The 65,631-nt window shown below is 46.4% G+C and overlaps 1 protein-coding gene across 1 annotated transcript; it reads right to left on the bottom strand.

Annotated features, from left to right (window-relative positions):
• Positions 1-9,187: 9,187 nt before the first annotated feature.
• On the bottom strand, positions 9,188-59,209 carry LOC142570537 (uncharacterized). The gene is made up of 7 exons (XM_075678911.1): positions 59,145-59,209; positions 45,908-46,120; positions 37,001-37,059; positions 28,960-29,016; positions 22,966-22,989; positions 22,374-22,421; positions 9,188-9,325 (listed from the first exon to the last, which is right to left on the bottom strand). The coding sequence occupies exons 2-7, from the start codon at positions 46,110-46,112 to the stop codon at positions 9,188-9,190; spliced, it is 531 nt and encodes a 176-aa protein (XP_075535026.1). The 5' UTR covers positions 46,113-46,120; positions 59,145-59,209.
• Between the last annotated feature and the right edge of the window lie 6,422 nt (positions 59,210-65,631).

The following is a 65,631-nucleotide window of genomic DNA, read 5'->3' as shown; positions in this document are numbered from 1 at the left end:
TCCTGTTCTATAAGCACCATTTTTTCTTCACTAAAATGCCCTCGAAACACCATATATTAGAACTCTTGAAATATAACGTACATTAGTTAGGTAAAGATGTCAAAGTAGCAGCTTTTCGCCGCGCTGGCTTTGCTACAATATGGTTAACTCAATGATGTCAGAGCATACCCACTACACAGTTCCTAAATAACACGGGCAACTTGTTACTATTTGCTTTGGACGCAATCTGGCGGGCATCTAACATTTCACACGCATAGCAATAACAAAAAAACACCGCGTTTTATTAGCCTTTCCCGACAAGAAGGCTTCGCTTGAGAGATTGTTAATGCGCCGGCTTCCACACATGGAGCTGAGATATCCAGTACAGCGTTTTGTTCTTCGGGTGTCTGTCGTCGATTGGGGTCTCTTCGGGATGCCAATCCCGGCCACTTGCGCTCCCGTTGGTGCCTGTGTGAAGTCAACGCTAGGTGGTGGTTTTCGCCGCATACATGTTTCGCCAGAACCTACAGTGCTATTCTCTGAATAATTTCGACCACTATAGGGATTCGTTAGGGTGACCTTTTTGCATGCAGCCCCCGTCGGAACATGGCCGGCGCGGCAGGTGATGGAGACAGCGTCCTCGTGCTCAGACCCGCAGAATGCAGTAACCACGGAGCTACCTTGGTCGGCGGAATCGGCATTTTGCTTAGCTATTATCATTCGGTGTGTTTCTTGCATTTCGCACATGCGTCTTTCTTTTTTCGTGTTCACCTGTGTTTGTCGAGAGGTTAGTTCATGCGCTAATCGAACTATTTCGTTCAATTTGGTTTTCATTCACATGGCGTCTCAGAAGAAGTTTTCATGCTCACAAAAGTGCAGTAGTGACCTATATATAGTGACGCCCCGAATGCCAGGAGCCACGCCGTGACTTCTCATTGGACGGGGGAATCGGGCGCTACAGTGTACGCGTGCAATGGAGACAAGCGCTGTATCGCCATGCGCGAGGTGTTGCTTGCGCTCTTCTAATGGTGATGTTATGAGTAATGACTAGGGGCTTCGGCGATGAGGCGCTTGGAAGGGTACCTCACGAGAGTGCTCGCACCTGGCATGTGAAGAGCCCTCTGCAGCATTATGAGAAGTGATTTTGCACGTTTATTATTTACTCCAGTAAAGTGATTGTGAGCATATTTCTCTTGATGTTTTGCGTGCCCTGATAAGTCTATCGTTCACGATTGCGTTACAGCGTCTTCTTTTCGTTGTAGAATACTACTACGTGATAAGGATACGCGTTCTCTTTTACCACCTCTCTTCTATATTTACCATTTGGGAAGCCGGCTCTGGGATCAACAAATTAAAAAGAAGTCTACTCAACACACTCAACACTTGGCTCCAAAACATGTGTTCCAAAGCATGTGTTCCAAGACATGCATGGATGGATGCTATGAGCGCCCTTTACAACGGGGTGGTCGGTTGCATCACCATGCTCTTGTTATTGCCTAATGTCCTACCTGTGTTAAAAAAAGAAAAATAAAAAACCCAGGTTATATTTCCATAACCAAACTTTCTGAACGCCTATAGTCAACTTTGCTTTTGTACGCCTTCGTTGTTTGTCGTTTCCCTTACTCCTCTTCCGCCATTGTTCCAATCGCGTCTTACTTATCTTTATTGCGAACATATTTACTTTGTTCACTTCCCCCTGCTGTCACTGAAACCAAGGGCTTCAAGCAAGCCAGAGGGGCCTAAATCGTCTGCTGGGCAGGTATCCACGTTCTAATAAAACATGCTCCATGTTTCCCTAGCTTTGCTGCGGCTAGCACATGCTTCTTCTTCGTTGTTGTATCTCGTTCTATAAGTGCGTGTTCTAAGGCATCCTGATCTTGCTTCGATAAGAGCTTCCCTTTGAGTCGCCATAAATTGTTTCTTTCCTGGTTTCGTTTTTGGACACTCCATGCGCATTTCTGCCGTTGTCGTCGCCGTCGCCGTGAGGTTCCGTATGAGTTAAAGCGTATCAGGGTGAGCCGGCGACCGCGGTTCAATCTCGCGTGCGCGAGCGAGGAACGCGGCCCGGATGCACGCCCTTTCCTGTGGTGCGCGAGACAGGGAGATGAGGCGACGGAGGAGCGTTCTTCTCCGGCGGCTTCTACGGTGCCTTGATTTCCTCCTCGCCCGCCGATCAGTACGGAGTGGAGGCAACCACGGCGTCTACTACTGCGTTGGCCACGCCAATCGCGGACGCCGTAGTAGACGCCTTTGGCTGACCCCGTAGGGGCGAATTGCCGGCACTCGCATTTCTTGAAAGCGGTCTGCGACGCGACTTAAGAGTGGGCGCGCACGGGCTTGGTCTTCAAAGCAATCTGCATTGTTTGCAAAGTGCGTCTAGCGACGCTAGCTTCGTATGCACTGTGCTTTCTAGGTTTCGTACGCCCTAAAGCGACAGAAGCATGAAGGTCAATTGGCTAGCGGGTGCTGCCGCGCTTCTTATCTGCAGCGTTTTCACAGAGAGTTTCTGCTGTCATCGAGCGATGTGTGTTGATCTTTACTTTGCGCGCGTGACACCATGCTGGCTAATTTAGTTAAAAAAAGTTGATAAGCTATTTGCTTTTAATCCGTGATAGAATGTGTAAGTGCGACTGAACAAGTACGTAGAAAGAAGCAGGAGGAGGAGGAGACAAAGGAGAGGAAAGACAGGGAGGTTAGCCAGTGTAAGTACCAGCTGGCTACCCTGTGCTGGGGAAAGGTGTAAATGGAATAAAAGGAGAAAGAACAAGAGGGAAAAAATGGAAAAAATAAGAGAAAATTCACACAGTAACGCGAAACTACGCGCTACAACGTTCAAAGGCGGTCGCACTATTCGCATGCCCTTAAAAACTTCAACAAAGCCCTTAAGGCCATGAGTGCCGAAGCCCGTCTGGACCAATGTCCTAGAGCTTTTTCCTCTGTAAAGGGGCGATTGTCCAGTTTTGCGAGAGCGGTCACGAGCACTTTTCTTCGCACTGCGTAACGGGGACAGTCACATAGGAGGTGTTGAATCGTCTCCTCGCAGCCACAGGTGTCACAAGTATGGCTGTCGGCCATTCCAATGCGGAATGAATAGGAGTTCGTGAATGCCACGCCGAGCCACAGGCGGCACAGAAGTGTTGCTTCCGCTCGTGGCAACCCTGGTGGTAGGCGGAGTTGCAGACGTGGATCCAATTTGTGGAGACGTGCGTGCGTGAAATCACTGGTGTTCCACAGATTCTGCGTAAGCTCGCGGGCGAGGGAGCGAAGACTTGTGGCTGCATCTGTTCTTGACAGCGGTATGGGTATAATCTGGGCACCGTCATGAGCCGACTGGGCAGCGTCATCCGCACTGTCATTTCCTGAAATTCCACAGTGACCCGGTATCCACTGGTAGATGATGTTGTGTCCCTTGTTGATCGCGTGATGGTGGAGCAGTCGGATGTCTGCGACTAGTTGCTCATTTGGTCCATGGTTGAAAGGGGACATCAGACACTGAAGAGCTGCCTTTGAGTCACATAAGATGGACCATGAATGTGATGATTTGTGAACAATAAACTCCAGAGCAGCACGGATAGCTGCGAGTTCTGCAGCCGTCGATGACGTAATGTGAGATGTCTTGAACTTGAGGGTGACGCACTCTGCGGGAATCACCACTGCTCCAGCTGAACTATTAGAGGATACAGAACCGTCTGTGTAAACGTGGATGCGTCCTCTGTGCTGTTCATGTAGCACTGAAAGCACGGTTTGTTTGAGGGCGAAAGTTGACATCTCCGTTTTCTTTATGATACCGGGAATAGCAAGAAGAGCCTGGAGTGGATGGAGGCACCACAGCGGTTGAGATGGTCGTGCTGCAGGCGTGAAGTTTGACGGTAAAGTTCTATGGTTGGCGGCAATAATCTTGCTAAACGCTGAACGAGGTCGAGCGGCAGGAAGGGAGGCGAGATGATGCGATGGAAGTCGGGCGAAGTGCCTGATATGCATCCTTAAAGTGTCGACTTGAAGATACGTGTTGATGGGGGGGGGGGGGTCATGCGCGATGGCTATTGTTGCTGCCGTGGACGCACATCTGGGAAGACCAAGGGAAATTCGCAGAGCTTGCGCTTGTACAGATTGGAGGGCACCGAGGTTGGTCTTGCCGGTCCCACCCAGTACAGGTAAGCTATAGCGCAGAAGACCGAGGAACAGTGCGTTATAGAGTTGGAGCATCGCACTCACAGACGCACCCCAGGACTTTCCCGCAAGAAATCTGAGCACGTGGGTTATCATGACTAATTTCCTTTTTAGGTAGGAGATATGAGGACTCCAGGAACGGTCTCGATCTATTATCACTCCTAGAAAGCGGTGCGTCTTCTCGTAGGCAATTGGCTGTCCATTAATTCTGATAACGTACGGTTTCCTTGCTTTACGCGTGAAAGCGACTATAGAGCACTTCTCGCAGGACAGCTCCAGACTTCGTGCTCGAAGATAACCTGATGTTAGTGTGGCCGCTTTTTGAAGTCTGGCGCGCACCTGAGGACGCGTCGCTCCTGATGACCAAATGCATATATCGTCTGCATAGATCGACACATGGACGGATTCCGGAAGGGTATGGACCAGGTCGATGAGCACCTGGTTAAATAGAGTGGGGCTCAAAACTCCGCCTTGTGGTACGCCTCGGTAGGTGTTGCGTTGTAATGACGCACCGTCCTCTGTTTGCGCAAAGAATGACCTGTCCTTCAAGAAGCTGGATATCCACCGAAAGACAAGGCCACCTAGGCCGACCTCACCCAAGGCGTCCAGGATGGCTTGATGGGTTACCTTGTCATATGCGCCTTTGACATCCAGGAACATCGCCGCTGACAGTCTCCTGAGGCTTTTTTCGTGCTGAACAGACGAGACAAGATCTATGACGTTGTCTATAGAAGAGCTTCCGCGTCGAAAGCCTGCCATAGCGTCAGGATATAACTTGTAGTGTTCTAGATATCACTCTAGACGCGTCAGCACCATCCTTTCCATCAACTTTCCTAGACAACTGGCCAGAGCAATGAGACGATAAGACGCCACTTCTAGGGGTGATTTACCTGGCTTGAGCAAAGGCACAAGGCGGCTGGACTTCCATGCAGCTGGAACTTCTTCTTCACGCCATGAATTATTGTACACGTCTAGAAGTGCATGCCGGGCTGTGTGACCGAGGTTTCCAAGAGCTGCGTATGTCACCCCGTCAGGCCCAGGCGATGAGGAACGTCTGCACGTTGCCAACGCGCCTGCAACTACTCAATCGAAAACAGATTGTCCATACGAGAATCCCGCGAGATTGGAACCTCACGGGGAGCAGGTATAGCGAACGATGGCGGTAAACCAGCAACCTTGAAACAGAAGTCCTCCGCTACGTCGATCTCTCTGCGACCTTGGTAGAGAGCCAGGCATTTGAAGGGGTGGCGTTGTTGCGGTGATGTTCGAAGACCACGCACTGTTCTCCATATATGTGACAGGGGTTTATGCGGATCAAGGGTATCACAAAAGGTTTTCCATCTTAGAGACTGTAGGGAGTTGATCCGACGCTGGATCTTCTTCTGTAGGCGTCTCGCCTCCCTGAGGTGGTAGATGGACTTGGTGCGCCTGTACCTTCTTCCCGCGCGACGGCGGATTGCTCGAAGCCGCTCCAATTCTGCTTAGAATTCAGAAAATTTAGGAATAGGCCAGAAAGATCTTGTGGCTTCTTGAGCAGCGGCTTTAATTAGCTTCTCGATGTTGCCAGGCAGACAGTCCTGGATCTCTTGGCAATTCTTCTCCATGAGCAATGTGTATTTAGGCCAGTCGATGTGATGAAGAACTGTAGTAGAGTGTGACTTGCGTATGCCGTCGATTTTAACATATGTTGGAAAGTGGTCACTACCATGCATTTCGTTGTCCGTGAACCATTTCACACTGGCACTGAGGCACCTGGAAACAAATGTCAAGTCCAGGCAGCTGCTGTATGTCAATCCCCGCAGAAAAGTGGGACTGCCATCATTTAGGCAGCAGAGCTCATGGTCCGACGCGAAGGATAGTACACGTCTCCCTCGACAGTCCATCTTTAAGCTTCCCCATAGCGGATGATGCGCATTGAAGTCGCCGGTAATAACCCATGGTCCAGGTGTAGCTGTTAAAGTTACACCTAGTCGTGCGTTGTCAAATCGACTATTAGGTGAAATGTAGGCACCTATGAGCGTGAGTGCGACGTTCTTGCATTTTATAGTCAAACACACATACTGATTGTCCTCATCAGGTGCCACTGGGTGTAAAACATATGTGAAATCGCATCTGATATAAACGATGACTTTGGTGCGGTCGGTACAGGTGCAGACATAAAAGCTTGATATCCTGATAGGCGGATGGCGCTCTCAACGTTTGGTTCACAAATGACGATTATTGGAAATTTGTTCTTAAAAACAAACGGACGAAAGTCCGAAATACGCGATTTAATGCCTCTGACATTCCATTGGAAGATAGACGCTTCCCTGACCTCTTTAAGGAACGAATGTAGAGGAGCAGCCATGGTGCTTCTCAAGACCGGACAGTACCGGATACAGGGCATCCAGTATTTGAAGTGCGCCTCGAGCCGCCGGAGTGTGTATGGCGGTCAGTAGTGCTCGTAGCGTGTTCATAAGGGCCCTTATCATGGTGACAACTTGTTTGTCGTTGTCTTGGTTGCTGCCAGAAGGTGAAGCATGATTCGGCGAGCGTGCTACATCTTGTCGCTCCGCTGGTGGATCTAGCCGTGGCAATGGCGGCCACTCCTCGCTTGAGGCAATGATATGGGAGACTTTCTGCTGAGGAATCTCATTGCTGCTATTGTTAGTTGTATGCAGAAGTTTCTGGACTGTCAGTGGACGCGGTGCATCCTTAGCAATAGCAGTGGGTTTCCTAGATCTCCGGCGACGTGAACGTCGACGTCGCACCTTAGCGGCAGCCTCCCTGTGCGAGGAACCATTCCTGACCATTTGCCTCAAGACTTTCGCCTCATTTTTCACATGCGGGCAATTCTTCGAAGTTGCATCGTGAGAGCCCTGACAATTTGCGCACTTTTGGTTTTCTGCACGACAGGCGTCGGAGCTGTGCGACCCGGAGCACCGTGAGCATACGGCAGCGTTTGTGCAAACCGCACTAACGTGCCCTATCCTTTGACACTTCCTGCACTGAAGCGGCTTCGGCACAAAAGGCCGTACAATGTGTCGGAAGTGACCGACCTTGACGTGGGACGGTAGGCTGTCTCCTTTGAAAGTTAACTTGACACACTGCGAGTTTCCCAGGCGACGGGCTTGCAATATGGCAATTCCCTCTGTCGCCGGCTTGATGAGTATATGCAGGTCAGCATCGCTTATGGAATTATCTACGTCATACACAACGCTGGCCGTAGAGTCATGATGGTCTTGTTTATAGCAGCGTACGTTGATGCCATCCAGCACCTTAACGTTGCTCAGAATGTCTAGCGCGCTGCGGTTTTTGACATCTATAGCGAGGATGTTCTTACGGCCGTTGATCCTTATATCTTTGATCTGACCCGGAACAAGTGCCTCGAGCGATACAGATGTGGCTTGGCGGTTGATCCGGTTTAGATTGTGGCTAGCAGCCACAGGCACATATAAAATGGTGAGGTCTGATGGCTTTCGCGTCGGGATCACAGTTGCCTTACTTGTGGAAGGAGACGTCCTGACGAGCCTTCTCTTTGCTTTGTGCTTCGCTACAAGCACGAAGTCGCTGTCATCCGAGGTTTCATCACTGGTCCCTGAGTAGAGCACAGTGTCCTCGCTGTAGGTGTCACTCGGGCGACTAGACCGCTTTCTCAGTGCGGTCGCTGTTGACGTAGAGGGACCAGGAACCTCTCCAGGCGACTCCACGTCCATCGCCGTAGTTAAGGGAGTGGCGTCTCCCACAAAGTAGCTTTAAATTCTCAGAGACACAAAGGCAGCGCTGTCTCTGTGTGCCTTTGTCTTTCCACGTCCTCGTTGAGTCACGCTTACATATTCTATCATTGATAATTTCCTAAGTAAGCGTATGTTTAAAAGTGTATAAGGCCGACAAAACTACTATCCTTACTTTGTACAGCTATCTACTAATTTGCTATGGCAATCGGAGCTTCACCTTTCCGGCGGAACTGGTAATTTATGCCTCCTAAGTAGTTCCTCGAAGCAGGTTTCTTTTCCACTGCCCCCACCAATGAGATTATCTCGGCCTCTCTAATGTTCTCTTGCTTGCGGCGTCTTCTTTTTCTTACTTTTTGGTTTTAATGTAATCGTGGTTTCTTTTTGAGCGGTACAAAACTTAGATGTTTTCGTCAAGAATTCATACTTCACGTGCAGCAAACGTGCAGCTTATCCATGTGCCTTCGGAAGTTAGAGGGAATGATCCTCCTTATCCACAAACAATGTACTTCGCATTTCTTCCTCCGCGTCTTCGTGCATCCTCTGAAGCACAGCTCTTGTAGTTTCAGCAGTTCTTAGCAGTTTCACTCTTTGACATTTTCGCAGACGCGCATAAGCCTTAAGCGCTTCGCCTCGTAAAATAGGTCCGTTGAAACACATCGAAAAATTCACGAAGGCATCATTTAGATGTGCGCTGGAGCCGCCGGTAAGAAGCACGCCGTGGCCTAGACTACTCTGTAGCACCCACAACTATATCCGGCTAACTAATGGAAATAGTACTACACTTGACAACGACATTTATTTAATAGGATAGCCAGCTGCGTTTTGTACCAACCGTCGCCTTGTGGGATTTTCTAATTCTCGGACGTAGTAAGTGCGCTCCTCCTGCATGTACTCATACCTACGTTGCTCACTTAGGAGAAACAAAACTATCCAAAATTACTCTGTTAGGTAATATAATGTATTTAAGAGCCCTCAAGAAGCCATTTCTTTCCGATGACCAATACGTACAACTGCAAGTAGAAACCTAATCACATGCAATTCTGGTGCCATATGTTGTAAAGATTCTTTCAGTCATATTCCATTTATTCCTTATGGTGCCGCTCACAACCTTGGGCGTGGCTCCATGTGAGACAGTTACGAAGGACACAAAATTGTAAAATGAAAATAATCATTAATAATACGGACCCCGATTAAAGCAGTGGAGCCGGTGCTTACAAAAGTGTTATTAATGCGATTAGTTTTTATTCTCACACAGCTACGCCATTATCATTGTTTTAAATACTACGACTGTTTGCTTAAACCAGGCTTTAGAGTCTTTCAGTTTATGTAATAAAGTAGAAAACGAGACGCCTATTTTCGCCAGCAGCAGATTTTGTTTTATTTCGCGAGCAGAGTAGCAGGCCATCGCCATTCAACCAGTTAGATCCATCATGGTGGGTTATTGTGGAGAAATGTTCTGCCTGCAAACAGAGATAATAGCGTTAGTTAAAAAATATTTTTTCGGGGCACGTCTTTACGCTGTGAAGAAAGACACAAGCCAATTTCTACCCACTGCTTAAACAAGAGTCTGAAGTTGTGCAGGGCGTAGCTTTCTCACGCGCATGCGCGCTGCAAGCACGTAAAAAAATGCTGCCTCAGAGGTTTTCGTTGTTCTATCTTCAGGATAAATATTCTTGAAACAAATGAGAAGGTAAACTAGACAAAATATTTCAATGAGTACTTTACAACTCCCTTTTTTTTAGTTTCTTTCAAGTTCGCGGAAGAAATTAGCAGCCCAGACTCCTGCGTGTCTAACACTTATACTATTGAAAGTGAGTATAAGGTGTTATTTTGCCTCTTCTATGCCACAAACAATGATTAAGCATTACGTTAACGTCCAAACTTGAAAATGCTTGCTTTGGAGATTGGCAGAACGTGTATCGATTATCATGCGTAGACTGTCTTTTCTTGGCACCGGTGTTGCCAATTTGGTGGTTCTCACGCTAAATTCAGAGGTTTGTGCGTTGTCAAACGGAAAAAAATGTTCTCTTGCGGGCGGTGTTTTCCTTGATTTTTTTGCTTTTCATATAATGGTGGCTTCTATTTCAGCTGTACAAGAACGTCGACGTCATTGCCATTAACTCTTGCTTCACGTGTCGCAAACGTGCAGCTAATCCTTACGCCTTTGGAAGTTAAGAGCGAATTATCATCCTCATCCACAAACAATGTGCTTCCCCTTTCTTCCTCCATGTCTTCGTGCCTACTCTGAACTACAGCTCTAGCAGTTTCGGCAGGTCTTAGCAGCTTAGCTCTTCGCTATTTTCGCAGACGCGCATAGGGTGACGCGCATAGGGGCCTTGTGAAACATGGTCCGTTGAAATACCCCAAAAATTCACGAAGGAAAGATTACAGGAACTAGCGCTTCGAGACTGGTTGATGGAAGTTCCAGGCAACGCCTGAGAAGAACCAAGTGCCGCTGTAGCAAAGCATAGCCTTCTCCAATTCACAGGAATTTATTCGAGCACGCTGTTACAAAGAAAGATATAACGGCTGCAGAACACTTCCCTCCGGAAGGGCAAACGACAAAGCGAGTACCGGAAATACAGGTCCTCAGATTTCATGCGCTACTGGTGGATGTCTCGCCATGCTCGTGTGCGCCCACTCTGCGATTGTGACTTCGGAACAGCTGAGTGCAGAACGATAAATGGTGCTTCGCTCTCACGCTGCCCGACCACGTTGTTCCCAAGATCCGCACTATGGGGGTTCGCGGGGTGAGTGATGGCAACGACCACAGACCTAGCCGCGCCAGCGATCAAATATACACAGATGATATGTGACCAGGCCAAGAGGAAACAGGCGATTTTTTTTTCTGTAGTTCTAATTCGTACCCGGTCGTAGAACTTGCTTTCTGGCCAGTGATAGTAAGCATAATTTTTTTACAATATGTTCTCGCACTATACGGTAGCGCAAAAGGTGCCTATTAGTATTCGTAATTTATATCTTTAATTCTATTATGGACGAAAAGAAACATACTTTCTTTGTACAGTATACTCTTTTATCTGTGTTTTACGTAGACTCAATAAAACCTATTCCAAACGTGATTCTCTTTGTTGTGTGTATTTAGCGGCTTCTTAGCGGACTATAGAGGTTCGTATCATGGGTTTTGAACTTCTTTGTGGTCTCGATTTGAGGGTTTCTTAATTTCTAGTTAGCAAAATCGGCAGGACAGAGGCTGCAACTAAAGTGCGCATCATCGTCAAAAGCCTATATTTTGTCTACTGCCGGACGAAGATGTCTGCCAGCGATGTCTAATTACCCCTGTCTTGCGCTAGTTGATTACTACAACTTACCACTGCAAATTTTGTAATTTCATCACCCCACCTAATTTATTTTTGTCATAGAGTGCGCTTCCTTTTGTTCCTCTTGAATGCGTGATCCTTTCTATGCCTACCCAACGAGGAAACCTGTCCGTCCGTCTGCCACGTAAGACGAATCGCTAGAAAAAAAATTAATGTGCAAAACAAACGAAATTTGACAGGAAGAATCTTGGCGGTGGCGACTTTCGGATCTATGATTAAACGCTCAGAAGCGAGTGTCTTACCCACTGGACGAAGCACCCATGCTTGCGGAAAGTAATGTATCTGAACCATATGAATGTGTTGTACCAGCGGAACAAAACAAATGTCAGGGGAGAACAGTTTCTATATAAAGATTTTGTTTAAGGATTTGATGACGCTGGAATAAAAGCCGTCGGTCGTACCCCATGTAGAGGTGATTTGGAACATTTTAGACATCAAGAATATTCCGACTTTGGAAACATTCAATGCTGAACACGCCATTTCACTGATGCGCTTCTGGGGTGGCAAGACGCACCTTCCGTTGGAGGACCATTCATCAGCCGAAATACCACTCACCTGTGAGGGCTCATGCGCTTCACGTCGCGCAGCAATGACAGATAAGTAGTCAATGAGTTGATAAGGACGATAAGGAGTGATGAGTGGTCATATGGGTCTCATCACGGATGACAATGATTCGACGCGGATGAATAAGGTGCTAAAGAGCGATAAGAGCTTATAATGATAGCAGCAATTCTGATAAGATAGGACTGATAAGGGTTTATAAGGGTTGTATCGAGTCCGATATCGTTCATAGCAACCGATAAGGGTCGGATCGAGGCGGATAAGGCTGATAACGGCCAATAATATTTGAAAAGTGTTTATACTGGTCGGGTCAAGTCTCAAAAGATTCATAATGACACCGGGCTGCGTGGAGATGTGCGTTCTACGCGACAATGTACGATCAACTTCTTCAGAGTAGACATTGCGGAGTGTGACCTAAAATCTCCAAATATATTGGAAGGCATACTCGCCCTCACCTCAACGTCAGAAAAATCCAGAGGATGCAGACGAAGCGCACTTCTAATTACATAAATTAAGGTTCTTCTCACAATGGTGCAAAGAAAATGTGGCGTTCTAAATTATAAATAGTTCTAATTACAACCAACGTAGTCGGCGTTCACTTATGCGTACTCCAATTATTGTTTCACTCCATGTGAAGCAGCTGGTGTCTGGAGCAAAACACCTATATTTATTTATTTATTTACAAATACAAATATATATATATATATATATATATATATATATATGTGTGTGTGTGTGTGTGTGTGTGTGTGTGTGTGTGTGTGTGTGTGTGTGTGTGTGTGTGTGTGTGTTTATTTCTCCTGCGAGAATTTCATACAGGTAAGCACCGGGGAAGCCGGTAACGTGATTACCATCCCATAGTGTGTCGGGTTCCCGAATACTCTACTAAACTTGGCCACACAAGTGACACGGAGAGCGTGAGGCGACCACCGGCCCACGGAAAGCACATTTAACCGCAGCACATAGCTTCAGCTCTTCCCTTCGCTTTATTACCATAGAGACCCCTTCATGCGGGTATTACATAAGGGGTGTGAATACATCATTGCATAACTTGCATAATAGGTAATTGAACATGGAAACAAGAACAGAAAGGAAGGCAAAAAGACTATGTGCGCTAAAGTGTTAAATATGTCAGCACAAATAGATAGACCGAAATTATACAAACTAAAATTGCACGAGCAGATAAGCGCGTTAACATGTAAGTTCCATTGTGAAAAGTGTGCAGTAGCACTCGTCATTAATTTACAAGGGCAAGTGATGAAGGCGATTTGGTGGGGTAGGCTGTTCCAATCTGTAGCGGCATGGCAAAAGAATGAGGCGGTATAGGTAACAGTGCGCATGCGAGGGCGGCCCGCTTCAAAAGTGTGCCGTGTGCAATTACATGTTCGGGTTGCAGGCAGCATGTACTATGGTTGATTAAGCGAGCTGTGATAAAATTTATGGAGAAGTGAAAGGCTTGCCATGTGCCGGCGGGTACAAAGGGGAAGTAAATACAATTCTTTCTTTAAGTAAGATGTGCTCAAGTTATGTGAATAACTAAAATAACCTTGCGGCGCGGTTTTGAACGGCTTCGAGTGCATGATGAGCTATGTTTAGGGCACATCGCATATGGCGGATGTATATTCCAGTTTCTGTTAGGCTCTTGAGTGGCAGAGCAGTAGTTTAACCGTTTCTGGGCGCGTCTTAGATGACGCTTGATAAAATGCAGTGATTTCTTGGCAGATGAAATTGTTAATGACCTGTGTGCGCTAGGATAAGTCCTTGGAAGGAGCATGGAAGAGCAACATTTTAGAAGTTTACCGTGATGCATCTGAATCTTCGAACTGCATCTCATGACAATAATGTTACAAGCACAAATATCAGGGCTGATTGCTCACTTTTTTAAGGTTTGCGGCTGCCACTCGCACACCGAAATGCTGCAAATACAGCCAAATGTCTCATAGGCACCGGCTTCACTGTACTTCTTCTGCTCATGTTTTAAAATGACAAGCTCCTTCTCCTTGCGAGTTCATCAGTAGACGAGCTTACTAACTCCAGACGTCGGTGCTGCACATCGTAGGCAATTTATTCTAGCTACATGGTTTCACAAAGTTATCTTTCGTTTCAAAGACTTCCTAGCAGAACCCAACACTTTCTTATACACTTCTCCTGACAAATCGTATTCTCAGCCAAATTTCTTTTGTGTCTTGTGTAACCCAAAAAAGAACGTACGCCGCCTACTACACCTACGGTTTCTCTTGAGCTTTCTCAAGGCTTCCCATCACCTCCGTTCCCTAACAATCCCGGCGCCCTACTTTTTTCATTTCTTCTACCTCTTCCCCCTTCTCCTGCTCTCTTCTCCTTGCTTTCGTACGCCCGCCTTTTAGCCACAATGACAGCGCTCTTTTTTCTTTTCAGTCTTTTCAGCTAGCCGACAATGACAGTGCGTGACGTCACCCAAGTAAGCCGTGAAAGCTAATCCGCCGAGAATGACAATCTTGCCTTTGGCAAAGACAGGTGCACCTGTCGAAACATTTGCCAGTTTTTCTGAGGCACTTTTATCACTTTTTGCGTAACTTTCATACCACAGTGTGCTACTTCATCTGTCGGCCCCCTTGCTGTTTTTTTTTCTTTGCTATGCCGTCAGACTTGTGTAGAACTGGGTGGCGCGCCCCCTTCATGACTGTTCAACCCCTGCACCAACTACCTACGTTCGCCTCAGTGCACTACAGGCTAACTGGACCATTATCGCCGTGGCATCAATTACACCGTACAACTTATCAGAAAGTTATCTTCCATGACCTGAACACTCGCGGCAATATCCTGCCTGAGCTAATCAGGCAGTGATACTTACAAATTTCCGCCACCTTCACGACCTTTTAGAGTTATGAAGATTTCTTTCTGAACTGAGGGTCAAGCACTCAGCCACCGAAACACCAAAATAGACAGCCGAATGTGAAGTTTTGGGGTTTGTGCAGTGCACATCGGCTCCCTGCTGTTAACCTCCAGCTGGTGTTCCCGGCTCAGGACTGCGCAACGGCGTGAGGCGATCCTTCGACACCACTCGCAAACGCTGAAACGAGGGATCTTTGTTGTGCCGTAGTATCGTCGGCTGCTTCAGCTCGCCATGGGCGTGGCCAGTTATTTTGCCCCTGAGCGCCTCGCTATTTCTTGCCTCTACATCTTCCTTTAGCTAATCAATACCTCACGAAAGCGCACCAACTCTGTTTCGTCACGATATTGTCACGGAATGTTAGCTGCGTCAATATGATCTCAACGCGAACGGTTCGAAATATTCGTCGAGTGCTATAGCACGAACCAGAGATTGTTTTCGTGAACTTCATTCCGAAAAAGAGCGACCGCACTAGCAGCCCGCCTGCATCGAAAGCAACACGATACGCAAACAGCGCGCTTTTCTCCGCAGGGGCCTACCAGGCGCCGATCAGACCTATTCGCGTTTGAACGTGCGTGCAAGCACAGGGGGTAAACACCTTTATTTGCGTCGTGACTTAGCTTTGAACCAACCTGCAGGATCAGCCTGACCTGCCCCACTTGACCTATTTTCGGTCTGCCGAGTTCTAAATTATACTAGCTCGAGGAACAATTTCCATCTCTTCTGAGCACTGGAAGCCAAAGGTGACGCGGCCCGCTCTCTCCTAGTTAAATGTTCTTGTGGAAACATATACTACAGTCGTTACTTTATGATGATGATAACATATTTTTATTAATCATTGGTTCAAAGGACAAATATCGGAGCCCCTAAAAATCACATTAGGGATTATTCTTTCAATATTTCCAGATGGACTTAGTACTAAGGAAACCAGGTCGATCTATGGAATACGGATAAAACAAACTGTATATTCTGCAAACGATTGCGTGTAAGCTGTTTCTGTATCATGGTAGCAACGTTACGCTTTACAGTTCTAAAAGGACCCGCACAAGGACAACGCGACAACATGCAGAAGACGATGTGCAAACTAACAACTGCTAAAAAGCAAAGAAAGCACGGAAGACGTAAAGCGCGCATGCTTCTTTACTATAACTGCGGCTTACTGGTGTTATCTAATTTTTCCAATGCGCAATACGTCTTGTGAACATGTCGACTGGATGACATATCATGCAGTGATGTCGTTCGGAAAAAACGACCCACTGAGAAAAGCAAGATGCTCCTTTCAAAATAAACCGTGCACCCGCAGAGTGCCGGCGCTGTGATTGCGAGCAAACGGCTGAAAGCGTGCCGCTAATTGAAAGACATCTTTAACGTAATATCAGCTGATTCTAACATACTTAGCATTAACGCAGTCATCTACATGAAAGAATCTTCGCGCTCACCGACTTCCTAACTTTTTACGGCGTGAGTAATTGATCTCCTAAATGTTTAAATCACGCCGTAATATCTGCCTCGGCTTGGCTTCCTTCAAACGACTATCCAAGAGGACATTTCGTGGATTCAGCGCTATAAAGGGAACGGCACCCACTAGCTCTTCCATAAGCAAAACAAATGTCACGCGTACCTTGAATGGACCGAGCGACGCATCATGGTGTGATGGCTTGCGTATAGTTATCCGGTATTTTCTATAGCATTGAATAAAGAAAAGACGTTAGGAGCCATTCATAGAGGTGAATTTTTTCTTCCTACGTATTGTCATCATATGCCCTTCGCCCCTTATATAATTGTGTATAGATTATATACGCGATTATGTACGCCATTCGGCCCTTCTATAATGTCACCTAAAGGTACAGCGAGTTCTTAATGAATATACACTTTCGCGCGTATTGTATTCCACTTTCTTATAAATATTAATTGCATAATAGTGTAATTGCCTTGCATGACTGTAAACATGCAGCAACGGCAGCAGCAGTTCTTTTCAGAAGAAAGACCAAATTCGAATGCAGTACAGGAAACTTTATCGCCGGTTCTGAGGTTTCGCAACACACGTGCAACTATTATCCAGTCTGCCCAGTATAACAGATTTTATTTGATTGACTACAGAAAACACGTGCACACAACGTGTTTCTCAGGGCCAATGCTGTCAGAATATAGTTAGAGATATATATATTATATATAGTATTCTTTACAGGTCTCCAATGCAAATGTTAGCTTAAAAATGTTTCTAATAGAACGCCCGATAATTATCGCAATATAACAAAAAGAGCACACCTTTTTCTGGAAATTCCAGTCAGGTTTTGTTGACTTTTCTCAAGCATCGATTCTGCCCTTTTCATGGTGGGAGTGAACAAAAGTATTTCCACATGCACAATGACTCGAAAATAATAGGCAGATATAAGTAGACAAAATACTACACAAATGAGCTCTTCCGTAGCTCTGATGATTTCAAGGGACATATCAGTGTATTTAGACGCTCTCCGACCATTTTTCGCGTCCCAATATTGCACTTCCTACATTTTTGCCACCTTTACTTTCTCTTGGATGCGTAATCCTTATGAGAATAATAATACTAATGAGAAGCGTCCTTATCAGGCCGCGGTTTCGCTTGCTTCAAGCTCGCCCGAACGTGAGGGGTAAGCCGTCAGCTGACTCATAGACGTATAAGGGCATGATGGTTACACTTATGTGAACTTACATTACGTTTTACTGGGCGAAATCGACGGGAATTCATTACGACAGAAATATTTCAGTTTCTTCTTTTTTTTTTTTGCATTTGTCGAAACGATTATGATCTCCTCGTCATGACGATGCCGAAATGGTGAGTGGCATTCTTAGATTCCCCGCTCCAAGTTTTCCGGCGCGATCAGTCGCACGACTGCATTGCTTAAAAACTTTAATCGGTCTAGTTAGCATAATTACTTATCTAATTACTACCTTGAGTCATTTTCAAACGTACGCCTCAGTGGTTAAATCAATTAAGGGGAAGTCAATTAACTATCTGATCTACCATACTTAAAAGATATGGAAGCGTATTTCATGAAACATATATATATATATATATATATATATATATATATATATATATATATATATATATATATATATATATATATCGATATATATGTGTCACCAGCGTTTGGGCCGGCCGTCAGAGCAGGGCGTGGACTCTGCACGAGCAGCGTTCCCCGATCAAAGAGCTGGAGAGACTGACCCACTACAGCGTTCCTCCGCTTCGCTACAATCACCCCCAGGAATGAAACGGGAGCCGTCCGGCAGCCCAACAGCTCCTCACTACAAGTGGATCGTAGTACGGCTTCAGGGTCTCCACGTTGACAATGCCTCGTCCCCGACGGCGCATGTCCGATAACGGTTCAACGCGTTCGATCTCGTAGTTGACAGGGGATGCGCGTTCAGCAATACCGTAGGACTCTTCATATTTGGGCAATAGTTTAGGAGAGAGACCAGGTGCAGCCGAAGGAACCGAAGGTCACACATGTGCTCCAGGAAGGAAAGTGGGCACAGAAGTGGTGTCAGTGCGAGTTCTCTTTTGGCGCTCTTGGTCATCGGAGTGAAAAGGCCCGAGCGAGACCACGTCGCTCTTCAGCATGTCTTGCCGTGGCAGAAATGGGCGCACATTCATATGCAGCCGGCCGGTATGGTAGAGTTGTGTCGATTTTGCGCGGCGGGTCCCGACCGTACAGTGAGAAAAAGGGTGAAAAGCCGGTGGTGCTCTGAGTAGCGGTCTTGCACGCGTGGGTTACGAAGCGCAGAATGACGTCCCAATTTGTGCGGTCGGCACATGGCGAGCATTTCGTCGAGCGTATGGTTGAAGCGGTCTGTATGATCATTGGTTTGGTGATGGTAAGGCGTAGTTGTGCGATGAACAATGCGATACTCTTTCGGCATGACTTCAACTACACTGGACAGGAAGACATGTCCGCGATCACTGTGCAGTTCCTGAGGTGGCCCATGACCCAGGATGAATCGACGAAGCAGAAAGGAGGCAACATCGCGCGCTCTAACTGCAGGCGGGGCGGTAGTTTCGGCGTGTAGTGTTAGGTGGTCCACTGCCGCAATGAACCAGCGGTTGTCAGCTGATTTTAGGGGAAGGGGCCCATACAAACCGATGCCGACGCGCCCAAACGGCCAGGTAGGTCACGCTGAAGGTTGCAGAATGACGGGCGAGAGACTGGATGAAGGTTTCCGGCGCTGACCAACGGAACAAGAGGGAACGAATTCTGAACGTAGCTACATCCCTCATCAATTGTACCGCTGTCGAAGGCGTCAAGAAGTTTTGAAAACTCGCGAGTGTGCGCACTGCGGATCGGAGTGGAAAGCTTTGCATACGTCGGAACGCAGACTGTGAGGTGCTACAAACAACCACTGGCGGCCGTTGAGGTTGTAATTGCGTCGGTGAAGTAGCTTGTCGCGAATAGCAAAATGGCGAGCTTGACAACACAACGTGCGAGTGGTTGGTCGTGCAGATGAACCAGCAAGAAAGTCTAAGGGATGCGATCGAGTGGTCCTTCCAATGATCAGAAGCGATGGCAGTAAGGTCGAGCGAAGAAACGGCAAACTGGGATAGTGAGCAGCGGACATTATCGTTAGGCCGAGGAGAGCGCAGAGAGCATTGGCGTCAGTATGCAGGTGTCCACTGCGGCACATCACGCGGATATTGTAGTGGTGCAGGCGGTACATCGGGCAAGACAGCCTGCGGGATCTTTCAAGGACGACAGCCAACATAGCGTTTGGCGGTTCGTGACTGCATCAAATAGACGGCCATACAAATATGGCCGGAAATTAGTAAGAGCCCAGATGACTGCCAAGCATTCTTTTTTTGTCACAGTGTAATTTGTCTCAGCTTTCGTAAGCATGCGAGTTGCATAAGCAGCGACATATTCAGGAAACCATTGTTTGCGCTGGGCAGGAACAGCGCCGAGGCCAATAACCGCTGACATCTCGGTAGGGGCTGTCGGCGCGTAATGGGGCGAAATTAGCGGAGACGTTTGCAAACGACAGAGCGTTGTGAACGCCTATAGTGGTACTCGGACGGCCACGAAGTGTGGCGGCCCGTCACTTCTAAATAGCTTCGTCAGTGGCGATATGATGGCGATGAAATTGCGAATGAAGTGAATATACACGATACGGACGTCGCCGCAATGGCAGTTCTGAGCCACTGTCGATGCGGTGTGTAAGAGTTGACATCCGGCCTAGTGAAGATTGCCCTACATCGAAAGAACGAAATTCTCATAAGGGGCACAAAAGCTGAGACCACTGAACTGGTGTAAGGTCACGCGCAATAGAAGAACCGAAGACATCACTGGGCGATTGGTCACACATAGAAACAACTCTGAGCGCAGTGGAACTAGCACAGTCATTGTCCTTGGGCACGTCCATAACTTGCACGTCTTCAATGGCTTCTACATTTCCAAGACATTCTCCTCAAAACATCACAAGAATGAGAACGGGTTCCAAACGAAAGCGGTACTGTAGCCCTGTGTTGTGTCCACTGTCGCAAGAGGTAGCAGCGGACAGTTCCGAGTAAGAAAGTCGTCAGATATAGACAGTAGTGCAACTGGCTCTGAGAAACCGCTACAGTACATGAGCACGGCCGTTGACGCGTTCGGAGGAACGTGGGTGACGCCTTAGACAAGCACTTTCTTCGACAGTGAAGAAATGTCTGTTAGCGGCAAATCTAACAGCGGCGAGAGTTCTATTTCGGCCCGTGCGCAATAGATAACGCATTTTGGCGCGAGAGAAAATCCCCAGCCGAGGATAACGCCACGAGAGCACGAGGAAAGGATGATGAATTATATGGCGTATAGAACATTGTCAATGACAACGCTAGCAGCGCAAGCAGCTAAGCGATGAATATGCGAAGTTCTGGCTCTGCGACCGGACAGCCCAGAAATCGGTGGCGCGACTTTCCGAAGTGAGCGGCAAAGCTTAGCGTCCACAACACATATTGCGGCTCCTGTGTCCACAAGTGCGGATGCGCGAACACGGTCAACAAACCATTCGATGACATTCGAGGGAGTGCGTTGAAAGATTTCATATTTCGACGGTGTCGCAGCCCATACCTCTTGGACTGCAACCATTAGTTTTCGTCGTCCCGAGTTACGGTGCGAGGTCGCATCAGCGACAGTGAACGACGGCGAGGACGCGGTGAACCGCGGGTAGACGGCGTCGAGCGCCATCTGGGTGACACAGCCGACGGGGGTCTTAATACGGACGGTAAAGCTGGCTTGTCACGGGTGGAGTGGCGCTAGGCGGCTGCAGACGATTACAATGACGTGTGATGTGAGCGCACGCAGGGCATATGTAGCCGCACGCAGGGCATATTGGCTGGTTGTCGCTGGTGCGCTACCGGTTCGCGGGGGTAGGTCCCGCCCATATCACAGGACGGGTAGCACGGGGTTGCTGCTGCTGACTGCATGGCGGCCTGCTATCAGGGCTTCGCCACGACGTCGCCACAACAGAGAAGCATGCTAAACAAAACCGGTTTGGTCGTCGTGATGACTAAAGCGTGGCTGAGTGGTGCAGCCACTGGGGCCTGTTGAGGCGTCGCAGTGACTTCAGAGTAGCTGAAATAGGCAACCGCGGGGAGATGTTGGCGCTGGTCTGACAAGAAATCGGCGATTCCTTGCTAGATCACGCGACGGAGCTGATGTAGAACATTCGAGACAGGCTATTGCGTATGCGGCGGCTCAGCAAATGTAATCAAGAAAACCTGGCGTGCAACTTCTTCCCTAACGAACGCTTTCATTTCTGCAAGCAACGCTGATTGGTTGGAGATGGTAGCCAAACGAGCAACGTGTTCGTCTTGCGATGAAACGCGACGTGTCAACGAGAGCTGCCTGCGTATCTCCTCGTAACTTTGGCATAGATTGATGATATATCATCACGGACTGATATGTCACGGACTGAGGATGTTTTGCAAGTAGCATGTTGAAAGCAATGTCCCCTATCCCTTTCATTACATTGCAGATCTTGGCGGACTCCGAAATGATCGCGCTGGCTCTCTTGCACAAGTCCAGAACATCTTCAATGTAGCTGTTCAATGATTCACCTGGTTGTTGTGCACGTTCTCGCAAACATGATTCCGCACGCAGCTTGTGCACCGCAGGACGACCAAACACAGTCACTAAAGACGTCTTGAACGAGGACCACCTCAGACAATAGGTCTCATGGCAACACCCGTGAGACAGAAAAGCACGTTGTTCAGTTTTGCGGGATAGTCCCAATTGTTATGGGCGCTTACTGTACTTTCATATGCCGTCAACCAGTCCTACACGTCGGCGTCATCCGCACCGCTCAATATTGCAGGGTCCCTGTGTATAGGCACACGAGAGCACATAACTGACTGAGGAAGCGCTTGCTAGGAAGGAGCTGTTTGGTGGGATGCTTCTTCAGGCAAGGTGGAGAGTCGAATACGGCATTGAAGTTGCAGGATTCACGTTGTAGGCTGAAGCACTCTCCACCACTTGTAAATGTGTTTATTAGTCACTAGCGTTTGGACAGGCCGTCAGAGCAGGGCAAGGACTCTCAGCACGAACGGCCTTGCCCTGGGCAGAGCGCTGGATTTGGTTTGGTTTGGTGCCTGTAGTTATAGCACAACCCACTACGGAGAATTGGCCATGAATCGGGCGGCCAGAGCGCTGGAGAAATTGACCCACTAGAAAGCGCTGGAGAGGATGGCCCACTAAAGCGTTCCTCTTCTTCGCTATAATACAAACTTACCAGAAAACAGGCTAGTGCCTCAGGCCACGTGAATACATCAATACAACTCTGAAAAAAATAACAATGATGTAGTATCTCTTTACTTAAATGCTTCGTTTGTTTAGAAATACTAAATAGTTAACTTTACCGTTATTTGCTTACAATAATTTCTTTATAATGTCTATATAACATCTGTGTTCATTAGCCTGAAGGATCTAAACATATGTAGTTGATCACGAATCTTTAAAAGAAAATTGCCGTGTTTTATCTACTTTATTGAGGAACTTGTATTTTCTCAAGATGTCCGGAAATGTGAAAATAACATCGTCATAATTAAGCTCATCCCTTAATGAGTAAAGGAAACTGACCTTTTCCTTCAAGCAAACATTAAAATATGTGGACGCTCTGCTTCTAAGCAGGGAGGTTGCACTGTCCGTTCTTGGGTCGTGCGGCTGCTCTACAGTGAAGACATCGCGCAACAGTGGAAGCATGCCGTGGAATCATTATGATCGCGAACCCCCGACACCAGATCTATTCCAGTTTTTTTTTCATCAGGAAGTAACTAATGACATGCGGCAGTTTGACGTGATAAGTGAGGTCCGTCAATACTCACCAGGACTCGCACGAAACGATGCCTCTAAGAAATGAAACAAAATTGTCAATTAGCAGTGATCATCGATTCTTAGATACATATTTCGAATGCGTTTGCGAGTAAGTATGACTATACGAAAGAAGCTGTACGAAGATGATGTTTTCGCACAACTAATTCCATGTTTCGTCATGGTGATGTCAGAATCAGAATCAGCTGATTGAGGTCAAAGGTGAGGTAGGTCATACAAAAAATGTCTATACAGAGGATAATCGCGTATTTAGAAACTGAATTGGGAACTCATCTTCATGATGAAAAGAATTATTTCAACATAACATCACTTACAAGACATCAAAATTACAGTTACATACACTAGGCCCTGGCTCTGGCGCAGTAAGCTGTAAGCGGACACAGTGATAAAATTCTGTTAAGTAGTATAGCCTAAAAATTTATAATATACAATGTATGACTGTGCATAAGCGGTTAGAAATGAAAAACCATGAACGACACAATTTTATTTACCCGCGATAAATATGAGCCTCAAGAAAAGCTTTTCGAATCAATGGCCGACCTATACTGAACGCCTTTGGTGTGTGTGACTGCCAAACTGGACCGCGCTGTCTGCAAACGGTAGCCAGACTCATGCATGCTACGCAAAAAAGCAAGAAAAGAAGAATAAAACATAACGAAATAAGTCTGTCACAAAGACCGAGAACAAGATGGTGAAGGAAGTTAACATTAGTTTGAAGTAGCAAAAACGAAAAGTTCTAATTCTGCCAGAAATAATTACGCCTTCAGCAATTAGAAAAATCGGAGGACGCTTAAGCTTCGCCTTCAACAGTGGAACGCGATACCGTTATCGCACCCCGTTCGCACCGCCTACTCAAACGCGCTACGCCAGCCAAACGTCGCGATCATGGGGCGAGTGGCGCACCACGTGTCGGGGCAGCGCCGTACATTGCGAGGCGGGGGTCTTCTGTGTTTGCCCCAAGATAGCTCTGCGTGTGCGCAGAGAGCAGAAGAAATGTAGCGGAAACGTACTTCGCTACTCGTGAAACTGCGACTTCTGTAAGTTACATGGTCATAATTACCGATATACGCCGCAGTATAACTTTCTACCGCACGTTTCTAAGGCAACTCCGCATTCACTAGAGGTGATTTTGTCCCGTTTTGAAGGAACGAACTCGTGGCTGAGTGGTAGCGTCTCGCACTCCGGAGACCCTGGTTCGAATCCAACCAGCCCATTTTGCAAGATGTTTTTTATTTATGGAGTGCCTTCTGGGATTTATCGCTCACGGCCAACGCCGGTGACGCCGACGACACCGGCTTTTCTGCGACACGAGCTCCTTAACGTTGTCGCGTTAAAATGTAGTAGGATGTCCCAGACTGATGAGGGTGAAAAATGAGGCGCCTGTTTGCCGCATTTGGCGAGAACGTTCTGCAAATTGAAGCTCATTCTCGCTGCAAATTTTGTATTGTTAGTATCAAGAGGTTTCCTTGGGATGACAATTTCTGGAACATCACCATTAAAATAACCTAATAATAAAAGTGTCAAGTTCGTATTTAACAGCATTGGTTACGCTCGTAATAAATTATTCGCGCTAGCGTCAAGTGAGAAAAACGTTACTACACGAATAGCTCAATTTTGAATTCCTTGCATTGACGTTAGGTGCTTGTTATTGGTGTTTCCGCATGATACAGTGCTGTCCTATTAGGAAGCACAAAAAGCTAATTTCTTTTCTAAGGCTCAAGTAAGGAAGCAATGTAGCAACAAGTGCCGCCCAAAGTATGCCCCAAGCACCGAGGGGGTCGTTTTTTCTATCCTGCAGTATCGTTCATCGTCATTATTTGGCAAAATACTTGCATCATTTAACACTCATCTACGGACGCATGAAAATACCGTACTCCATTTTCAAGGCAAAAAAAGAAAATAAAAAGAGGGAGACGTGCCACATGCTTCCCTGAAACACCTTGTGATCCCCGAAGCATCAGTTATACCCTGCAGAGAAGCTCGCGGCTCCTTGCATTTTTAAGAGACACTTGTTTTGATGTACGCGGGGCGAAACAATGCAGTGTTATTGTAAGAGACGCTCGGGCGGATCAATTGCCGGCCTTGATCACCAGGCTAAACCCACCTGTTCCTACAAACCACCACCACCACTTAACGCTCTTCATGGCTAAGTTTTACGGCGCTCCGCCTATCGAAATGCACTTCGCCGTCTAATTTCGAAGTGCCAGAAACATCATCATCAGCCTGGTTACGCCCACTGCAGCGCAAAGGCCTCTCCCATACTTCTCCAACAACCCCGGTCATGTACTAATTGTGGCCATGTCGTCCCTGCAAACTTCTTAATCTCATCCGCCCACCTAACTTTCTGCCGCCCCTTGCTACGCTAACCTTCCCTTGGAATCCAGTCCGTAACCCGTAATGACCATCGGTTATCTTCCCTCCTCATTACATGTCCTGCCCACGCCCATTTATTTTTCTTGATTTCAACTAAGATGTCATTAACTCGCGTTTGTTCCCTCACCCAACCTGCTATTTTCTTATCCCTTAACGTTACATCCAATCATTCTTCTTTCCATAGCTCGTTGCGTCGTCCTCAATTTAAGTAGAACTCTTTTCGTAAGCCTCCAGCTTTCTGCCCCCTAGGTGAGCACTGGTAAGACACAGCTATTACATACTTTTCTCTTGAGGGATAATGGCAACCTGCTGTTCGTGATCTGAGAATGCCTGCCAAACGCACCCCAGCCCATTCTTATTCTTCTGATTATTTCCGTCTCATGATTCGGATGCGCAGTAACTACCTGCCCTAAGTAGATGCACTTCCTTACCACTTCCAGTGCCTCGCTAACTACTGTATATTGCTGTTCTCGTCCGAGACTGTTAAACATTAGTTTAGTTTTCTGCAGATTAATTTTTAGACCCACTCTTCTGCTTTGCCTCTCCAGGTCAGTGAGCATGCATTGCAATTGGTCCCCTGAGTTACTAAGCAAGGCAATATCATCAGCGAATCGCAAGTTACTAAGGTATTCTCCATTAACTTTTATCCCCAATTTTTCCCAATTCAGGTCTCTGACTACCTCCTGCAAACACGCTGTGAATAGCATTGGAGTGATCGTATCTCCCTGCCTGACGCCTTTCTTTATTGGGATTTTGTTGCTTTCTTTAAGGAGGACTGTGGTGGCTGTGGAACCGCTATAGATATCTTTCAGTATTTTTACATACGGCTCGTCTACACCCTGATTCCGTAATGCCGCCATGACTGCTGAGGTTTCCACAGAATCAAACGGTTTCTCGTTTCAAGGTGTTTCAAGCCCAAGGTGTTCCTGATTCTGTTTGCGATTACCTTCGTAAATACTTTGTAGGCAACGGACAGTAAGCTGATTGGTCTATAATTCTTCAAGTCTTTGGCGTCCCCTTTCTTATGGATTATGATTATGTTAGCGTTCTTCCAAGATTCCGGTACGCTCGAGGCCATGAGGCATTGCGTATACAGGGTGACCAGTTTCTCTAGAACAATATGCCCACCATCCTTCAACAAATCTGCTGTTACCTGATCCTCCCCAGCGGCCTTGCCCCTTTGCATAGCTCCCAAGGCTTTCTTTGCTTCTTCCGGCGTTACCTGTGGGATTTCGAATTCCTCTAGACTATTCTCTCTTCCAGTATCGTCGAGGGTGCCACTGGTACTGTATAAATCTCTATAGAACTCCTCAGCCACTTGAACTATCTCATCCATATTAGTAATGATATTGCCGGCTTTGTCTCTTAACGCATACATCTGATTCTTGACAATTCCTAGTGTTTTCTTTAGTGCTTTTAGGCTACCTTCGTTCCTGAGAGTATGTTCAATTCCATCCATATTATACTTCCTTATGTCAGCTATCTTACGCTTGTTGATTAACTTCGAAAGTTCCGCCAGTTCTATTCTAGCTGTAGAGTTAGAGGCTTTCATACATTGGCGTTTCTTGATCCGATCTTTCGTCTCCTGCGATAGCTTACTAGTATCCTGTCTAACGGAGTTACCACCGATTTCTATTCCACACTCCTTAATGATGCCCACAAGATTGTCGTTCCTTGCTTCAATACTAAGGTCCTCTTCCTCAGTTAAAGCCGAATACCTGTTCTGTAGCTTGATCTGGAATTCCTCTATTTTCCCTCTTACCGCTAACTCATTGTTCGGCTTCTTATGTACCAGTTTCTTTCGTTCCTTCCTCAGGTCTAGGCTAATTCGAGTTCTTACCATCCTATGGTGACTGCAGCGCACTTTGCTGAGCACGTCCACATCTTGTATGATTCCAGGGTTAGCGCAGAGTATGAAGTCTATTTCATTTCTGGTCTCGCCGTTCGGGCTCCTCCACGTCCACTTTCGGCTATTCCGCTTGCGGAAGAAGGTGTTCATTATCCGCATATTATTCTGCTCCGCAAACTCTACTAATAACTCTCCCCTGCTATTCCTAGCGCCTATGCCGTATTTCCCCACTGCCTTGTCTCCAGCCTGCTTCTTGCCTACCTTTGCATTGAAGTCGCCCATCAGTATAGTGTATTTTGTTTGCACTCTACCTGTCGCCGATTCCACGTCTTCATAGAAGCTTTCGACTTCCTAGTCATCATGACTTCATGTAGGGGCGTAGACCTGTACAACCTTCATTTTCTTCCTCTTATTAAGTTTCACAGCGAGACCTGCCACGCTCTCGTTAATGCTGTAGAATTCCTGTATGTTACCAGCTATTTTCTTATTAATCAGGAATCCGACTCCTAGTTCTCGTCTCTGCGCTAAGCCCCGGTAGCACAGCACGTGCCCGCTTTATAACACTGTATATGCTTCTTTTGGCCTCCTAACTTCACTGAGCCCTATCATATCCCATTTACTACCTTCTAATTCCTCCAATAACACTGCTAGACTCGCCTCACTAGATAACGTTCTAGCGTTAAATGTTGCCAGGTTCATATTCCAATAGCGGCCTGTCCTGAGCCAGGGATTCTTAGCACCCTCTGCTGCGTCGCGGGTCTGACCGCCGCCGTGGTCAGTTTCTTCGCAGCTGCTGGGGACTGAGGGCCGGGGTTTGATATTTGTGTTCATATAGGAGGTTGTGGCCAAGTACTGTTCCAGGGTGGCCAATCCTGCACTGCTGAGGGAGTGCATTACCGGTTCTGGTCACCGGGATTAGCCCACACGCCAGGCCTGTTTATGCAATTTTATCAACACGGGTTTTTTTTTAATCCAGTGGAAAATTACGCGGAACCGTGATTCGAAACACGGACCTCTTGCACGCGAGGCGGGTGTTCTACCTCTACGACACCGCTGCTCTATTCTATTAACAAGCGATATCATAAATGCTAATAAATCGAAAGAGCACAGGAGAAATTACATTAAGCCTGCCATTAATTTTATGTGGCAAACTAATATCTCGCACGCGTGTCAGCGCGTGCGTCTGTGGCTTGCCAACTGCGTAGAGAAGATGATTGCTACTTGTTCATTTGCGGTATGACATGTCACTTTTCTATTTCTTTTCTCCAGTGATTATTACATGTTGGTGTTTCTCATGATCGACACCAGTTCCCGAGCTACTGTGAAAGTATGGTAGTAGACACGTAATACCTATGCTTAAGAGAGGAACGTAATTGAAGCCCAGTAAGGCCAAGCAGGGTTCACGTGGGCCAAATAAAAGCGTACTGCGTCTTGCTACGCTGAAAGAATTGAAAGAAGCGGGATCTGAAGCGTCTGAGCGAACTTGCGCGGTGCCCGGGCCAACCCGACGTGTACAACCACAGAGAGATCTTAAGGTTGGCAGGGTGTCCACCAGGCAGCGTGAGCTATTCAAGGATGCGTGATTAGCGAGGTATCCCTTAGGCATTTGTGGGTGGCGGGGATAGTACAACCATTGTCCAAAGTACTTGTGCGATGTGTGGTATCCAGTAATTAGTGGGTTGTCGCAGTACATTGCTCTGCGTTGCCAAGTATCTCTCACATCTATGTGGCCCTGTTCTTTCACGAATAAAGAGCGTTGTCTTACAGTTGTAGCCACGTCGTCAGAGTTCATGTTCTCGCAGGTGTTGTACAACCGTGATACCTGCTCAAAAAAGAAACATCAGACGCGATTTAGTGGCAAATGCGAGGGAAATACATCAACATGAAGTTGTACCTCTTAGAGGCTCAGGATCCGATATATACAATTTTCGCCATATATATATATATATATATATATATATATATATATATATATATATATATATATATATATATATATATATATATATATATATATATTTCCTTGCACTTAATAACTGTACTAAAGCTGATAAATTATTTGCAATGAAAGTGGAAGAGAAAGCTTACCGCAGGTGAGGAGCGATCCCAGCTCTTCGCATTACGCGCGCTATGCTCTAACCAATTGGGCTACCGCAGCGCCGTTTTCCCATCCACTTTCTTGGGTATTTATGTTGTACTACTAGGACTAACCTTGGGATTGCTAGCCAGCGCCAGCACTCACAAACACTGGCGGCGGATGTTGTTCTTTATCCACTTTCATTGCCATTAATTTATCATTTCTTCCATTCCTTTTCTACGACTTTGATGCGCACTGAGGCTATGCAACTTTTCTTTTCCAAATTGGAATTTTAACTCCTTTTTTGGCAAATGTATAGCTGCAACCTACTCACCACCAGTGCTACTCTTGGCAAAACAGGAAAACAGCCTGTTTCTGTCACAACATAAATATAATTTTGTTTGGCATACTAAGTCATCATTTAAACGTTGCAGCCGTTTACCAAATAATACCGGGACAGGTGTCAAGATCGCTGCTTAAGGTGGTTTTTGAAGTTGCATAATTCGGTTTTAAACGCCGGAGAAGTATTGTCACTTCGTTAACATGATTGACCGCGCGAATAAGAATGTCCTAACGAGACGTTCACGAGACCCGCTAGCATAACCGGGCTTTGCACAAGAAGCTCCCATGCACAAAGTTGGTTTCGCCGCCGTAGAGTCTGTAATAAGGGGAAGCGTATTAAAAGTGAAAATGCTTAGTTACTAAAAAGTATGCAGCCGACTCCACTGCACACTCAACCAAACCAGCTAAGCCATTTGGTCCAGCTAATACAATAGCGACCAGAACAGCTCGCCCGTGCGCGATGAGCTCACACTCAACGCGCTTGGCGCTCCAGTCAATGATGTGCGTCGTAAAATTTGGAGCAAGAGTGCGTGGACTTTGATTCAAAGCGGCTTCTCAAGAGGAGAATTCTCTTCTTCTTTTACTTGCTCTTCTTCTTTTTCTATTTCTTTCTTTTCTTCCTCTTCTTCTTCTTATTTATTATTATTATTATTATTATTATTATTATTATTATTATTATTATTATTATTATTATTATTATTATTAGGCATGGAAACATACAAACACACAAAGGAAACAGGGAGGGAGCAAGCTGACAACTGTCACCGAGAGGCGCACAACGCCTGTCTACTCCGTCGGGAGGGGGGAATGACAAAAGGAGAAGATAGAAAACAAAGAAATAAAAAAGAAAGTAGGAACTAAACAAATGACAAAGAGAAGGACAAAAGAAAGTAGGAACACGGAAAAAATGTCTATAAACGAGAGCCCAAATAGATCTCATTGTTCATAATGCATCATACGCGAGCGAGTTTGTGAGGGAATCCGAATTATGCGATCTCCATGCATGTGAGATACAAAATAACATCTACTGGCGTATGTGCGTGCAGGAACGACATGATAGCACTATATGTAGAAGCATTAATTTGCTTTCGAAAAGTTTGCTTAGCTAATCTGCCTTCATAGCGATCGGAAGTGCGCCTTATGACACCTGTGTGACACCTCTTGCCCTAATTGAATTCTTTTTTTCAGCCTCGACATCTGTCGACACATTCGACACGTTGATTATCGCAAGTTCCCGCTCAAATCAATTAAGAGTGTTCTCATTCTCCATATATCCTATACACTGCCCGTTTTCTTTCATTGCTTTCTTTATTTATTCCGCGCAATCCCATCTTCCTCACAATGTTCGTCCGCTGAGGCGATCGATGCTGAATGAGCACGACTAGCCAAATGTCGATCGTTGGCACGGTTTCAACTGGCCGTTGTAATTCATTGGTGGAATTTACGTACCTAATGTGTGAAGGAGCGCGCATTAAACGATGAAGATGAGCGCGTGTGTGTAGAATGTGCTAAAGTTGGGTGGAAACACTCCTGGCCTATCGCTTATCTGGTTATAATCTTTCCCAAACGCTCCCTTCCGAGCATACGACGCGACTGCTTCACCGGCAGGTAAACCATGTGCCCTCGCAACTGAGATAATGATCAGTCTAGTATTCATGCAGTCTTTGAGTCCACCCTCGCCACGACGACTACACTAACTTCTCATCAGGTTATGGCTTGCTCCTCCAGTCAAAATCTGTTTTGTGTAGAATTTATCAGAATGTTTGCCACTGGTAGAATATATAGGGGCCTATAAAATTGGGTCCACAGGCCTCTCAAGCTTCAGCTTGCGCTAACGGAGTAAGATGTCAGAGCAGTTCACAATACAGTCGATGAATAAAAGGCGTAAAAGGAATATATATATATATTGTTGTCAATTGGTTTCAGACTATAAGCTGAAAAACAAGGAACAAGAAAAATTCGTGTTTCCTCAGTCGAAGCTACAGATGGATGCCCTTCAAGGAAATCGTTCCTGGCAGGTCTGCCCGACTCTTTATTGTGAAATCGAATTGACAAAGTTATTGAGGTACAATCATGACGTCAAGTAAGCTCAACACTGATATAACACAGTGCATCCACAGTAAAGTCTGCCCACGCCACCTGTACGTGTTGCCGTTACATGCTCGCGGCAAGTCATTTTGCGCATTGCTTTACTTCAAAACATCCGCCCCTGCAAATGTCACGTGGGCGTTAGATCAAGTGGCTTCCGGTTGGCTAGTGGCGTTGCTGTTTTCTTGATTTTTTGTTTCTCCTTCCTTCTCCTTCTCTCGATCTCAAGTGCACGCCGAAAACCGTCCCCCGTCGACGTCAGACCATCTCCGTCATGCACGTTGCGTGATGCAGTCATCGTAACACCATTGTGGTCGTCGGACATTCGTCGTCATCCCCTTGTCCTCATGCCGATGTCACGTCATCGTCGTCACTGCATCCTCGTAATGCATTCATTGTCATATTGTCGTCGGGATCCCGTCGAGGACGTGGAATCATCGTCGTTGTCAGTTTAACACCCAACTCTCGTCTTGCCATTGTCTTTACACCGGCGTCGCTAGGCCGATGCCGTCATTCCATCGCCGTTACGTTGTCGTTTTACCGTCGTCATCACTTCAATATTGTCATCCCATTGTCGTCGCACCATCATCATAGCACTTTCACCGATCCATGGACGTCATTTCGTGTTCGTAATTATGTCGTTATCATGCTACCGTTATTAAATCGCGACAATACCACCGCTGTCATGCCGTCGTCGTCATTTCTTCGTCACATAGACAATATCATGCATCATACCGTCGTCGTCATGCCGTCTTAGTCCTGCTATTGTCTTCATTCCCGCTTCTTCACCCGGTTTCTTCATGCCGCCGTCGTAGTGCCGCCATCGTCCCTCCAGCTTCGTCATCCAAATCTCGTCATGCCTTTGCCGTCATACAGGTTTCATGATAGTCATTGTCGCGTACGCCGTTGTGATCATAAACTCGGCATCATCGCACTGTCCTCATGCCATTCGCATGCTGCCATCGTCATCCATTCGTTGCCATACCGTCGTCGGGATGCCGTCATGGTCCATCCTCATTACCGTAATTTCGATATCCGACTCTTTTCATGGAGTCGTCGTCATACCTTTGTCGTCATGCCATCGTCACGCAGCCATTTCAACATGGTCATTAATTCAATATCGTCATTCCATTGTCATCGTGACGTCGTCGCCATACAAGTTTCGTGGATCTATCGACGTCATTGGCATGACAGCGGTGGTATTGTCGCGATTTAATAATGGTAGCATGATAACGTCATTCCATCAGAACCACGCTGTCATCATTCAATCGTGGTTATGCCGCTGATGTCATGCCACCTTCATGATTGCGCCATGTTTACATATACGCTATCCTACATCCTTTGTCACACCCTCGTCTTCGTGCTTTTTTGACCGTACCTTCGTCGTCATTCTCGCTTCTTCATACGGTTGTCGTGACACCGCCGTCTTCACGCCATCGTCGCCATACAGTTGTCGTCATATCATTGACCTCCGTCACCTCATCCTTATTCCATAGCCAATATTTAGGAATCTGCATCTCATTGTCTTCATGCCATCGTCATTATGCACCTTTGTCGTTCGATTAATATCATTGCTTGGTCATTTCATCGTCAATGCGTCATCATTATACAGTCGTCATTACGCACTTATGGTGATTGGCGACTTCGGCAAGTGAGTGCCATAGCAAAGTGGTACGATATCGGACTAAGTGCCATAAAGGCGAAGCACCGAAACTCGAAGAATAAGCACAAGTGTTAAATAAAAGTGTCTTAGTAATATGTCTTGCTGCTAAATTGCTCTATGGCTATGAGCTCTGCCTAAATTTTCTCGTTTTTTGGCGGGTTGAGCCATCACTCGAAGCCTCAAATGTTTTACTGCCTAGGCTTGGATTCTATCAAATTTGTGGATTTGCATTTGCTTCCATGCAAGGATACAATCTTTGATGGGAAGTATTGAACCAGCAAAACATGCGCCCCGCTTTTGTTTCTTTCCGCTTCCCCTTCCACGCTTTACATACGTCTGAATGTAGACCAAGGCACCGGCAACTAATGTGGCTGAGCACAGCAGCGCAAAACTCCCACCCTCCGCAGCACCTATAAAGGGCTCCAAGATGCAGGGGCTCCAACCCTGAGGTCACTAGAAATACCGAACCAATCCACTGTGATTTCCCTTACATAATTACAACGCATAGTAGTCTTTTAATTTACCGTTCATGTGCGCTGGTAGCATTTCATCATGTTTTATATTGTTTTCCCAGTTTCGATTTCTTTCTGTCCACATACCTTGCTGAAATAACCCTCCTTGTGTAAGGTGGACGAACCGATCCCCGAGTCAGAGCGATTCAAGTTACATACCGATTGATACATCACGGCCCTCTCATAAATGACGCCTCTGTTAACCTCGCCCATAAAAACCTTTAAACATATTTAGTCGGTATTTCTGGTAAAATTCAACAGCGCAGTATAATCAAACAAGTGCCAAGGTAAAAGGGGAGGTGAGAAAAAGCCTCTGGCGGCCCGGCTGGCGTGGTTGAAGTTGTATTTTTAAAGAAAATTCACGACTTTTTTGGCAAACAGCTCTTTGCAAAATCCGTGCCTCAGTCTTTGTGTTGACAGCAGAAAATACTAAGAAATATGTCTACTATGAATTTGTTACCGTTAAATGAATTTGTCTAATCTATCGAATCTATCTAATCTGCCCCCGAATCTGTCTAAATAACTTAATCTGCCATATCCTCCCTAAGCACGCCGAAGAGGTCGACCTCCACAACCGCGCGAGGGTAGATGGACTCGCGAATAAGCACATCTTGTAAGCACCGCGCCCCCTAATCCTGAAGCTTGTGCCACCAGAATTAAGTTAAATGGGCAGGTAGCGATACACAACAATTCAGGGGGGACGTATACAAGATCTGGATCCCATCAATACCTCCTTTTAATTTTTTATATTTTAATTTTTTTAGCGGGTGCTGCAAAAAGGAAAGACGCACTTTATTAATAATAATGCGAAGACCAGCCGTAATTTTTTGTGCGCCACACCTAAAGTTATTTAGGAAATGTTTGCTCGGATGAAATAAAGATTTTATTGCTTTTGATTTAAAATGTTGTTTTCTTCTTCAACAGCATTTGTCCCGCTCACGCCTACACTAAAGAATGACACCATTTGGGGCGTATCTTGTCCGCAAACACCAACAGTCTCATGCACTGGCGGTAAATCGTTCCACAAAATGCTAAATGACTACATTGCTAAATTACCGTTCCTACCTACCCTTGCTCCAACACAATGCTTCCTTTTTTTTCCAATTGTTTCTGACTTGTTTTGTTTATCGTTGTTTCTTTTACTGTTCTGTACATTTGTTCCAACATTGTCGCAAGGATTATAGCCCTCGCTTATTAATGCCTCCAGGCCATTAAGATAAAAATAAATAAAAAATAATTAAACAGTCTGTCTTGACTTGTGTTTCCTTTCCTTGAAAACAGATCACCCGCAAGTCGTACATGACCTGGAAGTGCCCGGCGTGAAGCCTTAAACATAGGAAAGGCACGCGAGACTGATAGCAATTATTGTTTCGGGGCAGAATAAGCTCTGTGAATTCTATGTTAGAATGTAGTCGCACTTTAATCGCAGATACCACAACCTCCCTTGTGGATTTTTCTGCGAATGGGTTTTACAAAGTTTGTAGCCCGAAGTTTCCTGACCCGTATAAATCGAATTCGCAGAGCAGCGAAGCGAACGGCGTTGTCGCGGCGAGCTGGTAGGGTCACGGGACAGAGTATCACAAAAAGCGATAAACAGGACAGAAGGAAAATGGGCAACCAAACTATTAGATGTGTTAGAGCAAGAGCAATAGAACATGAAAACAAAAAGTTACTCCAACATTAGGGCCACCCTAGCCCACACTGATTAGGACGCATGTCAACGTACGAAGGGCACCAAAGTCAAGTCTGAACAGCAAGCGTAAATGCTTACAGTGTACAGCGGTAATGCTTGCGATTTCACGTCATTTCTTTCAGTTAATACAAAAAACTAACAGTTGTTGCAACGCCTAATTGCGAGAAAGGTTACGAACATTTACAAGCCACTGATTATACTTGAGACAGAAACTTCAGGTTCCTATTGCAGAATGTGTTGGTGATATATGAGCTCTCGTCTATCCATCGCCGCTTCAGGTGCATGTCGCCGGACTTGCGCCAACAACACGCAAACGTTGCAGCCTCGGTAAAGCGTCTCGATTTTCTGCGGCGTCAAATTGTGGCGCCATCTGGTGTGCAGACGACCAGTGCCGGCGGTTCCCTCCGACGTTTTAATCTACACCGGCGTCTTTTTTTTTCGATGATTAGTTTTTGCTTTTCGTATTATTAGATATTAATAGACGCATAAGGGCCTTTAGCCAGGGTGACACAAACCAGTGCGAGAACGAATTATAGCGCGCTACGGATTCTACCCGCCACTGTAGCTTAGTGACTGTGGCACCACGAGGCCGGCCTCGAGGCACCGGACGCCATCTCGGCCGCGGCGGTCGCATTGCGGCAAGAGCAGAATGCGAAAACGCTCGTGTACTTAGATTTGCCCGTAAGTTAAAGAACTCCCCGTGGTCAAAGTTATTCCGGAGTACTTTATAACGGCGCCCCTCATACTGAGGTCGTGGTTATGGCGAGTACAACTCCCCGAATTTACTTTTACATTTCTTCTTTGCTAATCTGAGAGCAATGTAGACGCAGAACAGCGACGATTCAGGCAACACGCTTCACAAACGATTGAAAACATGAAATATAGCATGCTATTATACGTACTGTGCCAATCGGCTGCGACATCAATTAGCAACTAGCATTAGCATTTTTCTGTTCTCGTAGAGGATATTGTACAATGATCACCACCGCGTACGCTACGCCCTGGCGGTACGTAACGAAATCAGTGATTTGCAGCGTAACTTACTTGGTCCCAGCACACTCTGCACTTCTGCGCTACCGTGCAAATAATAGTAGTGATTTTTTGTAATTTTGTAATAGCTCCAAAAAAGTCACCGATGCGCTGCAGTTGTTTTCCTTATTTCTTGTCTTCTTTCCTTTATTATTCAGCTTGCGCCGTAGTGATAACACTTTCGCCGCTTCCCTACCTCAGTCGCCAAATGAAAATATTCTTGAATCAATTTTCATGTGAAGGATATTCCGTGGCTTTTGAGGCACAGGAGTTACCTGTCCTGTGCAGTAATGCGACATCCTTGGATACAATATACAGTATAGGCCTCAGCTACTTATCCCAGGTAAATAATAATGGAAATGTTTCTTAAAAAATGAAGTTACGCGTAATGTCTGCACTTACCCAGCTCACGCAGCCAAAAACACGAGATAGATCTTGCTTGGTTACTGACCAGCAGCGATCTAAAACAGGCGACACAAATGTCAATACTTTATTTAATTGTCGTGTCAATAGCTTTCAACTTGTAGACTTTACTGATGAATTATTAGCAGTATGAATGAGCGTAGTTCACTGTATGATGACAGCCAAAATTTGAAGCAAATCTTTTCGCAGAGACGTAGCCAGTGCATTTTTGAGACTATTACTAGAACAGCACTTCTACGAAAATCTGTCGTGGCATGCATTCCAACATCTCAAATATTGCTATTGCGCGCTGGTTAAACATGAATGACTCAGCTTCAAGAGGCAACTGGCTATCAATCAAAGAACAGCTGGTTTTGGTACAGTATCATACAGCAAAGTTGAATAATTTACGTGGAACCTTGCATACTCAGGTCATCACAAAAAAGCAAGTAGCACAAATAAATATTTTTGCATGTGCTGTAAATTATTTTTCTAATTTTCAGTCCGGCAAAGCGCACAATTTCGGGTTTTCTCACCGACTAATGATAAACCACTATTACGGTGTACATTGTGGCTCTCGGCAAGCTGAGTTTCCTAAATACTTGCTGTCCGATTGCTTTCTATAGGTATGAGAAACAGTTCGATAAATGACGTGGCTACTTCGCGCTTCGTATCCTGCGAGCAAAAATGGCTGTTTTTTATTCCAAAGGTGAATTAAATGTCACTATGTTTAAGTCTGCAAAAAGCCGTGCAGAAATCTGTCCTTAGTGAGCGACGAGTACGTTCGCAGCACGCTTCTAAACAACGAGTGTTGGGCAACTGTTAGAATGTATCTTTAATATAGTGTTCAATACGCAGCGTCAATGTATGGACGACTCAAGGGTTACTCGTACATATTTATAAATGGTACTTTATTGAATTACTTGCTCTCTAGTATCACGTACATATGCTTCAGCCTGTTTTCAGCCACAGACACAAAACAAGCTTGGTTTTGGAAGCTTTAGCAGGTGTGTTAGCTTCAAACCACGCTCGAGCGTCCTACAGCTCTGCTTGAACGAACGTTCCTTCGTCTTCTAGCGGCTGCATTTTAATTATTACAGCTTCAACCTGCATGCGTAAAACAGGCTGTCCGCTATCTAAGGTAGCACAGGTAACATATTGTTACGAAGAGCTGCGAAGAAATGGTTTTATTTACAGCAGATGGACGATGATCGTAGCGTGATTGCAGCGCAGCCCGGCCCCTCAAACTCCTCGTTCTTTTCGTCTTCTCTTTCATTTATTCTTGTCCGTGCCTTTCGCATCTTTTATACTTCCCTGCAAGCAGACGAAGCCCGTGGGGCGGGTCAGGATGAACAAGCAGGATAGAAAGGCTTCAGGCGAGCAATATGAGTCAGCTGAGTTCTGCTTGATCGCCGACCATTGCACAGTAGGCGAGCTATGACATAAGTGAGTTCGCTCAGGCGGTCCACAACTACAAATGGGCCTGAATATTCTGACAAGAACTTTTGGCACAATCCATGCTTGCGTTGCGGTGTCCAAAGAAGGACTAAGTCACCTTTTCTCAGCTATAATTGTACGTCACGGTCGTCGTATCGCTCTTTATAACGACTTTGCGGGGCCAGAGTACGAAGACGAGCTATTCGACGCGCTTCTTCGGCGAGACACAAAGTTTTCGATACAGAATCATCACTGTGCAGAACGAAAGGTAAGAAAGTGTCCAGACGGCTTCGCGGTAACCTTGCACGCAGGAGATAAAATGGACTATAGTTCGTGGTTTCGTGCTTCGCCGTGTTGTATGCGTAAGTGATGAAGGGCAGCACATCGTCCCTGTTCTTATGATTGGAGGAGACGTACAGTACATGGCAAGCATGTTGGTCAGCGTTCTGTTTGTCCTTTCAACGACGCCATTGGTCTGTGGATGATACGGCGTGTAATGACGGAACTGTGAAGTGCACGAACGAAGTAACTCTTCAATGGCATCAGCCGTGAACTGGCGACGACGGTCGCTGATAATGACACGTGGTGGGCCATGACGAAGGACTACGGAACGCAGCAGGAAGACCGCCACGCAAGCAGCGGTGGAAGACGGTATGGCTGCAGTTTCTGCATGACGCGTAAGATGGCCTACGCAGATAATTATCCAACGGTTCTTGTTGTTAGATAACGGGAATGGACCCAAAAGGTCAATGCCTACTTGCTCGAACGGCTTACTGGGCGGTGTCAATGGCCGAAGGGGACCCGGGGCTGCGGTGGTCGGTCACATGTGACCTTGGCACGTTTCACAACTAGCGACATAGCGCTTGGTTGTTTCGTACATCTTGGGCCAGTAAAGGCGCTCTTGCGTTCCGTGCAGCGTTCGTACGACGCCGAAATGGCCGGATGTCACATCGTTATGCATGGCGCGTAGAACGTCGGAGCGGAGACTCTCGGAGACAACAAGCAGAAAACGCGCTCCGTGCCCGGAGTAATTAGTTTTGTAGAGCACTTTATCACGGACAGTAAAGCGACCGCTGCCTTTAGAAATACGGACGGCGACAGAAAGCGGATCGAGGGTAAGATCATCCCGTTGTTCTCGCTGAAAGTCTGCCGCGTCAGGGAACGTAGAAGTAACAGCAGCGAGACAGTGGTCAAAATTCTCAGCATCGCAGTCGGTAGTCGTAACAGGAATCCGAGAGAGGCAGTCTCCGTCAGCGTGACGACGGGCACTCTTGTACACAAAGTCGTATTCCTGGAGGCGCAGCGCCTAACGTGCGAGGCAACCAGAGGGATCACGCAAACTGACCAGCCAGCATAAAGAATGATGGTCGGTGATAATCTTGAAAGGTCTACCGTAAAGATAACATCGAAACTTTTGTATAGCGAAAACGGCTGCCAGGCATTCCTGTTCCGTAACCGTATAATTGCGTTCAGATTTGCTCAGGCAACGGCTGGCATATGCGACAACATGTTCTGCGCCACTGTTACGTTGTACAAACACCGCTCCTATCCCGATTCCACTAGCATCAGTGTGAACTTGAGTCGGGCAAGAAGGATCGAAGTTACGCAAGAGGGGTGCTGACGTTAGTATAAACTTCAGTTGAGGGAATGATGCGTCACACTCTGGTGTCCAATTGAAGGATGCATTTTGTCGCAAAATACTTATCAACGGGTAAGCGGTGCCGGCGGACCGGGGAACAAAACGATGAAAATACGAACATTGGCCAATGAGTGAGTGGAGTTCTCGTGCTGATTGCTGTGGCTTGAAGGAGCTCACCGCTTCAATCTTACGAGGATCGGGTCTGACGCCATCTGACGCCATCTGACGTCGACTAAGTGTCTCAGGACGAGTGTTTGACGTTCGCCGAACCGACACTTTTTTGAGTTCAGGACCAGTCCAGCTTTCTCATTGCAGTCGAGAATGAGGCTGAGGCGTTCGTTATGTTCTTTAAACGTGCGGCCAATGATTACATCATCGAGGTAACACATGCATATCTCCCACTTTAGACCACGTAGTACTGTGTCCATGAATCTTTCAAAGGTGGCAGGAGCATTGCAAAGGCCAAAAGGCATAACATTAAATTCGAATAGGCCATCCGGAGTCACGAAAGCGGTCTTTTCCTTGCCGGCAGGGTCCATAGGTATTTGCCAATACCCCGATCGCAAATCAAGTGTGGAGAAGTAAGAAGCAGCGTGCAAGAAATCAATGACGTCATCGATTCGTGGTAGTGGATAGACATCCTTCTTCGTCACTGCATTTAGATGTCTGCAATCCACGCAGAATATCTAGGAGCCATCTTTTTTTCGGACCCGGATTACTGGGGCTGCCCATAGACTAGATGACTCTTGAACGACGCCTTTGTTCACCATCTCCTTGACTTGCCCTGCAATAACTTTGCGCTCGGACGATGACACTCGGTAGGGCTTCTGGCAGATGGGGTGTGCTCAGCCGGTATCTATTCTGTGACGAGCGCGGGACGACTGTAAATGAAGGGGTGCATCTCCATGCGTGAAGCCGAATGCAGCCTCATGTGTGGCAAGGACTTGTACCAGTGCTTGCCGTTCCGATGTACCGAGAGCCTTGCTGATCATGCCATTCATTAGCACTTCAGAATGGCGATTATCGCAAGGAGAGCAAGCTGTAGAGACGTCCGTAGTTAGTGCCACTATTGAGCTACATGCGGCTTCATCGAAGAGAACGATTTTCATACCGCGAGGAAGGACAACCGGCGTGGCGGAACAGTTCAGCGCCCAAAAAGTGGCGACTCCTTTCGTCATGCACACGACAGAGCAGGGCACAAGTATATCTTTTTTAGCACAGTTCATGCGGAGAGGCTTAACTACAAGGTCAACACAATCAGCATCAACAGTGGTTGCAGAAACATGAACGGGCGTCAGGCACCACGATGGGGCAATTACTTCATCAAGAACACTGAGCGTGTCTGTGTCCCTGTCTTCACCACCCGAGCTTTGTTCGGAATGTGCTGATATAAATAACTTGTTCAATGATATTTCGCCCCAACCACAGTCCACGGAGGCGCCGCACTGTTCGAGAAAATTGATACCAAGAATAACGTCGTGCGAACAACGAGAAAGAACAAGGAATTCCGACACAAACACTTTCCCAGCCAACAAAACACTCACACCACAAACACCAAGGGCATGAAGCCACTGGCCGCCTACTCCACGACAGGTAATACCGTCGTTCCAAGAAAACATAACTTTGTGGCCTAGCCGGTTTTTGAAAGCGAGGCTCATCACAGACACAGTCGCCCCAGTATCAACTAACGCCATGGTCGGTATTCCGTCAATCGAGACATTCACTTTGTTTTTGAACATCACAACAGGCACATGTATTTCTTGCAAAGACTGTCCGGCGACCACCCCTCCATTGGCCGCGGATGCAAGTTTCCCGGAGGCGGTGAGGAATAACGGTGTCGAGGGTTCGGAGAGCAACGGGGACGGTTATTTGGTAGCGTCAAACTCCGCTCAGATGCTGGCGAATCGCTGCGTCTGGTCTCGTGTGAGAAGTGGTCCATTGGCAGGAAATCGGTCTTCCGCAAGTGATATGAAGCACGAGTTCTGGGTGGCGATAACATCGGTGGTGTCCTACGTGATTGACGGCCTCGGCGACAATATCGAGCTTTATGGCCTGTGGAACCGCAGTTCTAGCACACGAGAGGCTAGCAGTTCACAGCGTCTTCCTCGAAACGAATGGTAGGCGGCTGCGGTCGGCGAGAAAGTTCGTTGTCATGTGGATAACGTGTCTCTGCTGCTTCCTGAAATCCGTTATATCTTTCATAAGTCGCGTCGTGGTAATAGGGTCGGTGCTGTTCTTGTCACAGCCTGACAGAAGTCACAGGGTCTCGGGGGTGAAAACGCGGCTGCTCTCGTTGTGGCCGAGCGTCATAAGTAGGGCTTCTGTCGTAGAGACGTGGCTGCTGTCGGGGCGCGAGTTCATAATCCTCAGTGCCTCTCGCCGCAGGATACGGGGAGAAGGATACCACGTTTGGCTCGAAATCTGGCGATAGGCGGAAGCTATGATTGCCTGGATGCGTCACTTGCGCGTGCAGGCTGAGCTCTTCCCGAAATATTTGTCGGATCGTTGATGCCAGATCGAGGGGCTGGTTGCTGTCCACGCTTGCAACTGTCGTCACATCGGCTAGCCTGCGAAACTTCGGCGTGATGCGCCTTGCCTTCACTTGCTCGAAAGTACGACAGTGCCGAATCATGTCTGCGATGGAAGCCAGGTGGCCTTTTGCGATGAGGAAACTATAAACAGCCTCGGAAATTCCTTTTAGGATGTGCCCGACTTTGTCTTCCTCAGACATTCCAGAGTCCGAGAGGTACGAGGATGCGAGAGGTACGGGGATCGATAACCCGCACTTCCACCATAACTGTTACGAAGAGTTGCGAAGAAATGGTTTTATTTACAGGAGATGGACGTTGATCGTAGCCTGATCGCAGCGCAGCCTGGCCTCTCAAACTCCTCGTTCTCTTCGTCTTCTCTTTCTTTTCTTCTTGTCCGTACCTTTCGTATCTGTTACAATATTAAATGTACAGAATATTGCGGACAGTGCTGTCTGCTCCGGAACATCTGTAATTATTTCTTTAACTTTAGCAATTTTGCTGACAGAATTAATATTATTCCACATTTCTTGTTACAATGACTACAATAAATGTATTTATTATAATCGACCGCATTCAGAGCAGTTAGCACCATTTTACACGCGCATACCGTTTCTCAGGAGCAAATACAAGCCATGTACATTCATTACCTTTTAAACAAGCTAGCGTCGTCAACGTGAAAATATTGCAGAGTAGTGTTTTTGTCTTTATTCGAGCACTTTTTAAAAGCGGGCAAAATTTACTGGAATTACGTGACCACAGACGAATTTCCTGCCGAGGAGGCCATCATTTTCATAAAAAACAAAAGCAAATATTTCATTAAATTGAACTTTCTTTTTAGTGAGAAATGTTATGACACATTTATATTGGTAAGTTCAAGCGCATCGGCACAATGCCGTAGTTACGTGGTGCTACATTTCGAAATGGGCATGCAGATCGAAACTACTGGATCCAACCTGTTCAGTTTTCCTGATCATGCATGCTACGCCGCTAAGTGCAGCTCGAGGCGCAACGCAGCAGGGCGGCGTTTGAAGGGGACATTTTGAAATGCAGAAACGCACAATTACTGTTAAATTATGGGGTTTTACATGCCAAAATCACCTTCTGATTAAGAGGCACGCCGTTGTGGAATACTCCGGAAATTTTTACCACCTGCGGTTCTTTAACGTGCACCTAAATCTAAGTAGACGGATGTTTTCGCATTTCGCCGCCATCGAAATACGGGTGCCATGGCCGGGATTCGATCCCACCACCTCGTGCTCAGCAGCCCAACACCATAGCCACTGGGCAACCACGGCGGGTATAATTACTCTTTTATAACTATTCTTTTAACCTTTGTATCATAAACATACGCCACGAAGTTTGTAGCTATGAAGGCAATTATAGAAGTTAGCTTAATATTGGATGAAACTCTTGTTCTTCCTGCAATAGATGTCCGCCTCGGCAGGTAATTCCCTTTTACTGACATAGATAAACTATTATTTCTTCTTGAGGTGTCCGACGTAAAAAAATGAGCGACGTAAAAAAAAATATTTTTGGACACATTGTAGGCAGTTAACAGCATTAAATTTATTTCCTCCTCTTTCTGATCTGACTTTTGGCATGCCAGAAAAAAGCATTTTGGATCCCTTGCTTTTTTCTAATTTTCATTTATGACCAGTGGCTCAGGCGCAGTCATATAAGTACTTGGACTTAATACCCACGTCTATTCTGTCATGGAAAACCCGTATCATGACCATATGCGCGAAGACATACGAAAGACTGGGTTATTTACGTAGAAACCTACGTCACTGACCTGCGTAGCACACGCATATTAGCTTATGTAACCTTCTTTCGTCCTCAGCTTAAATTTGCGTCATCAATTTGGTCACCTCATCAATATTACCTAATTTCTATGTTAGAAGCTGTAGAAAAGAGAGCCGCCAGATTCATTTCATTCAACTACAGCGGCCATTCCATTTTTACTCGAATTATTATAGACACCCCGTAAAGCATTATGTACCCGTAGCACAATCCCTGTGTTTTGTCTGTTACACAAATACATTCACAGCACAACGCAACATAAATTGCCCCTTGTACTCCCCCGCTACGTACTTCTGGATATCATCATAATTATCGTAGCCTCACGCGAATATGCGGCAGAATTGAACCTTCTAATTCTTCAGCATTGCCACGAGTCATTGCACTCTGAAACGACCTTCCTGGCAGCTTTATTTCCATGGCTAATCGTGAAACATTCGACTAGAATTCATGCTCTCACTTCTTGTAAAGTTCTATGTTCAGTATTGTCTACCAATTTTTCGCAGCGATTAATAACGTTACATAGAGCGTAAATAGAAACAAAGCAACTTTGTTGTATTTCCTTCCCCATTACTCAATGTTTTGATGTAACCCGTAATGCATATATAAATAAAAAGATCATGTGCTCAATGGAGTCAAATAAACAAATCGAAAGACATCAAAACACTTCCTTACACAACTTTGAAAACGTCTCGATATGAGCCTTCTACGACAATGCGAGTGGTTTTTTGATAACAGCAATATTGAAATATCGATGAAATCTGAAAAAGTTAAAACCCGTAAAGGTACGGCTCTTGCTGGATGAATGCTACAAGCTGAAACATGACAAGATTCTTTCAAAAACATGAAGTTGACTTTCAATTTCAACAAGAAGCACACAAGGGACAATTCACAGTGCTCTGAATTCAGCAACGTCTAAAACTAGTGATCTCCACAGCTTATTATTGACTTCTCTTTGGTGATTTAAGTGCGTGGTGTGATTCTTCGTCTCAAAGCGCATGTTGAAAAGAAATTTTATGTTATAGCTGTAGAATCCAACAGACAAACACGAAGATCTAGTACCGTGCGTCCCAGCTAACGTTAGCCAAGCCGTTCAAGAAAAAAAAATGATTTAACGAATACGTTGCAAAATACACTTATAAAACCTACAGTGCTCCATCGTTAAAAGTTGTGAAGAACGAACAACGTAGGTCTTGATATCATGTCCTGCAACATGTTTTTAACCATATATTTTTGTTGAATAGCTTAGCTAACGTTAGCTTGAGTACGCTATATCCCTGCAAGCAATAACAAATATTCAATTAGCTTTATTTCCTTAGTCATGCGTGCGTTATTGGAATAGCAAAGTTATAATAGCGTGGAACGGCTCAATATGTCCAACGAAAACCATTTCGTTTGCACATTACAGCAATGGATTTCGTTGATTTCGTCTTAAATAAGAAAAATCTGACATTCGCTAACCACTCTTTAGCACCATGCGTAGAATACGCCAGGATATCTTACCGCATAATAGGTTACTCAAGAAGACTTCAGCAATCTGGTCACGTGACAGCTTGGAAAGTCTCGGTACGTCGACGAACTTCTCTAGTCGGAATTCTTTAAGCAGGCATTCGGTACACCCGGAGCCTTGTGGATCAGTATGGGAGGCTCGAAGTGCCATTGGTAGAGCAGCCGCCACCACAAGCAGACGCAGACACTCGAGCATCATCGTAGTTCCTTAGAGATCAGATATCAGATATCAGATATCAGAATCAGATATCATAAGTAGTAAGTGTAAGGTTTCTCATATTTATAACCCTTAATAATTAGAGTTAACATTTTTGCCCCGCTTAGCACATAAGAAAGCTCAAGTCAGATGTAGAACTAGAGGGTGAAGTGCGGTGTTAACAAGTATTACATTTAATGAGAACTGAATTTCTTGTGAACTGCTTCTCCGGCGTCAGACAGTACGAGTGGCACCTTTGTCCCATGAAGTTATCAATAATGGTCCAACAAAGAATGCGTCAGCCCGGAGCAACGCAGACTAAAAGTACGCGTTGATTCCCCGAAGTGACTGACTGGCCCACGCAATATGCGTCATTGATGAACTTTGATGGTGCTATTAATGGGAGGCCCTAGAAAAGCGAGCGCTTTCGGTAGGTTAAATGAATCACTGTTTTGCAGTAGTAGCACTTATCGACGTTGCGTTTCGCAAATATAAAAACGCCGCTAAAATTTCCCAGGAATTGCAAGTAAAGTTGTGAATTCGATCCCCCCTGAATTCTTTTCGTAAAAGTTTGCTTTCCTACTTAACATATTTGACTCACTTATAAGTAGCGTTCTACTTAACAATGTGCAGCATTGTTTGCCTACTTCAGGCACTATCTATCTATCTATCTATCTATCTATCTATCTATCTATCTATCTATCTATCTATCTATCTATCTATCTATCTATCTATCTATCTATCTATCTATCTATCTATCTATCTATCTATCTATCTATCTATCTATCTATTCTTTTACGTTGTGATATTGCAAAGGTCGTTCATTTAACAGGAATCATAGAGGAATGCGCATGACATGATAATAATGACTTGTTATGATATGGACGGGATAACTTGACATTAATTTTGTAAGACGGATATATCAAGGAATGCATGCTATGGCACGCATGATATGACATGAAAGACCGGACACACATTTTACGACAGAAATTGCATGATACAATCCTGGTCATTTCTTTAACTGGATATTTAATATTAACTTCATATCATGGCATGACGGGTATGTCAGGAAAGACTGGCATGGATGACATAAACGACACTACATGAATATCATGAGATGACATGCATATTATGACATGTAATATGTGTCATGATATGAGTGGCATGCATGACAATAATGACACGGATGGCATACATGACATGAATGATATTTATGCAATTTTATGCAGTTGTGTCGTTAATGTCATGCTGTTATTGTCATTTCATGCATGTATATCATGACGCCTGTCATTCTTATCACGTTCGTATGCCGAACCAGTGGCCTAATTTGTGTCCTAGCTTGGGCCGCTAAGTAAGCACTCTTCAATAACGCGCTAACATAGGCTGGGTGGTACATGTCTGAAGAAAACTAGTAACAGTGCAGGACAACGGGACATGGCTGTTTTGCCTGTCTCAGTCACATCCCGCTGTCCAGCGCTGTTACTCGTTTTCTTTAGACATTTGCTCTTGATCGTGATGCGGACGAGGTTGTAGCATGACTGAGGTAGGTGCATTCGAAATTTTTGTTACAGCCGTCAGATCCGTAACGTTTTATTTTTGTCCCTTGATTATTTGATATGTAGCTATATCTGCATGGCCGTATTTTGCTGTCCTATAATGTAGCCAAAAATGTCTTTCGTGCCAAAGAGAGAAATAATCCAATGAATGGAAACCAGAAAATTAGAGGAAAGACCTGTTTGCTATCCTACATGAGTGAAATCGAACTAAAAGAGATAGGAAGATAAATGAGTAACGAACAGGAATTCAGCGCATAAATTCAGAGGCGGCACACGTAACAGCCAAAGCCTATCCTGCAGGCCCATTGACCACAGGAAGTAAACTGGCGATCTGGTTCCCTTCAGCGCATCCATGCACTGTGACCGCTGTCCCACTAATTTTTACTCTGGCAGTGACTGCATGTCCCAAGTCTCTATTGGTGTCAACGAGTACGTATGTACTAAGGCTACCTTTTAGTGTATTGTCGTCGCTGCCTGTGAAAACGAGCACAGCGTGGAGCACGTAATGGTAGATAGAAAACAATATTTGGTTATGATCGCCGAGAAAGAAGAGCATGTAGTGTATGCATGCTGCGTGGCATCTGATATCATCAGAAAGTCCTGGTGCCTTGCGCAATTCCTCTTGCGCCAAACACTCTTACCGATATTTGAGCCAGGTCTCGCACCGGACACTGTCATATTCTCTGGTTAGCTTCGCTGCGTTGCAGACAGCGACGTTTTGGTCTGCTAGAGTGATACTTCTTGTAGCCTCCAGAATACATACATACATCTCGACGTTCTCAGAGTCTGTTTGAAGCTTTGATCCTGGTGGAAATCGCCATGCGCCTCTATTGCGCCTATGTCGCAAGGAAAGGCTTAGGAGTGGGGATCAACACTGAATACCTCAACGACGTTGAGTTTGAAAATGAAATTGTCCTGTTCAACAATACTGAGGATGAATTGCAACAAATGGTTAAGGCTCTTCGCACATAAAGTGTATGAATTGGGTTGAAAATTATTATGCAAAAGACGCAGGTAATGTTCCATAGCCTTGCCGTGGACCAAGAATTCATGATCGCTAGTCAGCCACGAGACTTTGCGCAGGAGTACACTTATCTTGGTTAATGACTCACAGGGGATCCTGATAATGAGAAAATTCACAGAAAAATAAAAATAGGTTGGAGTGCATACGGTGGGCATCACCAAATCCGGACTAGGAGCTTAGCATGCTCGTTAAACAGAAAAGCGCAAATTACTGCATTCTATCGGTGCCAATACATGGGGAAGAAACAGGAAGGTTCAGTTCGAAATTGACATTGGCCTGTTCAACAACACTGAGGATGAATTGCAACAAATGATTGATGATCTTCGCGGATAATGTGTACGGGCTGGTTTGAAGAATTCATGATCGCTAGTCAGCCTCCATACTATGTGCAGGAGTACATTTATTAAGTCCATTTATCTGGGTCTAGGGGATTCTGATCTTAAGAAAATTTACAGAAGAATAAAAATAGATTCCAGTGTAAACGGTAGGCATGGCCGCATCCTGACTAGGAGCTTACCACGGTCGTTGAAAAGAAACGCGCTAATTATTGCATTGTATCGGTGCCAACACATGGGGAAGAAATATGGAGGTTAACAAAGTATCTCCAGAAACACTTACGGAGCGCGCAAAGAGTGATAGAACGAGAAAAATTAGGCATAACGTTAAGAGTCAGGAAGACAGTGGTGCGGATCAGTCAGGAAGCACCGATAACAAATATTGCAGTTTACGTTAGGAAAAACTTTTTTATATTAGGTGATATTAAAAGGACGAAATGGGACCCTGGTGTCATAATATTTGGTACGCGGGAGTGGAAAGTATAAACATACGAAGACAGTGCGCCGTGCGGTGGCGAAGATGACAGCGACTCTGTGCGAATACCCGCAAGAGAGCCATCATCATCATCATCATCCTCATCATCATCGACACCAATTTGGGAGCGTCGGCAGTGGCGCTTCGAAAAGCGTGGCGCGAGAGTGTGTGGCCCGTGGCGTGAGCAGCGCGCGAGGTTCGCCGGTAGACGGAAAACAGCTTCCTCGCTGGGCGTCTGGTCCAGAGGAGCTATCGCCGCCCGCGCCAATACGCCACACCCGAAGCAACACTGTCGCCTGCTGGAAGGTTACCTCGCCCCGCTCTTCCACTGGGCACTGGTCCAGGAGGCTGGCGGTCCTGAACCGGGGTGGTCGAGCGTTCGGGTGAGCGGCCACAGGGCTACCCCGCCAGCTGTGGACGCGACCCGGTGACTGCGGCCGGCTACCTGAGCCCCGCGACGCGGTCCGACCCCGCCGTCCGTCCCGGCCGTCCGACCCAGCTGTCCGACCCGGACGTCCTACACGGCTGTCCGACCCGCCGGCCGACACTGCTGTCCGACCCCGCTGGCCAGCATCAGTTCCACGAGGTCTCAGACAAGGCGACACACGCTTCCGCCGGAACTGTAGGCCAATCATAATCCACCGATCCATAGAGATAGTGCATGTCGCCTATGAGGCATTGTCACGTGTGTGCCGTTATCTGTGTCGTATACGTCAATACAAGTCCGATGTGTGTTTGTGCTTTCGCGTGCTGCTTCTCCCTTTTTCTGGAGTGATCCGGCCATAATAACATCACAAACTGGCGAGCCTGCCAGGATTCACTCGTATATACAGTGAAAGGTTGCAGTTTCGCTTGAGCGCAGACGCACATTAGTAGACGGCACCATGGATTTAGAGAAAATCACGGCGATAGGACTCCAAATAGGATTGTCAGGCGCAGAACTTCGCAGGCGGATTGAAGCCGAACAGGCAAAACAAAGGGACGAGAGAGCTGCGCAGCGAGAGGCAATCAAGGAAGCTGACGAGAGGCAGCGCGAGATCCTCCAACTAAAGCTTCAGCTTCAGGAAGGAGCTCGGAATATGCCGGCAGCGGCTTCTGAAATTTTGACTGCGCCCAGCACCTCCTCGTCAACCCTCAATCCACAGAAGTTACTTCCTTTGTTCGACGAGAAACGCGATGACTTACACGCGTATTTACAGCGATTTGAGCGCGTAGCAACAGGGCAGGACTGGCCACAAGAAAAATGGGCTCTGGCTGTGAGCATGTGTCTAACTGGTGAAGCATTAACTGTGATCGGTCGGATGACTGCCGCCGATTCATTAGATTACCCGAAGGTAAAGAAAGCTTTGCTGCAGAGGTTTCAATTCACGGCTCAAGGCTACCAAGAGAAGTTTCGGAAGGCACGAGCAGTAGAGGGCGAAACTGGAAGACAGTTAGCAGCAAGAATTTCAGCCTATTTCGACCATTGGATTGAGATGGCTAATGTGCCTAAAACATATGAAGGTCTACGAGATCACATGATCTCTGATCAGTTTCTGCGTGTTTGTGAACCAAAGCTAGTCATTTTCTTGAAGGAGCGAGAGTGCAAATCCCTTGACGAACTTGCTGGCTTGACGGATCGCTTTCTTGACGCGCAGAACTGGACAAACTTAGGAAAAGGTACCGATAACGCAAAGGATTCTGGTGGGGAAAACTTTGAAGCTCCCAGGAAACCGCAACTTATGTGCACCCTCTGTCACCGGTTTGGACATTTGGCTCCTGACTGCCGTAACCCACCTAAGCGTATGCTGAAGTGCGAGTTGTGCGAGAGAACGGGACATACAGCTGAAAATTGCCGAACTCGGTACGGGGACAACAAACTAAGTTCTGCGTGTGCATTCACCGAATCTCGACCAGTCCGGACTCGTCCAGTGAAAGAATCAAAGCGTCCAGGAAAGAAGACTCGCCGATCAAGTGACAGCGACGACGAGAAACCTGATAATGCTGTAACTTTCCTCGTCGACGGGATGCCAGTGGTTGAAGGCCGGCTGATGGGAAGAAGTGTTCGTGTATTACGAGACACCGGTTGTAATACCACAATTGCCAGACGGGAACTCGTTCCAGAGGTGTATATGACGGGAAGAAAGAGGAACGTTGTTCTTCTGGACGGCTCAGCAAGCTACCTGCCTGAAGCTGTCGTGCAAGTGAACACGCCGTATTTAACAGGCAAGTTAACAGTGGCATGTATGGACGAGCCCCTCTACGACCTTGTTCTGGGAAATCTTCCAAGCGTCAGAGGACCATACGATCCGGATTCTGACTGGAAGCACCCCGCTGCTCCCAACGCTGAGTCGTCGCCGATAGAAATGAAGCTGAATAAGGCGCCTAGGAAGCCTCAGCATGTATCGAGCGTGGCTGAAGCCAGAACTGAAGAACAAGGCAAGATTCGTCCCTTGTGCGTTCCGGCAAACGTTCTACGTGACGTGACAAAAGGACAACTCATTAAGGAACAGCGGAAAGAGCCCACGCTGAAACATAGTTTTGCCAAAGTGAGCAAGTTGTTTAACTCGGGAAAGGGTCACAGTTACGAATTCGTTGAAGAAAAAGGATTGTTGTATCGCCTTTACCACCAGGCCACTGGCAGAACCTTTAAGCAGGTGGTCATAACAAAAGCATTTAGACATGGCCTATTAGAAGTGGCTCATGAAAAGATCATGGCAGGAGATAAAGGTATCAGGAGAACAACCGATCGTGTCCTACAAGAATTCCATTGGCCTTATGTGCACAGAGACGTAAAACGCTTCGTGAAGTCGTACGACAAGTGCCAAAAGACAACCGCTAAAGGGAAAGTACAGGCCGCTCCACTTCCTCGTCAGTGCGTGCTTGTGTGTGCCTGCAAAAATACGACCAGTTCGTTCGGTCCTGAAAATTTAGAAGCGCCGACACAAGATCCTCCGAAGTCGAGAAAGCGCCGGGGACCAGGACAGCGGAAACAAGCCCACAGAGGAGCGTGCCAGGCACGTCAACAGAGTGTTGCGTTGGAGTCTCCTTTTGCAGGAGTATTCTTTTACTATTAACTATATAAAAGATTGTGACAATGTCGGAGCTGACAACTTGAGTCGCGCGTAATCACATGCTCATTTAGCAAAATGCGATCGGACAATGCGACCACTCAAGTATTTAATCTTTATTTGAAAGCGAACAGACTTGTGCATCAGTACTTTATCTGGGCGCAACGCCCTGTGAACAATGTGTGTCGTGTGCGTACATGAACAAGTGGACAAACGTACACGGCAATTTTCCTTTCTCTCTTTTTTTTTCCATCCCGCGTCCTTGTCTTAGAATAGTTGTGAACAACTTTCTTGAGAAGGGGGGTATTGTCATAATATATGGTACGCGGGAGTGGAAAGTATAAACATACGAAGACAGTGCGCCGTGCGGTGGCGAAGATGACAGCGACTCTGTGCGAATACCCGCAAGAGAGCCATCATCATCATCATCATCCTCATCATCATCGACACCAATTTGGGAGCGTCGGCAGTGGCGCTTCGAAAAGCGTGGCGCGAGAGTGTGTGGCCCGTGGCGTGAGCAGCGCGCGAGGTTCGCCGGTAGACGGAAAACAGCTTCCTCGCTGGGCGTCTGGTCCAGAGGAGCTATCGCCGCCCGCGCCAATACGCCACACCCGAAGCAACACTGTCGCCTGCTGGGAGGTTACCTCGCCCCGCTCTTCCACTGGGCACTGGTCCAGGAGGCTGGCGGTCCTGAACCGGGGTGGTCGAGCGTTCGGGTGAGCGGCCACAGGGCTACCCCGCCAGCTGTGGACGCGACCCGGTGACTGCGGCCGGCTACCTGAGCCCCGCGACGCGGTCCGACCCCGCCGTCCGTCCCGGCCGTCCGACCCAGCTGTCCGACCCGGACGTCCTACACGGCTGTCCGACCCGCCGGCCGACACTGCTGTCCGACCCCGCTGGCCAGCATCAGTTCCACGAGGTCTCAGACAAGGCGACACACGCTTCCGCCGGAACTGTAGGCCAATCATAATCCACCGATCCATAGAGATAGTGCATGTCGCCTATGAGGCATTGTCACGTGTGTGCCGTTATCTGTGTCGTATACGTCAATACAAGTCCGATGTGTGTTTGTGCTTTCGCGTGCTGCTTCTCCCTTTTTCTGGAGTGATCCGGCCACAATAACATCACACCTGGCAGGCCATGTAAGGCATTGGGCAGATAATCGGCGAACCATTAGAGTTGCAAAATGGGTGTCAATAGAACGGAAGCTCAATCGAGAATGGAATAAAATTAGGCGGGGTGTTGAAATAAGCAAATTTGAAGACACAAGTTGGAATCAGCTAGCGCAAGACAAGGGCAATTGGAGATCTCTGGGAAATGCCTTCGTCCTGCAGTGCACATAAATATAGGCTGCCTCTGCTGCTTGTGCTAAAGATCATGATGGTGCGCGAGAGCACAGTGGTAACAGCATCAGTCTCTGAGCAGCACAATGGCGCAAACGCAAGAGTTTGAATACAACTGACTTTGGCAAGCATAGCTTTGTTTACATTTCGTAAACGCTTATTTGGCCACGCTCCCCTCATTTAGGCTTATTGTTCTTATATTTAGGCATCTTATTGTTCAACATCTAAATGTACTGAAACAATTTATGTGTTGCATGAATTTTGTAACACAATGATACTTTGAATATCGTTCGCGCCGTGCCGTTGCACATGAGCGAAATATATATATATATATATATATATATATATATATATATATATATATATATATATATATATATATATATATGCAGGTCGTGATTTATTATTTGATTACGAAGAACGGCTAAACTCAATGGCGCCATCTATGTGGGACAAAATACCGTGCTACACATAGTATAAGCGAGTTTGATGGTACTTGCTTGCAGCCGAAAACGGGCTGAGAGGCCAGCTTCAGCGCTTCCAAGGACACGGGAGCTACCACAGAAGTATGATCTCATCATCAGTGAGTATTTCCAAAGACAAATATCATGCCGAACATGTGACACCTCTCTAGAAACCGAACCGATAGTTTACTGCTTTGCGCACCAGACAGTGAACTGTAGAGAAGGCGTCACTGCGAAGATACGCGTAGTGTTCGATGCCTCGACTCACGAACGTGGCGACTCGCCGCTGGACAATAACTTGGACAAAGTGGCGAAACTTCGTGCCGAGCTCTTCAAATTACTTGTACAATTCATGGTAAACCCTATTATCTGGACAGCGGACTTCTCGAAGGCTTTCCTTCAATTCTCAATTCGACAAGAAGCCCTCGACGCTCTCCACTTTCTATGCGTCGACTAACTAGCTTACGAACAGAGGACAACACCTTCCATCGTAGCATGGCGAATGCCTCGTGCGCCCTTCGGAGCGTCGTCTGGCCCTTTCCTTTTCATCACTTAGAAATGTGTAAAAAGACGCAGCCAATAATAGCTACACGGCTACAGACATCATTCTACGCAGACGACCACGTCATAGGAGCTTCTACTGAAGAAGAGGCCCTCGAAATCTACTGCGCAGTACTTGCTACTTTAGCAGATGCATATATGAAGCTGAGAAAGTGGTTCTGCAATTCCAGCGTTATTTGTCCTCAGTTCCTGAACCACAACACTTTTCTCAAAACATTTAAGCGAGAGCTACAACAAGGTTTCTTGGCTTAGCGTGGGACCGCAACGCTCACGATACCATGCTTACCACCAAAGCCGTTACCGCGTACGTATCTGCGCATTGAGCCACGAAACACACCGTTCTGCAGTCATTCGGTACGATCAGTTAATCCTCATGGCGGCGTGCGTCATGTGAACGAAATTATTGTTCCAGCAGCTGTGGCGAATCAACTCGCCGTGGGACGAGCCATTACCAAATGACGCCGAGAAGCAGTGGGAAGGCTGGATATCCGAACTACCGATGCTCTCTTCGCTGCAAATCCGACGCCGCGTCATTTGTGCCACTGCGCGACTGATTACACCGCATCATTTTCACCTGTTCTACGATGCAAGCCCACTGGCGTATGGTGTAGTCCTCTACGTGCACTACCAGATGAAGAAGGGAACGTTTGACATTTATCCTCTCGTGAGCAAGTGTAGGGTGGCACCTCTCAAAACTACCTCGCTGCCACGCCTAGAGCTACTTCTGTGCCTGCGGCTGCCAGGCTGCTGAACTAACTATGAGGAATTCCAGAAACATCGAGCTGTCAGACCCTTTTCTTTTAGTGACTCTCCAATATTCCTTTACTGAACTGCGCCCGACATTAATAGGAGACTCGTGAGAAACCACGTTCTCGAAATATAACGCCTGACCTTAGCGGTATACTTGGAGGCACCGCGCATGCAACGACAATCCAGCAAATTTGATCACGCGTGGACAGCTCTGTCACTGACACGCAAAACGCTGTCGTGGATCGCTCCTTCGTGCCACAGCCTCATTTCCAATGGCCAGCCAAGATTCGTTCTGCTCCATCACCGGAGGCCTGGAAGCGAACTTCATTCGCGATAGGGTAACGGAGAGTAAGAGCAAAACGGACATCCCATCGTGGGTGCATTTGCCTTGAAGCAGAATCCTGCTCATTTTTTCACAAGAGGAGCTTCGGCCCGTGAACTAACAAACTCAGTCTGCTGGACAGGACACCATCGGCATAACTGTGAAGGTAATGAACTGCCACCACACCGTAGACCAAACTTTACCCATCTTCCACCGAGTGTCATGGAGCAACACCATCGGCGGGCACCACTCTTGCAAATCTTCATACAAACCGAAGCACCTATGACGGGCATTCACAAATACAGCTCCCCAGCGCAGCTACACCGTGTTACGCCTTGGACACTACGATTTGCCTCGAAGCTGAAACGGGAAAGTCAGAAGTGTGTCCCGGGGAGCTCTGAATGCAGAATAAATACAAGCCAGTGGACCATACTGGATAAAAAAAATATTCAAAGCTGAGCCGTTTCGCTACAGATTGAGCGCGTCTATAAAAGAGCTCAGCATATAAAGCATGCAACACTTCAGGACGTGACCTGCTTCGACAACTATGGAGGTCTTCGGGTCGCAGGACGCCTGCAATTCAATGACAAATCTTATGATAAAAGAACCCCAATCTTCTTACCAGACGACAACTACTACTGCAAGCTCCTTATTGCGCAGCACCATTGACAACTTCTTCATGCGGGAGTTCCGGACATGCTTGTACAAATAAGGGAACGATTCTGGATGTTACGAGCACGGGCAGCTAATCAAGAAGGACATCAGAGGATGCATGGTGTGAAAACGCTGCAAGGACAGATCTTTGTCCGAAGTAACTGCTCCGTTACCACCTGAAAGAGTGACCACTTCGGAACCGTTTCAAGTAGCAGGACTAGATTTGCTCGGTCTCCTCTATCTTAAACATCCAGATGACTAGTATAAATTTGCCTGTTCACGTGCGCTGTAATAAGAGCTGGCTTTCACCTCGAACTATTCGAAGACATGACCGCCACAAGCTTTCTTAATGCTTTCCGATGCTTTAGTGTGCCGTCGGGGACTTCCTTCTGTTATGCGTATATTCAGACATCGCCTTAGCCTTAAAAAAAGCAAGAAATAGTTTTCGAGGCTGTGGCAATCATTGAGGAACGGAAAGGTTTGTAACTACATCGGTAGCCATGAAACGGAATCTTATCGCCGATCATGCACTGTGGTCGGGCGGTTCTTATGAGAGACTTGTCAGGTCTGTCAAGCTGACACGGAAAAAGTGCATCTCAACGGAATCCATTACAGAGAAACATGTACAACCAGCCTTAACTGAAGAAGCTGTTACCTATTCCCGGTCAATCACATAAGATTATGGCTACTGTAGATATATGAAACTTCTTTCCCCGCCTCATTTTCTCATTGGAAGGCGGAACCTGCCATCCCCGACCTAACAATCGGCGAAATCACAGTAAATAGCCGCCATATACTGCTCATTTGGGAACATCGAGAAAGAACGGTAAGAACTTTCTGGTAGCGTTCGTCCAAGGAATACCTCTCGGAGTTAAGAACAATGCCCAGGTGCTGGTTAGCAACCTTGTTCGACAGAATTAAGGAGGACCTCGTCCTTTTACAAGAGTCCAGCGTGCCCTGGCAACTATGGAACATTGGAGGCCATAATTAATTATGACGATCTCGTCCTTCCCCGAGAGTTCAGCAAGCCCCGGCCACTATGAAACAATGTTTCAATAGAGGATCCCCATAGACGAAGGGACGGCAAAACAAGATCCTGTACCTTGAGGCTATCGGGTGGATCTACCTTTAAACAGGCCGTTCAACAGCTTTACTGGCTGCAATCATTTTTTTTGTATATTACTGCTCGCGGGTCAGTTTGTAGTAACAATAACAACAAAGAAGGAGACGGAGTGTTCGCGTGATTGGGTCCACGCGCAACAACACCTACCTGCGGAGCCGGGCTATGGTTTATTTTTAATGAACTCCTTTTTCTACGCATCGGGAGGCTTCATGTCTTACAGCTCTGTAACTATTACGACTAGCCTTTGAGTGTGCGCATGATGCCCTCCATCGCGCAATAAAAACTGCAACAGAACATTCGGCTTTTTATGCTGCGCTGCTGCTTCGCGGTCGTCTCTGGCCGACGCCAAGTGCGCATTTTAAACATTTTAAAAGGCTTTGTCAGCTAGAGAGATACGTTGTGTTACATAGACCTTGCCACGTATAAACTATTTGTTACATTTCAATATGGTTACGACTCTTCCCCCAACAACGTGCGACAAATGTAATGACACCATAGATCTTAGTCACATGCTAGGGCGTCGCTTCGCGCTACGCAGTAACGAAGAGCGGTGGGACGCAGCTCTACGCAGTCTCACATTCGCAGAACATCTATGGGTAGTCCAGCGGGCACGCGAAGGGGCCGAAAGGCTTGGGCTTTCGGTCCTAACGTGGGAGTGGCCCGCTTCGGGCTAGGAAACTAGCGCGACCTACATATCACATTGACCGCAAATAAACATTTGTGTTCTCTTCCCCTGACCCCGACTTTATTTCCGTTCAACATGATGTGCGGTAAACACAAGCTAGGCCAAACTTAAGGTCTTCTGTAGCGCGACGTAATGGACCACAACAAAGTTTTTCCATCCATCCATCTTCCTTACACAATTTACCGCCCTTAGATCAATCTTTTCAGTCGGCATGAATAATCAAATTCGCGCTATGTTGTTCCTAGTAAAGCGAGTGTTATGAGATCAAGTGAGTTCGATATTAGCGGCCTCTTATTAATTATGACTGAGCTCACTTTTGCTTCAATTTACAAAATATTGTCCTTAAACCATGACAGAACTAGTGCCCCCCAGGAACCTATGTTCGTTTATTCCTGAATAAAACTTAATGAGGCATTCAGGAGGCGCAGGTACATTTTAATGTCGCGTGCACATAGCGTTGTTTCAGTACCATTAAGGCTCGCGTCAGTTAAGTGACGGTTTCGTGACGCACATAATCACATAAAAAACAGATTAGGCGTACTGTAAGTGTCTTTATATTACTACGCTGTCCACATGGCCCCAATAACTATGTCGCCTATCTTAATCAGATAGGTTCTTTTTTTTCGCTTTATAATTTGTCACGTACGCCGTAAATAAAAAAAATAAGGCTATTGTCAGATAAAACGTCCTCACCTGGAGCGTTCCTCACCCGTTCTGCAGTTGCTAACTGAAGCGCTTTCGCGGAGACACGTTCCCGATTTTAGACGATTTCGTTGAATATCTGCATCGCATCATGTGGTACTGCCTAATTCTCCTAACGCAATTCAAAGAACGCTAGGGCTCAATAAGCTCTTCTCGAGCTCGTAATGTTTATTCTATACATTTGGTGCCAAGGTTCGGCCCGCAAGCCAATGGCTATGAATTTGAATACCGGAACGAGTGAAGTTGCCGTTGTTCACTTCGCAATTTCTCCGTAGGGCATTGATATCTCTTTTATGACGCTCATGAAAGGTTCACACGTAAGGCGCAACTTCCTTTGACACGTTCATCCACGCATATACAAAAGAGATCAAAATGAATTTATCTCGGCGTGTAGTTTCTATCAAACGAAACATATGTCTTGAAAAATAGTGCTACCAATGGATACGGTGCGTACTTATTCGGACTCGTCAGGAGCCTTCGTAGCAGCTGAGAAACGGCCTGCGACGGGGAAGCTCGTAGTCTCTTCTCGAAATATAAGCTCCACGTCAAAGTTAGGCCGTGATTCTTGATGCCGCTACGCTAACCCGGAGAACTGGGCATGTAGTCGTTAAGCGTGAACGTACGTCTCTTTCGAAAAAAAACCTACATAAGTGCGAATCACAATACTAATCTGTTTTGCACAACACAGTGCATGCACTCAGTTCCTACTAACCTAGCGCAGGTGCAAAAAAACAAAAGAATGCTTGAAGTAGTCGTACTCGAGGCAGTCGCGGATGGGCGGTGGGCCGTTTAACAATGCCAACTTTGCGAGAGGATCGCTGAGAATGACTACCGCGTTGAAATAAAACGAAATAAAAATAAATAAAACGACTACTGCGCCCCGCAAAAGCAACGCCGAGTGACCATGTTACCTGCCCTTGTCCTGAAAACTTGCAGAGGCGCCACCACTCCTTCAGTCAGCGCCGGGCATGCTGCAAACCTTGCACAAATCGCGATTCGTAGAGGTTTTACTACGTCATAGTTGTTAGCGCACTCGGTTTCTACAGGCGCCTTGCCACCGTGGCGTCATGTCGGTGCCCTGTATTGCGCAAACTTTTCTTTTTCCAGCGCCATATGGTATGGCCCGCGTATACGTGGCGGCCAGGGAGAACTCTAGGGGCAATAGGACGTCGGCCGCCGTGTTTAAGCGCTCCTTAAACCCGTATAGAAGGGTGTGACCTGTACGAGCAGATGTTGGACACGTCTGTTTTACGCAATGGAAGCCTAGGTTTCAATGATTATACAGCACTGCGTGGAAGTTGGGGCGGCAAAAGTCGCTTCGTCGTAGAAGGGTCGTCTTGATTTGTCAAGATTGTATTTTTCTGTCGACAGCGCTCGTCGACAAACGTGACCGCCCTTATCACACTCGCTTATTCGATGGCCATATAATTTCAGAGAGAATTTCATTGTTTACTATGAGCTATTGTTGACCCCAACGCATGCGTGCAGCACATGGCAGGACAAGTATGAGTTGGTTTCGACTACAGGTACAGCAGTCCGCCACAGAAGCTGCTTCCGCTTGTCGACAGATTAGAGGTTGGAAGCTCTTGCCTAAGTGATTTGGATAGTACCCGATAGGCATCATCAGGCGGATCTCCTCACTTTCTAAACGCAGCCATGGAGGATGGCCATAATCGCAGGGCTGCGCACTTAAAACCTTTCAGTTACGACTTTTTTTTTTATTTCTGTACCTCGCTTGGTTTAGGGGTCTTTACAAGTCGGCATACATCCATACTTAAAATGCTGCACCAATGAAAAAGCTCAACGGAAAGAGTGCGGTGCACCGGCAAAGGAAGCATAAGGCAAGCTATGACATGTTTGCCCAAAACGAGCGAGGAATTGAGTCACTGTGCTAATCACGGATAGGTTTCATCTCTGACCACGTGCTACTTGCGCATGTCTTTTGAATGCTTGCACTGCTCTTATAGCACTCACCACCCTCAGCTCGTGTGACCCCCTACTAACGTTCAGAATCAGCTGTCCATCACACTTATGAAACTTTGTTTTATTAATTTATTTAGAGAAATACCGCAATCCCCAATTGGTGATTTATGAAAGTGGAGTTACATTTCCTGGGTTTCGCAGATTGGCAACCACCTTTAACAGTAAACGAAAATTCAATTAAAGGAGCTACATATTTTGGCTCTTGTGACACAACGCTTTACTGAACCCTGTAATGCGACGCATTCTTGGTTTGTAAAAAATGGTCTTAGGAATCATGTAACTGTTCTATAGCGAAGGGTTACGCACAGACTATCTTCTTCGTTGCTTATATTAACATTAAGTGTTTAAGACACATTGTGTCTAGGAATATGAATTATATATAATAGAAGATAGTTTAAACCAGCGCGGCACTCATTTGCCTCCCTTTCGCAGGCGCCGTCCCTATGCGCCTCACAGAACTAAAGCCCCCCTGAAAGATAAATGTTAGGCACGATGGGCGACTTCAGTAGCGCTCAATGGCATCGTTGGCAAGCGTAAGTATTTGAGCTTCGTCGATGAGGGAAGCGGTGTAGCACGTGCACTATGAGGGCGCACTCAAGGCTATTGGCTGGTTCCTCCTCGTGGTTGCTCTCGCGGCTTCCAGCCGCAACCTCAGCCAGCGACGCTCGTTCGCGTCTCCTACTCCAGCTAATACAGTAGCCGTTAAGAAGGCACGTCGCACGTGCGCGATGAGCTCACACGCAACGCTCTTGGGTATTTCTCTTCCATCGTGTGCCTCCCGCTCGACAGTAGAAGCGTCAGCGATTTAAAAATCTTCACTGAAGATAGCAGTAGCTGTCTGCTCGTTGACACACGAAAACCTGGCGATACACCACTAGATACACCACAAAAAAGTAGCTTAACTGGCAAAACGCTCCACATTAATAAGGCCTCTTTTTGTACTTGTGACTGACTGTTTCGAGGTCAAAGATTCAATTCCTGGAGGCACGCAGGGAAATGCCTCCACTATGAACGTATTTATAGCGAAATGGCCTGCGTACAAGAGAAGTTATTCCGTACCGGCCAAATTCCATCCCCTTACATGCGTTTTGAACGCTCCAGCAATGCACACCTGCGCAAGAAATTTTCCGGTAGAACGAAGGAATGTATTCATCCCCCACGCCTACTTTGCTGGTTGACAACGAATGTCGTGTAGTGCCATTTTCCTCCGACGACATCACGAACTGTGCTAGCACTAAGGGCAGCGATAACTACGGACTTGGCAAGCCTGCCAGTACCTGAAGTATAGCCCTTGTGGACTGCTCTAGGAATTGTTTAACTTTTATGCTAGCAGTAACCCATAGACGGGTGCCACGGCTGGCGAAGGCGTCGCAGTTGATGGCTACGTGGCGCTGTAACTGTAACTAAGACCGACAATGTCTTGAAAGCCATTCAACGCAGAAAAATAAAGTGAATTTCAACAAATGCGACGGGCATGAAGATCCTCTACGCGAACTAAGAATTTCAACGACAAGGAAGGCGATGGGGGCATTCATCGATCCGTACGTACCGCTTTACTTTGCGTAGCTCCTGCGTTTCACCGCCAAGCAAGCTGTCGACCTCGATGCTATAAGGCTGGCTGCACATTTTGTCAAAGCGTGTGACAGAAAGGTAACATGAAAATTAGCGACCTATTTCAATAAGTCTGTCTTTAGCTCATGGTAAGACAAGGTTTTCGTATTTTTTCAACGTGTTTAGCATGCTTTATGGCGAGGGGTATGAAGCGCAAACGTTACGAACAAACAGCTTGTTTAACGATGGACTTTTGAGGTCCCGTGCACTTCTATAAAAAGGTGTTTGGGTGTATGTGGTTCCGTTTGTGTTCGCCACGTTCTAGATGTGCACGGAAAAGCCTGAGTCGGCATGTGTGCTTGACATTCCAATTCTTCTAAACCAGCCAAACAAAGTATACGAAGAAGTACAGAAAGGGGCGGAAACGTATGGACAGTTTCGTCGCTCGATCAGCCTCCAATAAGAACAAATTGCTGTTTTTCGCAAATATTCTCGTTGCACCAGGGCGCCAGAATAAGTATTTTAATGAATCATGCAGCAAGAAAAAACAACCCGCATCAAACGCGAAAATAACAGACACGCATGCGATGACGCACACACAACGTGGCCCTGAGAAAGTGAACACATGATAACAGCTGTAAAGTACCTGGCCATTTCAAGCTAAGCATCATAGCTCTGTTTAATTTGTGTTCCGCTATTACTGCGTGCGTACCTTGGCAGCTCATCTCTATATCCCTCATTGTGACGTGTACAAGAGGGATTCAAGCAGGAGCGGAAATGTCGCTGCTGTTGCAAATAGCCATTAAAACTCAAAGCTAGAAAGTACATTGTTTGGTTTTTCTGATGAGTAACGTCTGGCTCGGTGTTACTGAATCTACAGGCAAGTGCTGCTGCCTTCTCCGGGGCGTGAGATTTCTGTGTGAAGGCTCTTCTGACGTTATATAGTCCCCTCCCCATCGCTGCTACGACATTTTATTATAGGCACTGTGCGAACACGTCATCGACTAATTTGCACCCAAGTAAAATCTTTTATAAAGACAACATTATACGACTGGCAGCTTAAAATTTTGATATCATGACGCGTCCAAAAAAACATGTAGCGAAATCTTACTTGCCGAAATGCTTGATCCTTAGTTTTTTGGATGTTTGCTATGCCAGCTTGTTAGGCGCCGCCTGTGTGTCCTTTTATTTCTCGTTGTGACGCTACACTTTCTCATTATGATCATGATTTCGCTTCCTGTGCAAGCATTTGAAACAAGGAAGGGAAATTTGGTACCATATCCAAGCAGAAACGTTTTCGTATTGAAGGCAGAAAATGAAGAAAGGAAAAGAATTCCAAAATTTCTTGAAAATGAAAGTCGCCGGCTGCTCCGCAGAAACTAGGTGGCTCTCTTCTTCAATATCTCAACCACAGAAAGTCAGAACAGGCTGCATTTCAAGACACCTAATTTGGTTAATAATATTTAAGATCTGTCTCTGACTTTGCTGTTGCTCAATACGTGCTACATAAATGTGTTTTTCTGAGCGTTAAATAAGCTTGCAAATGTACGCGAAATTGCCGCGAGACTGGCCGCTCGAGGCACTTCGTATGTATTCGCGGGCTTCTTTCACGCTCGGAAAAACCCTTTTATGTAGCACGAAGTGAGCGGCAGAAAGCTGTATCAGGAGTCTTTCGTTTCGCTCTACAATTTTCTCCTTGACACTTTTCATCTAATTATAATATTCGAGAAGTTGAATTAATTGAGACTAATCATCTAATAAGGCGGAATGGAAAAAATGATTTGAGTATCTCCAAGCGACGCCAAAGATGATTGCCTTGGTTCTGTCCAGCTACGCGGCATACACACATTTTTAAACTCTGGCTAAAGTGAGCCGGAACACCCTTTATAAGTAAAGTATGGCTGAACGAGTACATGCCATTCCGCTAGCGTCAATACGATGACTGTGGCAGGCAGCGTACGCCGAGATGTTCACACGTGAAATCAATGACTTTTTCAGCAGATATCTTCATTGGCACGTGAGGCCTCGGACGCAAGAAAACAGCCACTCGATTTAATTTGTTGGTTGACACAAAATTACAGCTTAAATGAGCACAACTGTAATTTCTCGCGTAAGTTACGGTATTGAATACGATTTCATCACCAATGTTTTGCAGTTTTCGTACTTCAAATATTTCCGTGCAGCACATTTTTTTTTAATGTATTAGGCTACTACCGCAAACACGTTTCTTTCGTGCCAAAACCGACTAACTCTTTTAAACGGTTGGGACTTGCGTCTCTAAATAGTTTCGCTTTTTTTACAATCTAGCATACACTCGGCGAATAACGGTTGTTTACTAACAAATCTTGGCGAACACCTCTGTGCCTCTTCCCGCCTTTTTGGTCTTCTCATCGCACATAGGCATTTGACAAAAAACAGGACTCAGACAAGAGGCATCCCTATCCAGGGCAAGCACGAAGCATAAGTAAATGTAGCGCTCGTGTGGTGCGTCTTTGTAGGTGTGGTCGTTTCATCATCATCATCATCATCATCATCATCATCATCATCATCATCATCAGCCTAGTTACGCCCACTGCAGGGCAAAGGCCTCTCCCATACTTCTCCAACTACCCCGGTCATGTACTAATTGTGGCCATGTTGTCCCTGCAAACGTCTTAATGTCATCCGCCCACCTAACTTTCTGCCGCCCCCTGCTACGCATCCCTTCCCTTGGAATCCAGTCCGTAACCCTTAGTGACCATCGGTTATCTTCCCTCCTCATTACATGTCCGGCCCATGCCCATTTCTTTTTCTTGATTTCAACTAAGATGTCGTTTACCCGCGTTTGTTGCCTCACCCAATCTGCTCTTTTCTTATCCCTTAATGTCACACCCATCATTCTTCTTTCCATAGCTCGTTGCGTCGTCCTCAATTTCAGCAGAACCCTTTTCGTAAGTCTCCAGGT

The sequence above is a fragment of the Dermacentor variabilis genome, chromosome 2, assembly GCF_050947875.1.
Source record: "Dermacentor variabilis isolate Ectoservices chromosome 2, ASM5094787v1, whole genome shotgun sequence".
Taxonomy (NCBI): domain Eukaryota; kingdom Metazoa; phylum Arthropoda; class Arachnida; order Ixodida; family Ixodidae; genus Dermacentor; species Dermacentor variabilis.
This window is presented reverse-complemented; position numbering and strand designations above follow the sequence as displayed.

Bases quoted from the DNA above. Each gene is read 5' to 3' on its own strand.
- LOC142570537 (XM_075678911.1), bottom strand. From the start codon at position 46,112: ATGATGCTCGAGTGTCTGCGTCTGCTTGTGGTGGCGGCTGCTCTACCA. The intron at 29,017-37,000 runs GTAAGTGCAGAC...TTTTTTGAGCAG, and splicing joins TTTTTGGCTGCGTGAGCTGG to GTATCACGGTTGTACAACAC. The intron at 22,422-22,965 runs GTGAGTATTGAC...TATTTTTTTCAG, and splicing joins ATCGTTTCGTGCGAGTCCTG to AGTTGTATTGATGTATTCAC.